Below are 72,089 nucleotides of genomic sequence, written 5' to 3' on the forward strand. Positions count from 1 at the left end.
AGAGAAGTAGGCTTCATATAGAGAAAATACATTTGAACCAGTTGAAGGCCAGTTGGTATTCTGAAGCTACATGTGAACAAGGATTTCATGACATTTCAATATGAATGCCTCTCCCCAGTATCCTCAGGTAAACTTTGGGGACACTTGTTTGATGTCACCCACACCTTGCCTTCCATTAGATAGATTAGGCTAGTCAGCTGGGGGTAGTGAACAATTTTGAAACAGAGGATTTGCCCCGGAGAGAGCCCTGATTGGTCTCACGAAGGGAAGGAAAGGGGACGAGGGTGGAAGGAACAGAGAAAGTAAATGAAGTCTTTGGAGCTCCAAGAGGGTTGGGTAGGAAATTGAGGATGAAGAAGAGAAAAGCAGAGGATTTAGGCCAATTTTGACACGAGAAGTCTGGAAAATAAAAGGAAGAAAGGAAATGGGATTTTAAAGAGAGCTATTCACAGTGATAAATGGGATCTTCTTACATATTCTGGGACCCCAGAAGAATTAAAACTCTCGGCTAGAAGCTCAGCACCACCAGGAATTAAGTGGTGATGGTGTGGGTTCACATCTTTCTCTTGTACTATCTGTGTGAAATTTTAATGAAGGTTGAGGGAGTTTTAAAGCTTTTGAGGGGCTCTGGATAGTTTCGTTGCATGGCAGACGAACAGAGGTGGGGTGAGGAGGGGTGAGGTAGAGGAGCAGGGCTGCACACCAGCAAAGTATGTGGCAGGGCACAACTCACGGACATTTATCCAAGGAAAAGATTAAGATATCGCTCAAATAGAAAGAAAAGTCTGTTTGGCTTGGGGGGATTTTGAACATGGATCGGGGCTCATTAAGCAGATGACCCTTAGATGGAAAAGTCTGCCATTTCAAGTTCATTTTGAAGCCGGTGCTTGTCATGTTCCTGCTGCTAGTGGCTAGTTCTTCATATAATGGCATTTTTCATTTTTAGGGGCTTTAAATAGAAGAGTGTTCAAAACCACCGAAACTGCTCCAGGAGGCTATAGAGCTTTCAAAGAATGGCTTTCTCCAAGGGGAGGGAATCAAAGAAAACCCTTCTTTCCTGGATTTTTTAAAAATTGGAGCCACTATGCTTTGTACTTTGGGGGACTCCGCAACTGTCCGTTGTTACATGATTGTTTTGTAATCAAGGCAGGTTGACAGGGCTAGTTCGATTCCACAAGCTATCTCAGAGTGATAAAATCCTTGGCCCTGATGCCTCTGCCAGTTCTGTTTACCACGGAATGGAAAGATGCTCTGCAACTGGGCAAGAACTCAGCAGCAATGCAACGCCATACATCTTGGAGAGCAAGATGGAAGCTGATCAAATTTCTCAGCCGGTTATGAAGTGCCTTTGAAATTGGTGATTTTTTTAAAACGGTGGTTTATAGTTCCGGCGAGTGCTTTTTCTGAAAAGCGACCGTAAGACTGTATTAAAAAGCTACAGAAGAAACCAGTTCTTGCTAGACACAGTTATGTGGCTATGCCCAGCGTTTCTTTTCTTTCTTTTCGCAAGCTTCTGGATTTTCATGTTTTTGGAACAGTAACCCACATTTGTTAATGAAATGCCTAAACTAGGTTATTGGTATTTTCTTTAAATGCGTGACTCTTCACTACCTGGATTCCAAACACTGGAAGCAATGAAGAAACTGTTTCAAACACCTCTTTGTCATTGCCTGGAAGTGTACATTTTCAAGATATTGGCCAAAGGCAAAGCCTTATCTAATGGTGTTGTAGACTACTTTGTCTGCTTTTTCTAACATTACAGCATGCTGTGATGTCATTTGATCTTTTCCTTCTCCGAGCATATCATTCATGCACTGTCTGCCTCCTGTTTTCTTTTTTTCCCCCACTTTTCTCATTAGCCCATGACAAAGAGTAATGGAATTTGGCATCATTTCCATCATAAATACAGATTTGAACCTGGTCAACTAAGTCACAAACCACTTCTTGCTCAAATAGATATAATATGCCGTCTAGCTCAATATAGAGCCCTTGCAAACCATTGAAAATATATCTGTAAAACCCAATGTTAGCTGCTAACCCCATATCCATTCTACCCTTTTTCCTTGGAGATCTCAATTTTTAAAGATTCACCTACCCAGATTACTTTACCTCAAGGGGTGCATATTGGTATGGTTCTGACTACTGAGACTCAGGCAGAAAACTGTTAGAGATTTCAGGGAAAGTTTTGCATTTCTTTTTTCCTTCATTCCCTCTTTTCCTCTTGTCTGGAATCTGGATGTGATGACTGGAGGTGCAGTAGCCACCTTGCATCCACAAGGCAACAAGCGTGAGAAGGCCCGTGTGCTACGATAGCAGAGTGGGAACATGGATGAGCTTGGTCCCTGATGACATCGTTGAGCCGCTTTATCAGCCCTGGATTGTCTACTCCTGGATTCTAGTTGTCAAGACATCTGGTTGTTTAAGTTACTATAGCAGGGTTTTCCGTTATTTGCAGCAGAATACATTCCTAAGTGACATTCCCAGATTGTTGGAATTTATTCGCAGTTGTTTTTTCTTCAGTAAAGCAAGGAAACGATTGACAGCTTCTGTATTTGACCTTCCCATAAAGTTACTTATTATTATTAGAGAACCTCAGCACCACTTCTCTGAGTTAACTGATTCTAGTAGCCTTGTGGTTTCCTACTCTTTGGCCCAGGACCACATAATGTCTTCAGACTATGTGTAACGAGAGTCAGGATTCAGGTTAGGAGCTATGTGAAGCTAAGCATAATGGATGGTTCTAATTTCAACATGCTAACAGTGTAATTGGACACCTGGAGTCATTGTTATTTTATTAAAAGAAGCATTCTGTAGCTGATTGTACATAGCTAAATTATTTTATGGCATGTCCATATGTCATGCTCCATTTGATTTGCATATCATATTTTTTCTCCATTAGTATAGTCATTATTTATACGTTTAATATTTTATTAATGTGTCCTCGAACCTGAATGGATGTAAATACTGACAAAAGTTACATAATAGCGATTTAATCTTAGTGATTTAGGATTATAGCTGTTCCATTGTGAATGAACTATGATTGTGTTCCTTTGGTTATATTAATTATTAGAAATATTAAGCATTCTTATGGCTATCACATGATAATTCTCTTATTTTTCCTGTTTTAAATTGCCTAAGAATTTGAGATAAACTTCTTGGAAGCGCATATCTTTAACCTACAACATATTTCATTTTAATACAAGATTTTGTTATTCAGCTAAAAACCCCCATAAAACTTAGAAGTCAAATCTGATGGTTGTCATTTCCCCCCCTTAAAAAAACCTTTTTTTTAAACATCTGTTTATTTTTGAGAAACAGATAGAGACAGAGTCCAAGCAGGGGAGGGGCAGAGAGAGAGGGAGGTGCAGCATCTGAAGCAGGCACCAGGCTCTGAGCTGTCAGCATAGAGCATAGAATCTGATGCGGGGCTCGAACCCATGCACCATGAGATCATGACCTGAGTGGAAGTCAGACGCTTAACTGACTGAGCCACCCAGGTGCCCCTGTCATTTCCCCCTTTTGAAAAGGGAACATATCAATGACAGTTGGGGTCTAAGGATGGTTCCAGCAGAATGCTTATTTTGTCATTAGAGTACATGATAAGGAGGGACTTGGAACTGAGGCAGGGGGGCAGGAACTGGAGAAAGTGGATTTGCTCTCCATAAAAAAGCAAGGGGAATTATTTTCCTGTTGCTATGGGGGAAAAAGAAAGGGAAAGAATGAGGACTGCGCAAATTAGTGCATGTCTGGAGGGTAGCTTGTGAAAATATCTGAGAGCTTTTTTTTTTTTAATAGAACAGCTTTATTGAGATATAATTCACATACTACAAAATCCACTCTTTTAAAGCATGCAATTCAGTGTTTTTACTATATTTATCGTGCTATGCAACCATCATCACTGTGTAATTTTAGAACATTTTCATTACCCTCAAAGGAAACGCTGTACCCATTGTGGTCACTCCCCACGCACTCTCCCTCCTGCCGCTGGCAACCATGCATTTCGCTTTTGTTTCTACGGATTTGCCTTTTCTGCACATCTCATATAAGAAGAATCATACAAATGTGGTCTTTTGTACCTGGCTTTTTTCGCTTAGCATCATGTTTCCAGGTTTGCTCATGTTGTTGCATGTATCAATACTTCATCCTTTCTTATTGTGGAATAATATTCTGTTGTATGAATAAATCATATTTTACTCATCCTCTCATCAGTTGATGGACATTTGGGTGTTTCTACTTTTTGGCTATTATGCATAATGCCGCTGCAGACACCTGTGTGCTAGTTTCTATTCAGACTGGCTCCTCTGAGTCCTCTTCTTGATTTGGCCTTGATCTTGGCTCTGTCCTTGACAAGCCTGCATAGCCCGGTGGTAGCAAGAATCCTGCTAGGTTACTGTGGCAAGAATCTCTCCACCTTTGACATCTAATTACCCCTGGTAACTGCTCAAATTCCTCAAATATTCCGCTTTCAGAATAACTCTGTTAAATTAGTTTAGCAAGAATCCCTCTACCCTTGATGTCTCCTCCTGATTTCCAACCACTGACTCCCTCACTCTGCTCATTGGCTGTAATCTCCCAGCCGTCCTTGCTGGGTTTGGAGTTGAGCCCCATCTCTCTCCCTGTTGCGACAGTTCTTGACAGTTATAGCAACAGTCCTGAATCAGGTCTTCCTCACCATTTTAGCAAGTGTCAGAATAATTTGTTCTTCAATGGGACATATATTTGATTTCTCTTGGGACTACAAGCAGGCGTGGAATTGTTGGGTCATAGAGCAACTCTGTATTTAACATTCGAAACTGTTTTTCCAGACGGGCTGTATCATTTTGCATTCTTTCCAGCAGTGTATGAAAGGTCCAGGTTCTCTACATCCACGCTAATGCCACTTATTATCTGCTGAGAAATGTTTTAAGGGAAGAAAAGTATAATAATTTATTTGGAATTTGGTTGCTTTTCTGTGATGCGATTTCCTCTGACCACGCGAAACTTCAGTGAAGTCATCTATATCATGGGTGGTATGTGCGGCGGGCTTAGGGAAAGTGTTGGCTGGTCAGATCCTGGTTCTGTGGAGACTGGGTCCCGGGAGAAGAAAATGAGGCTCCATCATGAACAGGCGCTCCGAGAACAGATCCCAGAGGAAGGGCGCTCAGAGACCAATGGAGAATTGGGATGGGCTGTTTCAGTTGGTATCTGGGCGGCACATTTAAGACCTGGGTAAATACACATAGAAGAGTCGCTGTGAGTCCCAGCTGCCCAGTGATTCACTTCTTCCTTTTGCCTTTCTGTTACAAAGAAAAACATCGTATAATAACATCCTACTTGCAAAAAAACCCACATGTGCAATTATCCTTAAAACAAAGACCCTCTTCCTGAGAAAGGTACGGGGCACACACGTATTTTAAATAAAATGACTTCAATTTTGCTTTGGTAGGTTTTGTATATTTTGTTATATTGTTGGAATGATTAAATTTGCTACAGGAAGTAGCAAAACCGAGATTAAGAATGGCTGTTTTGCGCAATATTCGGGCACAATCTGCTCTCAATCCTGTTTACCTCCTAAGTCTCCAGTTGCCTGTTCTGTTCTCAAAGGACAGAGAAGGAAATAAGAGAGGAACAAAGCCCTGTAAGAATAGGAGTTAGTGTCTTCCCTTCCAAACATTTGCTTTACCAAATGTGCTTGTGTGTGTGTGTGTGTGTGTGTGTGTGTGTGTGTGTGTGTGTGTGTGTGTGCAGGCACTGAAATGTGCTCTCTAAGTACCGTGTGGGCAAGATTATAAAACCTCTTCACAACCTCCGCTATGCTCTCCACTGCTGTGGGGTTGGACACAACAAACACAGTTGATCGATTCTCCCAGCTTCTGCTCAGTCTGTTGTTAAAAAGCCTCAATACCTACACAGCTTTCTTTCTGTAATGTATGTTTTTTCATAAGTCAGATACGGAACATTTATTTTCTTTTGAAAAGGCTCTTTTATGGGCAAAATGTTGTAGATCAATTACTTCATTTAAAAAGATTTGTCTTTCCAGAAGTTGAAGAAGAGGAACAACAAAAGAACCTATAATCTTATTGATTAAAATTTTTAACTGAAGCGAATTTTTTGTAGCACGGAGACTCAGTGCCTTTGAAGTAGGAAGTAGATGGTTTTCCATGAAGACACAAAGCTTTTAATTAATATTCAGAACAATTGATATGTATAATTTTGGTCACTGGAGGACTACTACAGTTTCCCATTGATGCAATAGAAATATATTGAGGACAACGAAAAAGTAATTAACAACTGAATATGAGGGTCATAAAGTTAAATTATTCCCTAGTTCATAGTAAGCTCTACATGCATACAGAATTATTTTCTGGAAGTAAGACAATACCGAATGTCATGTTTTTCTTCTCTAAATTGTGTATTTAATGCTTTTCTTGAACACAGATGACTCTGGGTGCAATAAGGATAATTAAATGCTGAGCAGATCAAGCTTGAGTCTTGAGAGGCATTTAGGAATAATGATAAGAGATATAATAATAGATAAAAGAAAAACTCTGCTCTATTTAAACTTCCTACTTCTGAAATGTAGATAGTGTTATTTCAACTCAGAAATCTGGAGCATTTTAGTGTTCGAAAGAGTCACGTGGAAATCTCTGGTCCCATTCAAAGAAATCCGAAACCTCTGATCCTTTTTCTGTAACCGACGTAAGTGGTAAAAATCGATAAGCTATTTATGTGTTTGTAGGCCAGCAAATAAAAACTCATTCATTCCAATTTACTTCAGTTCAACATAGCCATAGAGCACCTTGTTTTGTTTGAGATTCCTGGTGGCATTAAAAGACTCCGTCCTTTTCCTCAAGAAGCTTGGGAAGAAGCCTGTGTATGTGACTGGGGAAAGCTCCGGTTTACGGTGCCAACGAGTACTTGACATCTTTTCTCCTTTTGGTTTCCGTAATTTTAATGTTTTTCAGACTAGTTTTTGGGATAACAAGGATGACAGATAAAATAGAACTTGCGGCATATGACAACGCCCATTTGAGAACATGTTCTCTTTTTAGATGCAGTCCTAACTTTTCTGTCCCTGTGATTTGCTAATGACATAATCAAAAAAGCAAAAAGGCATGATTCTCCGAGGCACTAGATGCCCCTCTAGAGGCTGGCTAGGCAGAGATGTTCTTTCACAGACTGTAATGTGCTGAGAGTCAAACTACAGCTTTTGAAGCATAATACGGAAGAGAACTTACAAGAGTAGGGACTTGTGTTTTGCGGTGTGTTTTTTTCGTGATCCTAATCTCTCTCTCCAAGAGATGGCCTAAACTCTATGTCTGCTGCCTAAGTGAGTAGTAATGTAGGCTTTGAGTGAGAAGGGGAGGAGGAGACGTGGTACTGAAAGAAGTCTATATATTTTAATTTTGAAAACTCAGCATGCTTGTCGGGAAATGGGGTGGATTGCAGGGGGATGGTGATGGGTTGAAGTCGAAGGGGCAAAAACCACTCAAAAGACCAACATTTCTCACCTCCATCCCCATCAACTGCATGTTCTACTGATTAGAGTGTCAGTTTAGTTATTCAGCTTCCCTGACATGCTATTTATCCTAGGACAGCCAAAGCTAGTTATTCTAATAATCATGTAATCAAAAAAGGGCGATAAGAGACATATACAGCATGAGTTTTAGAAATGAAAGATAGGTGATTGAGCCTTTCCAGGTGTGGAAAGTGGACAGTGAGCTTTGAACATGGAGAGAAGAGGGTGTTGGGTTGAGTGTCTTGGGGTTTGAGAGTGGGTATTATAATCTGAATTGTATTTCCCCCAAATTCATATATTGAAGTCCTAATCCCCCAGTACCTCAGAATGTGGCTAGATTTGGAGATAGGGCCTTTAGAGATGTAATCCAGGTAAAATGATGTCATATGGGTAAACCCCCATCCAATATGACTGGTGTTCTTATTAGAAGAGGCAATTAGGACACAGACATGCACAGAGAGAAGACCGTGTGAAGATAGAGGAAGAAAATGCCAAATGCAGGCCCAGGAGAGAGGCCTCTGGAGAAATCAAACCTACCAGCGCCTAAGTCTTGCACTTCTAGCCTCCAAAACTGTGAAATAATAAAATTTCATTGTTTAAGCCATGCTGTCCGGGGTATTTTATAATGTCAGCCCTAGGAAACTAATACAATAGGGGACCAAGGAACGGAGACAAGTTCATAAGGAAAGCAATTCATCTAAGGCTTAGGTTAGGGTTAGGGTTAGGTGTGAACGCTGAGGCTGCCAGACTAATGTGGAAGGCTGTGGAAACTCATCCCTGACTTCTCAGGTGAGGTTACTCTAGCTGTGCTCTCCAGGAGAGCCTTGATTCTCCCTGTTCTATACCTGCTCTTTGTCTCTTAGAAGGAAGTGGGGAGAGGTTATAATACAATGGAAAAAGGGGGAAGGAGATATTTCCTATGGTCTCCATTGGGGCGGCAATAAAGAGATATATTTGGAGGCACTTGGGTGGCTCAGTCGGTTAAGTGACCGACTTCAGCCCAGGTCATGATCTCACGGTTAGTGAGTTGAACCGTTGAAGCCCTGCATTGGGCTCTGTGCTGACAGTGTGTGAGTGTGGGCCCCGCATTGGGCTCCCTGGTGTCAGTGCAGAGACCGCTTTGGATCCTCTGTCCCCCACTGCACCACCGCCCCCCCCCCCCCCCCGCCGGACCCCTTCCCCCCTTGTGCTCTCTCTGTCTCTCAAAAAAATAAACATTAAAAAAAAAAGGATGTATTGCCTATGGAGAATTTAAAACCAATAATAAAACTGATTATGAGTTGGGCATACTTCCTATCGTCACCATGCCCTCGCCGTTTTAAACCATGTCAGTGGTAAAATATTGCCCCTTCCCCTAGAGTAAAATATTTGGTTGGTTGAAATACTCAACAATTGCTGTGGCTACTGTCAGTTTTACGAATGTGTATCTTGGCATCCAATTGAACATGTTTATATTACCTCTCTTTTAATAAAAATTGCATTCTCCATGGAAGTTAATTTGGAGAAGTCCCAGCTACTTGCAGGCCCTGACACAGGCTGAGTCAGCTGTAGGCGTCGTTCGGGGAGTAGGTTTGTTAGGATTTGGAACTGATTGACCTCCCTTGGAGCCCAGTTTTTGCCTCCCGGTCTGATGGTACTTCATATTCTTGCTTTTAAACAGTAAGTTAGAAAGTAAAAGGATAGCATACCATTGTGAAGATGAAGAAAAGGAACTTGAGTTACCTGAATTCTGTCATGCTTTGTGACCAGCTGGAACTTTTGTGTTTAATATTTTAAAGGGGAAACGGAGCGTGAATTGTGAGGTATAATATTTTTGTTTGGTAAGTGCACCTTTTCATTCACACGTGCAGTAATTTACTGAATGTGAATAGTATCACGGACATTAAAAAAATTATTCTTCATTTTAAGTTGGTAATTTCCTAAAGGTACAGAACACTGTGAGAAAATAATGATTATTACAGAAGAGAATGTTCTTGTATGGAGAAAAAGGATATTAAGAAATGATCTGCTCCAAGTGTTAAATACACCGGCTGCCCCACTGAACCCTCCTTGCTTCTATTCCTTTCTAGCCTCTCTGAGGAGAGTAGAACATTGACATTGTGCCTGTGTTCGAGGTGATGTTTAGACCTCATGCCCTTGGAGCTTAGATGCTAGCCAACTAGAAGAATGTAAATCATATTTCTTCACATTAGCATTATACAGACATTCAAACAAAGGGTGTGCTAAGGCCCAAATTTATGTGAGATTAATTCACTCCTTCCGGCTCATTCAACAAACGCTGCTTGAGGGCTGACCGTGTGTCTGTCATTTTGCTTGGTACTGAGAATACAAAGATGATTGAACCTAATCCCTGTTTTGAGAACTCCTAGTCAAGTAAGGGAGACAGATACTTGAAGCAAATAATTGCAACACCAAGTATAAACAAAGAGTATAGGATAATGTGCAAGTAACTTGCCATGGCGGGCTGAGACTGGATGACAGTTTTTAAGCTGTTTTGTTTTGTTTTCATTTTTGTTTTTAAGGAGTGAATGTTTGCTAGTAAAGACAGGACAGAACGTTCCAAGGAAGAGGTAGAGATAGGGAGACAGGGAGGCATGGAAGCACACAGGGAGGTTGCAGGAGAGTGAGTAGTTCTCTGTTCCGTGGACAGTGCGTGAGCAGGCTCCAAAGGCAAGGCTGGATGGGGGGGTAGGGACTAGGTGCCATTCAGAAGTAGGAGAGGCCAGAGGAAGGGAGGCAAGTTCTCTGCCTGAAAACAAGGCCAGTCAGGCGGCAGGCACTGGGGCCACTGAGGAAGTTCCAGTGGATGGGCCCCAGAGTGACGCCCTGTTTCTAAGACATCTTTTCCACAGTGACAAGCCATCAAGTGAACTCTGTCAAGCACATGTGACTCTGCCCTCACTGGGCTGACTCAGCCTGAACGCTCTACGTTGCGTATGCCATGCTGAGTAAATTTTATTGTATTCCCCATCCATTAAATTGATCTGGTTTAGCTAATAAAATAAAAAGTGGGGGGCACATATTAACATATATTTTCTGTAATATAGTCTATTAGTCTATACTCCAGTTTCTTTGAAAAGCGAGTTTTTTTTTTAAATTTTTTTTTTAACGTTTATTTATTTTTGAGACAGAGAGAGACACAGCATGAATGGGGGAGGGGCAGAGAGAGAGGGAGACACAGAATCGCAAGCAAGCTCCAGGCTCTGAGCCATCAGCCCAGAGCCGACGCGGGCCTCGAACTCGCGGACCGCGAGATCGTGACCTGAGCTGAAGTCGGACGCTTAACCGACTGAGCCACCCAGGCGCCCCGAAAAGTGAGTCTTTAAAACAATTCATTTTTCTTTCAAAGCAACAATAGAAGTGACGCTTTAGTATTTTAAGGGTTTTTCTGATGATGTCGGAGCTCCCAGCCCCACGGGGCAGCCACTTTTAATATGTTTGGCTGTTCTCCTGGCATCTACTGCCATATTTCTAAATCATCGAGGAGTACGCAGGCAGGGCTTGCTTCCTGTTTGTCTTCATGGTGTATGTCGGGCAGTCAGGACTTTTTGCTGTGGAGCGGGAGGGGAACCTCAACGTTGGATATTTAGGCCGATGCGTGACTCTTGATTTCTGTTCGGTGTGTGTTTATACTATGCCTGTGCAGAAGCTTCTGTTCACTGAGAGGAAAGGACTGCAGGAGGCCTAACTGTTCCTGCTTCTCAGCCTTCCCACTAATGCGCTGAGCCCCCCCCCTTCCTCCCCCCCCCCCCCCCCCCCCCCCCCCCCCCCGAGATAATGGACGTCTGAAGTTCTTTCCTGGTTTGGGGGTCTGAATTGATTTTGTCTCTGGGCACTCGGCACTCAGCTTTCTCCTCACTCTGCTTCCTTGACTAGCTTTACATGTTCCGAACACTCGCTGGTATTTCTCATTCCCTGCTGCTCCTTTGACTTTGTGATTTGGGGCTTTGTATCTGTTCAACGTTTGTTATTCTTACTTTGGTGTGGTTTTTAGGGAGCAGAGGGAAATGCGTGTAGTAATGCCACCACGGTGAACTGGAAAGCACCGAAAAGCAAATCTGCTAACAATCACAACAGCCACGACAATCAATTACTGGTGTAAAGTGTTGAAGGAACTTTCACATCGTTCCTTTTGCTCGATGCTTAAAAATCCCCGTGGGGATGTAGGAAGAGGGTAGCGTGCCTGTTTCATGGGTTCCGACAAATGGGTAAAATAACTGGTCCAATTTCACAGCATGAGTCGGTGGAAGAATTAGGACAGTAACCTGGTTTTCTGAGTCTCGGCCAAGGCTCCTTCCAGTAGCCTGGGAGGTTTCCTGGAGGTTCGTATTTTGAATAAGGCACGGTTTATCTCTTTTAGACATGAAACTGTAGATAATTTTTTTACAAGAAATAGGTCAGTTCTTTTCCTCCACGACTATTATAACTTTACATCATTGCATAGTTCTAAAGATAAGCATCTTTGCAGCATTTGTAATGTACTACTTGCTGAATAGATCCTAAAGGCACAAATTTTCCCTGTGGGCTTATGATCTAATGAGACAGAGAAGACCATAAAGGCAGAAAATGAATAAGGAGAAGTTGAGTAATTGTCCTCGGGTAGACGTATTTGGCATCTGGCATCATGTATGGAGGCATTTTGTGGTTGTTGAATCTTCAGGCCCTCCTCCACAGCCGTTAGTTATGGGGAAGACATTTAAGGGGAAGGAGGAAAGGACTTTTGAGGAGCAATTTAAAGGAGGGGAGAAAAAGGAATCGCTGTAGATTTGGGTATGAAGCAAGAGATTAGGCACAGGTTATGTGAAATAAAGCATACACCCTTCTCGGTTTACGTAAGACAGAATAACCCACCTAGAAAGGAAAGCTCAATTAGCACAAGGCAGGTGTTTCCAAATGTTTCATGAATGTTTGCTTCCAAACATTTCTTCTCTATTTATTCTCCCGAGTGTTATTCTGAAGACATCTCCCATACAGCACAGAAACGTTTTTAAACAAAGATGGAAAAACAGTGGGAAGCTGGTTGCCACTTTGAGAGATTCATGAAATAATCACACTAATTTTGCATCTGTTTTCCCAGTCCCTCATTTGAATGTGCACTTTAATATCAGGATAAAATTGCCACAATGGGTATAGGCTTCAATGCCTTTTTCAGGGCAGCGTTCAAGGTTTATCGAGGTAAGGGACCGAGGAAGAAGTTGGGGCTTAAACATGCCCCATGTTGAGGGGCATGCCCCATGTTGAGGCATGCTGGGTAGGAAGGGACAGATTTTATCACACAAGTATTCCAGACTGTCATAACTTTGCAAACTGCAATGGTTTTCTTGTACTACCAAATACTGGTTACATAATGGCTGTCCCAAAATTTCCCCTTGCCTTTACTCCCTATTTCTAATTAACATGCAATGTTTTTCTTGGAACATTCTGGGGCACAGCCTCTAGCGTCAGCCCATTCCGGTCTAGTTCCTTTTTCAGAGTCCTAGCCGCGTCATCATTGTTCTCCCTGGAAGCAGTTAATGAGGACACAGTGGGGCAGGGTTGAGTGAGTGTGATCTCAAGTATGAGACAAATTTGGCTTTGATGCCTGGAGGTTCCTCATAGCTCTATGATTTGTATGGTCTGGGGCTAATTACTTGGGGAAGACTCAGTTTCTTCATATGCAAAATGGTTATAAAATAGTATTTGTGGGGTGCCTGCGTGGCTCAGTCGGTTAGGCATCTGCCTCTTGATTTCCGCTCAGGTCATGATCCTGTGGTTTGTGGGATAGAGCCCTGTGTCAGGCTCTGCACTGACAGTGTGGAGCCTGCTTGGGATTCTCTCTCTCTCTGCCCCTCCCCTGCTCACATGCACGAACGCTCTTTCTCTCTGAAAAATAAATAAACTTAAAAAAATAAAGTAGTATTTGCTGCACTGCACAGGTTTCTTTAGGCGATTAAATGATCTAATGAATGCCTAATGCTAAATCAGTGCCTGGCATATAGTAGCTACTCAACAAAAGGCAATTTTATTGTTAACATTAAACATGTCACTCCTAAGAGCCAAATTTATGGACAAAATTTTATTCTCCTTTTCCTCTTAAGTGAAAAACAAAGCTCAAAAATATGCTTAATTAAGGCTTTTAATTGTAACACTTTTGTGTAAGGCTTGAAAACTGAAACAGTTAAAACAGAAAACAGTGCTAAGTTCATATCAGGTACTAACTTCATTGCTGATGTGAGTTATTTTATCAAACTCACAATACACATTTACTCAACAGCTAGTATATGCCATATATTATGTATGTAGAAAGAATGTAAACATGAATAAAGTTAGTCTCTGCCTTTGACAAACTCATCTTGAGGACTGTAAGGCTTTATACGTAGCTATGCTATAGTGTGATAAGTTCAATATTTCGGAGAGAAGGTACCATTAGACTACAAAAGAGGAATGGCTTGGGGCTCCTGGGTGGCCCAGTCTATTAAATGTCCTACTCTTGGTTTCAGCTCAGGTCATAATCTCATGGTTTGTGAGATCCAAGCCCTGTGTGGGGGTCTGTGCTGACAGTGCAGGGCCTGCTTGGGATTCTCTGTCTCTCTCTCTGCCCCTCCCCTGCTCTCTGCACCCCCCACCTTTTAAAATAAACAAACAAACAGACATAAAAAAAAAACAAAGAAAGAATGGATCATTCTAATGAATGGCACGAGTGAAGCCTCATAAGGTGTAGGTGTGGTTTGGATGAGTAGGGTTTGGGTTTAGTCAGAGATGGAGGGTGAAGGGAATGCCAGCTCTAGGAAGAAGCACTAATGGAGAGTGGAAGTGACAGACGCTCAAGTTCAAAGGTGAGGCCTGGGCTGGCTACAGTGAAGTTCTACGGCGGGGATATACAGACATGAAAAGGCTGGAATAAAGGTGTTTAGGTCATGTTCTGAAGACTTCCAGTAACTTATGAGAAGTTCCTACTTTAGTTAGGAGGTAATGGAAAACTACCGAAGGTACTTGAGCCTGATGATGACATCCAGTTAGAGTTTAGAAGAGACAGCTTTCTGGAAGTGTTGCAAAGTGCTGAAATAGGGTTAAGAAGTTCCATCAGTCAACAGTTAACATCTGAGAAGTCCTGACCAAGGGCAAGAGTGAGGACAGTAGTAGGGAATGGCTGGATTCGAACATCATTTTGGAAGTTGAATCCGTAATGTTGGATGGATATAGGTGAAGAATTGTTGACATTCAAAAATTCTTGTTGTTTTTCTTAGAAAAGTCAGATGTCCTGAATGGAAAGATTCAAGTATCATCAAATATAAAATGAGGGAGATGATAGTCCCTCAAAGATACCCCCTGGATCTTTGCACATATTTTGGGAGAGAAACCCTTGAAAAGGTATCTTTTTAAGATTGTAGGCCTGTATGTTGTGTGAAGGTTGTATCTATATGGATTGTGAGCCTGTTGTGTGTATCTGGACTGTGGGCCTGTATGTTGTGTGAGAGTTGTTCTAAGGTACATTTTCAGAAATGAAATCACTGGACTAAAGACTTACTTGCATTTGGTGAAGAAGCAGGCTGAGAACAAGGAGGAGGAGAGAGGCAGCACCGAGATAGTTTGGAAAAGAAAAATGGATGGACTGATGCCACCTGATCTTGGGTGAGCCGGGAAGGGCTAGGGCTGTGACACAGAGGACCCGGTCACCTGGGGAAGGAGTGGGGCCACTGCTTCCTCTAAAGCCAACAAGAAGGTGGCAGTGGTGGATGGAGGGATGGAAGCATTGTGAGGACCAAGAGATGCAAAGTGAGGGATTCAGATATTATCTATTCTTTCGGTGATTAATGGCCAAGGTGGTTGGCTAAGAATCAGTAGGGTCAGAAATGTGGTGGGGAGGGGAAAGGAAGGGCTTAAAAAACTCATTGTGGAGGCTAGAAAAGAGAATCTGTTGGGAGTGAAGTGAAATATTTTCAAGCAACAGTTAGTTGGGGCCCACCTGAGGTGGTAATGTGTGAATTTGTAGAACATCCGATATGCATGTAAATTGGGAATAGAAATAGGCTATCATTTTCAATCCTAGCCCATAAAGCCTTGAAAAGTAATTCAGGCTTCTCCTGAAGATCTCTTGAGAAGGTAGAGAGGGAGAAATTATATCGTACAACAGACAGTAAAATTTTCTAAAAATAAATTTTAGGTGTTTTTTTTTTCTTCTTCAGTGTTACTTATTATGGCAGCTGCTACCCCATGTCTCTTTTCTCTTATAAAACCCCACCTCTCTTTGCTCTTGTCCTCATTTTCTGCTGTCCCTTCTTTCCCACTGCCTCCTGGAGCCTCTTAGATTTTTTACTTTACTTTTGAGGATCATTCCATGGCCTATTTTATAGAAATCAATTTTATCTTTCTGGACTTTGTCCAGATCCCTTCTCTATTCATTACCTTGATCATTTCAGCAAATGCCCGGGATCTGGGCATCACAAGCAGAGAATTCTCCTGAGAAGGCAGGACAGAGAGAGATTGTGGACAGTTAGTTTGTTAATATTTTTGCCTGTCATACAGAAGTTCTCAGCAACTGTGGAGTAGCAACAGAAGCCTGGTGTTTGAGTTGATCCAATGGGACATAATCAAACAACACAACTATTAAGCACGTAATTATTTGCAGCTATAGAATCATATGTGATCACTATTCTATTCTAGTAATTATAATTGATGTATATGAATAAATAGGCTAAGGGTACAGCCCATAGGAACTACTTTATGTGACCTTTTTCTCGAATGTTTTCTTTACTGTGCTTTTATTTTATATCACCTTCTCTGGCACATCTCTAGGCGTGTTACGGAATTTCCAGTATCTCAGACTGCTGAACTTTTACTTTACTCTCTAAACAGGTGTGCTTTGACCGATGGCCCTTGTTCCTTTGGTCTTTGGGATGTTGCCCTTGACCACCCTTTCCCTGAATTGCTGTTTTCCCAGATCACAACATAGCTGGATAATTCTTATCCTTTAGATTCTAATTCACATATCACCTTGCCAGAGGGCCTTCTCTGACTAGCTTATCTAAAAGAATACCAACCTTTCTCCCAATCTGTTTAGTTTGATGGTTTATTTGTTTGCTGGTTATCGCATGTCTTTTCACTGGAATACAAACTCCATGAGGAAAGGAATCTTTCTTGTCTCATTTACCGCTGTAATCCCCACACAGTCTAGCCCTGCGTGGAGGACAAACATATTACTATTTCACTGTGAATGTGATTTCAATTTGATGGATTCTTTATGGATGAGGTTGTTTATTTGGTAGTTGTGACTTTCCTCAGGTGAGTTTTGATACTTTCTACGTTAATATGCACATAAACTTATGTTCCTTTGGTTCCCCTCTTTAACTGAAAGCCAGTGGATACATTTGTAGTTAATAACAACTTACAGTAACATTTGAAATTACTTTTTTTTAAAGTTTATTTATTTTGAGAGAGAGAGAGAGAGAGAGAGAGAGAGAGAGAATAAGTGGGGGAGGGGCAGAAAGAGAAAGAGAGAGAAAATCCCAAGCAGGCTCTGTGCTGTCAGCCCAGAGCCCAACATGGGCCTCGATCCCACAAGGTGTGAAATCATGACCTGAGCTGACCAAGAGTCTGATGCTTAACCGACTGAGCCACCCAGGTGTCCTTGAAGTGACTTTTATACTACTGCTATTAAAAAAGTTTTCCTTGAATTCTATGATTCTGTGATAATAGTCTTTAATAAGGCAAAAAGCCTAGACATGATATCAACCAGGTAATTGTTTTGTAGGAGAAATATGACTCCAGAAGGGAAAACAGTTGAAGAGGGAAGGGCTCTAGAGAGGCAATTTGGAATGCCCACGTATGGAAAGTATGGGCACGCAAGCTGTCCTGTGACCACAGAGTTTAAAGGAGACCATATAGTAAAGAAGAGAAAAATATGCCAATGAGGCACAAATCACAGAAAATAACCATCAAGTCTTATGGGAGATGTGAAAGACAGCAAGGAGATTCTTTTGGAGTTATGATAACATGAAAATAAATAATGAAGAATTTCCTGCTTATTATAGATGGTATGATACAAACTGAAGAAAGGCAGAAGGGAGAGACCGTTCAAATTCTATTTTGATTTTCTTTTCTCTCTCAAGGAGAATGTGCTAGACTGGGAAAACTAGAGCAAAAATATTTAACAGGTAGCTGCAACCCGAGGTAGAAGAAAAATAATTTGATAGTCTCTGACTACTCAAAAATAGAACCTTGAGTTTTATTATTTATTATTATTTACTATCCCAGGCCACTTAAAAAACCTAGCCCACGTAATAGTGGATTTTTGTTTTGGGTGATTATTTTAAAACCATGGAGAAATAAAGAAGATCCAAAAGATTAAACATGGGGAAATGACATCTGTATTTACAAAATGGGAAAACCCGTCAGAGATGTGGATGTTCAACACAGTTCTAGAAATACACCATGAAAGTAGGGAGACTCATGGCTAGTTGATATCTATTCCCAAAGAATTTTGTCTAATGAGTAACTCATTCACCTGGAAAGCAGTATTTAGAAACTTTCTAAAAGAGCTTTAAATCTGTTTAAATTTTGTTTAAAATCTGTCTTGAACATTAAAAAAAAAAAACCTCTATGACTTGTATTAAGACATAGAAGTTTTGCTTATCAAATTTGTGGATGACAGAACCTGGGAGAGACAGATAATATGATGGATGAGAATCATCATTCAAAATGATTTTATCAGATTGGAAAGCTAGGCAGAACTCAACAAAGTAATATTTCAAGAGAATAAAAGGTTTTAAGGCTTAACACAAAAAGGAGTTTTGTAAGTATCGTTGGGCAAACACACATGATGAAAACACCTGGGACACTCAGTCCACTCCAACAAAAGGCAACGGAAGTTTGCATTTCATGCAGTTATGTAATGTAGATCAAAGTTGACAGTAATACCTGTGATATCTGGAATATTGTATCCACCTTAAGTGTGGCACTGACTAAACTGAGTGAAAAGACAGAAGATAAAAGTCTTCTAAATCGCATCCCGTGAGGAATAATTGGGGGAACTCTGCACATTTAGCCAAGAGAAGAGAAGGCCTACTAGAACCTGAAGACTCTTTCCCGATGTGTGAAAGGCTGTCCCGTGAAATATAGGGTAGTAGGTATGACTCCATAGACTGATAGCTTATGGCTATAATTAATGTAATATTTCAGTTCCCAGGAAAGACTCATTACTTATGACTCCCTCGGCACATTTGCACCCCATTTTTGCTTCTTACGCCTTTTTTAGTATATCATCATCATACTGCCTCACACTGTATAGGGTTTTATAGGTGCGGAGCACATTATATTCGTTTGATTTTTATAACGAATGTGGGAGATAGTGAGGGCATAGTTATAATTCCCATTTTCACAGAGAGAAATTGAGTATAAAGAAGGTGATGGTGCATTTTCTCCAAGGAGAGATGGCTCTTGAGCAATGGAAGTCTGGCCAGAATTTGGGATTTCTGATTCCTAGGGTTAGTGCTATTTCCACCAACATTTACTTCTTCTAAAAATAAAACCTTTCCATTTAGTTAGGACTTAGAACAGTATTTTATTATTATTATTATTTTTTTTACCAGAAAAATGATCAGTTCGTGCTCTTTCCAACAAGTCTTTCAGTTGGTTACTTTGGGCATGTGGGATGGCAGACACCCTTAACAGTTATTGATGGAGGTGACGCAATGCCTTGGGTGAAATGTACAAGAAAACAATGAGATAGCATAGAATTAAAAAAAAAAAACAAAACGGGAAAGGCTCCCTCTTAAAAAAAAAAAAAAAATCCAGGTCAGTTTTGAGAGCAAAAAGAACTTGTGAATGACTGAGTTAGCATGTTTTTCCTATTACGCACTTTTTGTTTCAGCCCCTTTCCCCTTCTTTCAGCAAACTGACCTCTTTTTAAAGATGAATCACTTTAGAGCATGGAAATCCTCTTAGAGCATGTAAACACTGTAGCAAAGATGGAGACTGAATGTTCAAGTTGTTGCCAGGTGCCTAGGTTTTATAAATTGTAACTCATGCTATTGTCCAGTGTCCAAAATGTTCATAGTCACTTACACTATGGTGGTGAAGAGGGTGGTCTCTGACATTTTGCTGGGTGATTGATCCCTCCAGTTCCTACCTGTGCGACTGCGAGCAAGCCGCTTCACCCCTCCAAGTCACAGTTTCCTGATCTGTAGTATGGGTATGATAACGTTTCTAGAATAGAGATCTTGTGAAGATTAAATGAGATAACTCTTATAAGATGCCTGAACAGAGTAAGTGGTCTATACCTATTAGCTATTTTTATTGCTTGCTAGTTCTTTGAAATAAAAAACAAAGGGTTTTAAAAGTTTGTTGATTTTGAGAGAGCGAGAGAGTGCAAGGAGGGGAGGCGCAGAGAGAGACCAGAGAGAATCCCAAGCAGGCTGTGCACTGTCAGCTTAAGACCTAAGAACTGTGAGATCATGCGGAGAGACGAACTCAAGAGTCTGATGCTTAACAAACTAAGCCACCCAGGTGCCCCTAATTTTTTTTTTTTTTTTTAATTTGAGTATAGTTGACACACAATGTTACGTTAGTTTCAGGTGCACAGCAGAGCGATTTGACAAGTTTATACATTGTGTTACATTCACTACAAGTGTACCGTCTGTCCTACTGTTTACTAGTTCTTGATTCAGATTGGGGCAACAGAGAGGAAAAATAATGATGAAGGAGTTTGCTCATTTTTTGTATGTGGGGACCCCGAAGACCGGTGACACTAGAGAGGCACTCTGGACCTGTCAGTTGGTGTTTGTTTATTTCTCTGGCACAGGCAGAACACGTGCAAAGTTCACTTTGTGCATACTGTGGTTTGTGCGCTCTGCGGAAGGAGCCGGACCACCAACAGAAGTGCATATTCCTAATCCGTTTTGAAGCGGGGGGTGGGGGGGGTGGGGGGGTTGGGGAGGGGTGTGGATTCCCCCGTTATGGGATTTCATAGCGACTTACTTTTCCAGAATGCCCTGATATTATTTATGACTTTATTTGTTCCTCATAAAAGGTAGGCTGGTACAATGACTTAGATTTAAATAAAGGCAAAGAGCTGAAGACAGCCCTCTGCTCACGGACTCGCTAGAAAATCCGTCTCCACAGCATTACCCAGGAACTTTTTCAAGTTATGAGCATTCTCATCATAGAGGAAACTATGAAAAACAGAGCTACCCTGAGTGCCATTAGTGAAAGCAGAGCAAGAACCATCCTGAAATGTCAGGTATTAGTGATGAAAAATTGTTCTGTTTTGTTTTATGATAGAGTTATACTTTAGACATGGCCTTTGTAAATGAGCTCCCAGCGCCGGTGACTGGTGAAATATTGTTCCTCTGAATCGTGATTTTTCTGAGAGCAGACACTGATACCCAGGGATATGCTTGTTCTTTAGCTTCTGACACAGTGACATGGTATGGTTTAGTCTTGGACCGGATCTTCCTTTTCCATTTGCATGGGCCCACCGCCATTGCTCCTTGGTTGCCTATGATCCGTGGGTACTCGCCTCGTGGGACAGTGAAACATCATCCTCCAGAAGGCACCAGAGTTTAAAAGGTCGTAGCAATTTGTGATGGAGTTTGTGTCCACGTGCTCGCACACTTCCTTGCTTTCCTGAATAAAATACGCGGAACCCAATTTGAACACGTGCCAGGAAAGCCAGAATCCTTGGAAACCGAGTCAGCATGTGGCACGTGTGTGGAGGGTGGTCTTGGGGTTCATTGGTTGGCACCCGTGGCAAGCCTGTGGCACAACTGGCCCCGCTTTGCTGAGGTTTGCTTTGACCATCTGTCTGTCTCTTCCTTTTTCTGCTGCTGCCCAGTCCTGTTGCTCAGGTTGCTAACTGCGTGACTATCTTTAGCAGTTTCTCCTTTCTAATTTGCTCTTTTCAATCACCTGCGGGTTTTTGAAGACAAGCGTGTATTTTAGAGCATAAAATACAGGACGCTGGGCACCAAATGAAGGCGCAGGAGGCCCTCCTACCTGCAAAACACTCGAGTTTCAGCGTCCACAACTTTACATATCTTTTGATCATGAGGCTTATTTTCCCTTTTTCTGTTTCTCTTTCTAGCTCGTGAGTGTGTTTTGAATAACAGTTCCCTGGGTTTTTGAGAGGGGCCGTGTTCCTGTATTGCTGTCGCTTTGTGAGCTTTTGTTCACTGTCACTTTTTTTGTGGCTCTGTTAGAGAACTGGTGGTTCTGTCTTGCGTTATACTTAAGTGTGTGTCTGCTGTAAGCTATGGGTGCAGTATTGGTGGAATGAATGAACGTGTCTCCTATCCTGTGCCGTATTAGGTTGTGAATTCTTTCAACGGGGAGACCGTTTTATTCGTCCCTGCGTCTACTCGGCGCCATGTACACGTTCCAGGTTTGCTGAGCGGCTGACTGAATAAAATTGTTAGACTACACAGTACTGGTGGTCATACATAACTCCCAAAGATTCCCAAACATGTTTTTACTGTAGAACTTCATCACTAACGGTAGAAAGATATAGGAGATAGGAGTATGTGGAGAAGCATCACAAATGGGAGTGTTTATGGTAAAAAGAAAAATGTTAAATGCCTATTAAGTACTATTGAATATTCTAGGAATGTGTTTCTCTTCTCTTGAATCGGAAGGGTGGGGATGGGTGAGGCTGGAAATTTGGGGAGCAGAAGGAGTCTGGACTTGAGCTAAAAGGGAGCGTGAAGTGGAAGTAGATCTGGCAGGTGGAGCCGTCCCGGGACAGCGTAGACTCCAGGCCCAGAAGAGTCGCTGTTATGTCATTCCAGCCCACTTTTTTCTTACCATCTGTGGCTGCTAGAGAATCGGAGGGCTTTCACAAATCATTCTATGTGAGGACTCGCCCTTTTTGGGAGTAACAGCTCTGTCTCATTTCCTAGGGCGACTGTACCAAACAAATTACCACACATTTAGTGACTTAAAACAACGTAAATGTATTACCTTATAGACCTGTAGGTGAGAAGTATAATTTGAGTCTCGCTGGGCTCTAATCAAGGCGTTGGTTGGGCTCCATTCCTCTGTGGAGACTCTGAGGGCAAATCTGTTTCTTTGCCTTTTCTAGCGTTCCAGACTTGTAGTCTCCTTCCATTTTCAGAGGCAACAGTGGCGTATCAATTCTTTCACACATAGTATCATTTAGACACGAGTCTTCTACCTACCTCTTCCACATTTAAAGGACTCTTGTGTTTACACAAGGTGTCCCCACCTACACAACCGACATGATGCCTTTAGATCAAGGTGGGCGGACGAGCAACGTTAATTCCAGAGTGCCATTTTGCTATGTAATGTTACGTGTCATAGGTTCTGGGACTTAGGACACGAACAGCTTTGGGGAGCCAATATCCTATCTGCCACCATCACCAAACAAAATCCAAAGAGCTGGAGGTAAGGAGAATTGACATAATTATAGATTGTGAGGGTGGAGCAAAGGAGAGGACAGAGAGATTTGAGCATCTGTGTTTGGAGTAGGGCTCAGAAGTAATGTGACCCATTGTTGGAAAGTCAGAGGGCCGGTGATTAGCAGGCATGAGACCAGCAGATCAGGCTTACATTCTTTTGTCTCTCAGATGCTGTAAAGCTACCTGCTGGCCATCCAACCTCCCCTTCCTTCCTTCCTTCCTTCCTTCCTTCCTTCCTTCCTTCCTTTCCTTCCTTCCTTCCTTCCTTCCTTTCCTTCCTTTCCTTCCTTCCTTCCTTCCTTCCTTCCTTCCTTCCTTCCTTCCTTCCTTTCCTTTCTTTTCTTTTCTTTCTTTCTTTCTTTCTTTCTTTCTTTCTTCTTTCTTGTTTATTTCATTTTGAGGGAGAGAGAGACAGAGTGCAAGCAGAGGAGGAGCAGAGAGGGAGGGAGACACAGATTCTGAAGCAGGCTCCAGGCTCTGAGCTGTCAGCACAGGGCCCAACACTGGGCTCGAATTCATGAACTGCGAGATCATGACCTGAGCCGAAGTCAGACACTTACTCGACTGAACCACCCAGGCGTCCCCAGCCAAACTTTTCTAATGATTTGGGCGGAAAGAGTTCCAGTGAGACGCAGCAGCATCTTGAAGTGAGAAGTTGGCATATTTTCGAGCAGGAATTTGAAATGAAAAAACCAAGGGTTTCTTATCCGTAAACAATACCATTTACTTTGTTAACATTAAGGAGAAACTGAGAATTTCCGACAGGAGCTAACCAAAAATGATTGGTGACGAATTGAGATACAGAACCTAAGAATCCTATCTCCCAGGATAGGAGCTGCTATCCAGGTATCATTCCATGATAAATGGAAGAGAAGGAGTCACTTCCGCAGGCTTGATTCGAATAGAAGGATGAATTACAGTATAGATAGTGGCTGATGTAATGCCAGACCTCTCTCAGGAACTGTAGAGATTTCAGATCAATATGTAGTCAAAGAGTACATGGTGATGACTTTCTGAGAACTTGATCAATAAGTATACATCACCAAGATCAGAATTTATTTAAAATTATGAACAGCCTGGAAGACTGCCAGTGCCTGAGTAATAACTCCAGGCAGTCCAAATGCATGCCAGCTTCCTCCGTTCGTATAAATTGCTGGGATCTCTCATGCCTGACCCCTCTGAAGTATCAGCTTTGTTATGTCAGTTTAGATATAGGTAAATTTCCTCTGGGCATTTATTAGCTTTATTAAAAAAGAGGCAATTGTCCAAAGGCCTCTGGGTGTATGCACCCAAAACATAAAATAAAAGAATGAAATTAAATACTCAGGCTGCCAAACACCTCATAAAATGGCCAGGCCAGTTCAGCCCACTGAGGCATGCCAGATTGGCAGGCCTGAGCTTGTGTTTTTCCCCCTGAAGGTTCACAAACCCTTCTGCAGTCTGGTTGGACCGAGAAATGAATTGCAAAGGCAAAGAACGTCAGTAACCTTGTTTTTGGGATTCGTATCTGGCATTCTTTATTAGAAGTAGAATGGCTGAAATTGATATATTTGAATGAACCAGTGGGTAGGAGAAACCCTCAGAGGGAATCTGTTTCTTTATTAAAATGCATCCACCCAACATTCTCGGACTTAACGTACCCCTTTATGATGCGCTTTCACCCCTAGACTTCTTCAAGCTGTCACTTTTACAAAGCCTGACACTATTCCCAGTCTGCCTTCTAAAACAAGTACGCAGAGACCATCCTGCTCTAAGTCAGTGACTTCCAGCCCAGAATGATTCTGCACCACCCTCCACCCCCTCAGGGGACATTTGGAAATATCTGGAGCCATTTTTGGTTGTCACAGTAGGGGGGGGGGGGAAAGGGGAAATATGGGCGTCTAGTAGATAGAGGCCAGTGGGCATTGCCATATTTACCAAACTTCAGGTACCAACTACCGCGTTCACAATTTTTGCCAAACCCATAGAGCACCTGCATTATTTTTCACTGAACAGTTTTTCCCCCTAAAAAAAAAAAAATCTAAAAAAAATTAAATATAGTTAAAGAGAAACTTCGTATTGCTGTCATAACCAGAACGATAATCATAGCTACCATAAATGTAAAGCCACTGTGAAAGTACATACGATGAAGACAAAACAGGTTATTAAATTACAAGTTGATACCTGATGGCTGCTATCTTTTGATAAAATGAGAGATTAGCAAGTTTTAAAGAAGTATGAAAGAGAAGCCCCAAACTGAGACTCTGTTTTTTGTTTTTGAAGTTTTTTTTTTAAAGTTCATTTATTTATTTTGAATGAGAGAGAGAGAGCACAAGCAGGTGAGGGGCTGAGAGGCCATTAGCGCAGAGCCCAAAGCGGGGCTTGACCTCACGAACTGTGAGATCATGACCTGAGCCGAGATCAAGAGTTGGATGCTTAACCTACTGGGCCACCCAGGTGCCCCGGACTCTGTCCTTTGTTACATACAATGGGTTCATGGATGGAAAACAAACAAACAAACAAAAAACCCCAACCCCCCCAAAACAAACAAAAAAAACCAAACCAAACCAGCTTTCTCACTTTGTGATTCATTGATATTTATGTCCTTGTCTTACATCTATTTACTCCTGAAAACTATCTTCTACCTTAGTTAAGGCTATTGTGAATACATATCCTATATTTTAGGAAACACTCATACAAATGCTCTTCTGCCTAGATTCTTGATTTTCTGTTAGGTTGCCACAGATTTGAACAACTGTTCCAGAGCTATTTTTAGGGTGTGGATTTCACAATGATGCATCCAGGTAATAGCTACCTATGCCCAGGGCTGTTCCTCTGAATCCAAGAAAATCAGAGAAATCTTAGATGGCAAAATAAAAACCTAGAGTCTGTTATTACCGAAGAATGACAGATGCTCTCAAGGAGCTTTATTGTCCACTCCCATCCCATTAACAAGACCATCTCAAATGTACTCATAATCCTTTTTCGTAGAAGTGAAGAGAGCCTGCTTCAGAATGTTTGTTAACGTAATTATTCTGGTTCATCAGATTCTAAAGAGAAGGACTAAATTCTTGGATATTTAACTGATTGCACATTAAGTGTTCCAGTGCACGTTGATGAGTCACTATCATCATTCACAATATCTACTTTTGGTTCTATGTTGTTACATTGTGAACAATCCACAGGTAACATCGCCTTTGTAAAATGCAACATACACTGAAGGGGTCTAATACTTTTGCTGTCTATTTGCTGCTGGTGAATCTGCTGTACAATAAGGTATGCCACATCCTGGCTGCCTTGGCAAAAGGATGGAAAATTGTTAACAGGCACTTGAGGGTTTTGAGTTCCCACTTGCTGCCTGATGCCCTAAGTCGGAGTCTCTTAGTCCAGGAGACTGACATTGAGAATTTTCCCCCTCGGGGAAAAGCTGTTAATGTTTCACGTTAAGAGGGAGCCATGCCGCATTATGAAAACAGTCTGGGCTTGGCTGAATTTTTTTCTCTCCCTGGAATTGGTTTCTATCCCTATAATTATCTTCAAGCACCACCATAAAAGCCCTCCAATCTTTACCTCATGTTGTACTTCCTTTGGGGCACTGATTCTGGACCCATGAACTTTTATACCAAGCCATAATTAGTAGAATTATATTTAATAATTCCCCCTCATTCTGAAGGGAGCAGAGGCAGCACTGAGCGAGTACAGCAGCAGATAATGAGGGCTACAGAGGTTCTCCCTGAATTGTATCATCACGGTTCAGCAAGCAATATGCTGCCACTGTCAGCCAGGATCAGCCTCAATGGCTCTGCCTTGGTGACAGTTAGAAGCAAGGGAGACACACACACTACCCCATGTTTTCCTCTCCTTTTGACTTGAAAAGCCACATACTTGAAGAACGTGCACACTGCCGCCCTGTCCCACGGCTGCAGGATTTTTCTAGGTGTGGAACATGGCATTTCCACATTTCCTTCCTTCAATCAGGTGTTGCATTATCGATTCACTTTATCGGTGGGATTCGGGGCTCAATAAAAGATACAAGGTTTAGAGTAAGATGAATTAAACAAGATCTCAGTCACCTGCGAGTTTATTATGTCGCTCTTAGTGTTAGCCGTCGTGTCTGTTACTCTGAATGCTTGTTACAATCTATCTCTGTAGGAAATCAACAGTATGAAATAATTTCCCCAACAGTAAAAATTATATGTTTAAGAGAGCTGATACTTCCGTTTCTCCATTCTCATAGCAAAAGGAACATATTTAGGTACTTTTCTTCCTGTATTTGTTCTAAAAGGATTCCAACTAAAATGGCTTTGCTTTTAGATTTAGAGGGTGTCCCACCCGACAGAAGCTCGGATAAAGGAAGAACATTTATGCGTAATTTCTGGCAGATAGTGAAACTGGTTCCCACACAGAGCCATAAATTTGACTGCTGGAAAGGACCTTAAGGAACATTTAGTTCAGCCCCTTGTGGGTGGTAAATGAAGGCAACCACATGATGTCTCCAAGACTGAAGTTAAAATTACTTTCTGAGGACGTTGGGAGAAGCAAAACAAAACAAACAACCAAAACCTGTAATAAATGTGACCATTCATTTATAGGAGCACTTGACCAAAAGAGATAATGTGTAAATGGGCAGCTGAAGACCAGTCCTTAAATCCGATTCTTGGAGGCTTGGTATTATATGAAGCGTGTGTCGTGTGGAATATTAAACCTAACACGTTGTATCGTGTCACAGACTGGGGTAGCGCATGGGACCTGGGCAGCTTGTGACGGAGATAAAGAGGAGTTGAGGAATGTATCCACTATAGTTATAGCTGAAGTTAATAGGCCCACATAATGAGAAGACATAATACCACCTAGCGAGGGTCCAGAGGCAGAGCGGGCCTCAGACACAGGATCTCAGGCTCCAGGCCTCCTGTCTTCTCTTACCTTTCACTCTCTTCTCTAGGTGGCTTCATCCTGGGGCTAGACGCCAAGAAGGGTACAGCTGCCTCACATGATATCTTACGGCAATTTTGTTTGTTTTCGGTGAAAATCAGGAAAAGTTAACCGTGCCACAGGTTGGTGAGGTTATCCATAGAGCGCAGTAGACGTAAAAACTTGGAACCAAGATTTGCTGGGAAATGTCCCGAGATGTTGCGGCTAATCATAGGGAGGCTTCCTCTGAAGGAGTAATGTAGGCTCGAACCTAGTTTGTGGATTTTATTCTTATCCATGGGGTGCGGTGACGATCTGATGCTCCAAATGACATCTGGGATACAAGGGAAAATAAAATTCACCCAGTAGCTTTCTTTGGGGAATTAAGACAATGTCTTTTGCTATCCTGTGAACACTAGTCTTCCACTTCTTGTCTCAAGATGAGATGTATGTGATATTTGGTAGCAGGTGAGATACAGAGAGCTTGTAGAATATAAAGTGTGGCTTAGGGTCAAGGAGGGGATCTAAGTTTAAGTGAAGGATAATGACCTAGAACAAGTTCTTTAGAACATGATTTTCTCCAGATTCTCAGGTCAGGGACCTGCCTGAGCAGGATGAGAAATTCTGCGGAGCTTGTGTAAGAGCAGATTTCCAGCATGTGCTAATGGTTTACAAAAACTGAAATCTGTAATGGCTGAGAAGATCAGTGGAGGGAGGTGCCTGATGCATGTTCGATACATTACCATTTTAGGCTTAGCAGAATTGTGCATGAAACATGCTGGAGTTACAGAAATAGGGGCTGACAGAACTGGAAAGGAGCATAGGAGGGATGCTTCCTTTAAAAGGACAATACAAAAGACGGAAGGAAGGTTAATTAACCAACAACTAAAAAAAAAGTGTCAGGAAATGTAATGTTAGGAAAATGTAGTGTTAGGAAAGCTGAATTTCAGAAAGACAGAGAACAATTCCAAATAAAGTTTGTAGAATAGGTACAAATGAGAAGCCTGCTCCAAAGTAGCCTGAACCAAATGTTGAGTTAATCCAGACACACACACACACACACACACACACACACACACACTAGCAGACTGTTCCACTTTGCCCGGAGCAAGGACGGCGAGGTTGGGCAGTCACAACGCCTGGGGCAAATGGTTCAATGTTGATCTGATGACCAAATGGAATTCACAGGGCACAATTCTGAATTTTCTCCTCTCTATCCTATGAAGGTAATCAGTGTTGAAACTGAGAAGAGTGGGAAAATGCTGGGGGAAGAGGGAACTAAGAGACAGCAAGAGGATCTCTGTTTGTGCTAAATGAGTTTCAAGGTATTGACCCAGAGGACCCACATCCCACCATGCTGACCGTTCTTGAAGAAATGGTCATGGAGCATACTACTGGTGACCTCAGAGGAGGGGTTGCAGAAGAGGAAAAATGTGCTGACTTTTAGAAAGTGGGAAGACGTGGGCTCTCAGGGCATCAGTGGGTAAACTTGGTGTTAACCTCCAAACAGTTTTAGAGATGAACACATGGATGGGTGTCTCAGTTTGCCAAAAACAAGTGATGTTAAACTAACCTTGAATACCATTTTATAGAACTAAGGGAAGTAGATAAGAGAAATGCTACAGGCAAACCATTTTTTTATGTTTACTTATTTATTTTGAGAGAGAGAGAGAGAGAGAGAGAGAAGGGGAGGGGCATAGGGAGAGGGAGAGACAGAGAAGCCCAAGCAGGCTCCACACTATTAGCATGGAGCCCAATGTGGGGTTCAAACTTACGAAACGTGAGTTCATGACTTGAGCCAAAATCAAGAGTTGGACACTTAACCAGCTGAGCCACCCAGGCACCTCCAGGCAAACCATCTTAGAGGGTTTTTCAGGATACCCACTGCTAGTGGGCTGTAACCAGGAGATGAAAGAATTTTACCCCAAGAAATAGGATTAGTGGGTTAGCGTGTAAACCTGGAGGTAGTTATTTAGTGGCGTCCTTCAAGATTCTGTTTCTTGGTTTTGTTTTATTTTGTTTTTGTTTTCCTAACAACTTGGATTGGTACATAAAAAAAATGGTTGCCCAATATGCAAATGTCTTAACTTCGAGATTAGCAATACCGGATTCAGAATCTAAGATAGAATTATTGGTCTAAATGAGTAAGGTTTACTAATGGAATAAAAGTATCAAACGTAAAAAGAAAAAAAAAAGGTCATAAACAGGAGAGTGAAAAAAAATGGTGTTTATAAATTTATTACCAAGAATACAAACCAAATCAAAGAAAACCTGGGATTTTATTTGACAGTAAGATAAATGCAAGCCTTGTGTTGCGGATCTTGAATATTGACCCACAAAGGGTCAGTGAATGTGACTGGTTGGACTAACTCTATAATGTTATGTTTAATCCTCAGCACACATTTTCATGGGGAGATGACATATCTCATAGGCTACAACAAGGAAGAGAAAGCCAGAGTGTGAAAACCATGTAGATGAAGAATAGTGTGTTTGTTTAGTCATTATCTTGGCAAGCATTTATCGAGTGTCTGATATGTGCCAGTTACTGTGCTAGGCATAAGTTAATACATATTGCTTGCGGGCTAAGGAAAGCATCAGGGCAGCTGACATGTAGGCCAACAACAAAGTACACAGGTCCCAAGGGGAGGGGACAGCACAGAGAAGAGGTTATCCCTTGGGTACATCCTTTTTTTTTTTTTTTTAAGTTTATTTATTTTGAGAAAGAGAGAGAGAGAGCATGAGTAGGGGAGGGGCAAAGAGAGAGGGAGAGAGAATTCCAAGCAAGTTCTGTGCTGTCAGCACAGAGCCTGACTCAGGACTCGATCCCACGAACCATGAGATCATGACCTGAGCTGAAATCAAGAGTCAGAGGCTCAACTGACTGAGCTACCCAGGCACCTGCCTTGGGTACATTCTTGGTGTACAATAATAAAAAAACCAGGTAGAAACAGAGAGAGGAGTGGCTTCCATGTAGAGGAAAAAGCTTGCGGGAAAACACAGAGGCCTAAGAGATCTTGGCTCACTCAGGAGTGGCAAGTAGTTTGGTGTGGCTGGATTGTGGGGTGTGTGTGAGGATGACATGAGCTAATGCTAGAAGTGGACGGGGGCCACCATTCACCAAACTACAGGCTTTGCCTTCATCTTGAAGGCATGGACAACCAATAAAGATGTTTCAGTAGGTGATGAGATGAGTAATGTCATTTAGAAGGATCACTCTGGCTTCCGTAAGGAAGACAGACTGGAAATGGTGAGGCATGGAGACCGGTGAATGGATGACACAGTTCGGGTGAACAGGGGTGATGGCCTGATGTAAGGTGGTGACAGTAAAGACAGGAAGGTGGGGTCAGATTCTCCACTTATTATGGAACTAGCACCAACAGAACTTTGGGATGGATGGAGAAAGAAGGAGGAATCCAGTCCCATTTCCAGATTGTTACCATTGTGACTTGGCAGATAATTCTTTGTCGAGAGAGGAAATTTAGGAGCAATAGATTTGAGAAACATGTTCCGTTTGAGCTTCCTTGGGAAGAAATCTATTGATGGCCAATGGGCCGTTGGATGTGTGGGTCCAAAGCCGCAGAAGGGGCCTGTGATACAGCTCTAAGAGTGAAAGTAGACTGTGTAGGTCATCCTGGGATGATGTCTGGAAGTTAGGAGAGAAGCAGTGAGACAGAATAGTGAAAACAACAGCATTGACATGATAGAGAAAGAGTAGCAATAAAAGGCTCGTAACAGCTAAAGGGAAGAGAAAGCAAAATTTCAAGAAAGTATAAGATGAGAAATTGCACTAGAAATATGAGAAATACAGGATATTGCCATAGTATGCCAAGTAGGTTCTTGCCATAGAATGTGAGAACCTGGAGGTCCCGGGGGCTCACTGAGAACAGATTGACTGTGTGGTTGGGCCTGAGTCTCTTCGGAAGGAGGAGAAGTGAAAGAGCTGAAGAAAGGGGCACCAGAGGCTGACCGCTCAGAAGCTGGAAATGAACCCAGAGCAGGGGTGGCTGGATTGGTTCGGGCTCTGCTCAGGCTGTTTCTTTCACTGCTCCCGCTCCTTGACCTGGCCATTTCTGCCTGTTCAACTCCCATTAAGTCTTCGAAGCTCAGATGACAGAGAAAAGTAAATTTTGGCTAGTGTGTCCATCTCAAGGTGTCCTTGAATGTTGCATTTTCTTTTATGTCTTACATTCGGAGACAGTCACAGACAAACCCAGAGTGTGAAAAGTGACCCTGAACAGATCCTTGTTCCGAGCTCCTTCAGGGCTGTGCTGCCTTGGGCGAGCCCACCTCGTTGCCTCAGTTTCTCTTCCTGTCTTTCTGCCTGAGGCCACTGGGAAGGTCTTGGGAGCCAAGGATCATGCTTTTATTGTTGTTGTTGTTGTTATTACTATTTACATGTTGAGCACCTTGTTTATTGGCCAGCCCCAATATTTCTCAAGTGCACCAATGTGTCTTTAAGCCATGTTATGTAAAGAACCATTGAAGCAACTGCGATGTTTATTCTGGAAAATGCAAACACATGCGGTGCCACACCATGAATACATTCTTCCACTTTTTCAGATTATGAAACAGGAAGTGAGATGTGCACAGAAGACCATCTGAAAGTGGCATCTTTTTACTGAACTGGTCGATCTTGATTTCGCTCATGGCCTTTGCCTTACAGTATTTGATGTTACTACCCGAGCATGGTTTATACATCCTACATCCTATACAGTAAGCTTATTGGAGGCAGGGGCCACCTTCCACAAATTTGCAAATCTCTCTATTCTTCATAGTGCTTAGCAATTTACCCATATAGCATGTGGTTGATAAATAATTGTTGGGTTGAATCTGCATGGGCTGCAGTGTGTTTCGCTTTATTATAATTAGGAGTGAAATCACACTCTAGGATGAAAAAATAAAATACTGCAAGAATCCAAATATCTTGTTCTTGCTGTCAACAATTTGTATCTTACTGTTGATATTTATTTTCTCAGGGGACTCAGGCAGTCTCTTCGTGGTGCCCTGGCCAGGGCACATGGGAAATGGGGAGGCGATCTCTCCCAAGAGGAGTAGCTCAGGTGGCCCAGGGCCTGGCTCTGGCACCAACATGTTTTTTGACTTTGTAGAATGTGGAGATTAAGTTGATGTGTCCTCCTCCTCCTCTTCTTCCTCCTCTTCTTCTGTTGTTTCACAGCAAAAGGATTTTTCACCAATAGGGAGCCTGATACACCTGAGTTGGCCAATTCTTTTTTTTTGTTGTTGTTGTTGTTTTTCAATATATGAAATTTATTGTCAAATTGGTTTCCATACAACACCCAGTGCTCATCCTAAAAGGTGCCCTCCTCAATACCCATCACCCACCTTCCCCTCCCTCCCACCCCCCATCACCCCTCAGTTTGTTCTCAGTTTTTAAGAGTCTCTTATGCTTTGGCTCTCTCCCACTCTAACCTCTTTTTTTTTTCCTTCCCCTCCCCCATGAGTTTCTGTTACGTTTCTCAGGATCCACAGAAGAGTGAAACCATATGGTATCTGTGTTTCTCTGTATGGCTTATTTCACTTAGCATCACACTCTCCAGTTCCATCCACGTTGCTACAAAGGGCCATATTTCATTCTTTCTCATTGCCATGTAGTCTGAGTTGGCCAATTTTTCAACTTTGGACCTCTTGACTGGATTTTTGAAGATGTACTGAAGGAATTTGGATTTAGAATTTGAAGGATTTAGATCAGTTTCTGGAGCTGTAAGTCCAGCTCTATAGTTAATGTAAGGCTTTGAAATGGTGTTGTTTACCATGGCTGGAGTCTGCACGGTAGCTTTATTATAATTAGGAGTAAAATCACACTCTAGGATGAAAAATGGCTGGAGTATTATTAGCAACTTAACTAGGAGCCTCAGTTTCTTTATCCATAAATGCACTGATAATGATGCCTGTTTCCAGCTGGGAGGATTAAGTGCGATGATACATTTACTAGGCTTATCAGAGATATAACATACAGTAAGCACCCAATAATACCATTTTTGTTATTATGAGGGGATGTCAAGGAATCTACCTCAGTCTGTAGACTTGCATGGACCAGCACGAGGATCTGACATATCTCAGGCGCAGCCTGTGGGAGCCAGATCTGCAGAGATAATTTCCGACTAATGAGTTTCCACGTTTCGCTGCCTCTCCTCCTGCATGCCTCACGTCCCACCTGCCCTTGCCTTTTCTTGCATGCTCTCGTGACCTCATCCAGCCCCTAATAACCCCTTGCTCTTAAGAGATTTTGTAACCGTGATTCCCTTCAGTCACTCCTTTCTGTCAGAGGAATCTTCTGCAAGCATAGATCCGATGTTTGCACTCCTTTGTCGGAAATCTCCAATGGCGTTCCATTATCTATTTAATCTCCATAAACAGTCATTTGAGGTGTTCAGGGCTTCTCTGTCTGTGGCTTACTGAGACAAATTTGGGCTTTGGTATTAGATGGGCTCTTGTTTAAACATGACTCTGGCACAAGTATTTGACCTTGGTCCTTATCTAAATTGCCCGAGCCTCTATTTTCTCATTAATAAAATGGGGATTATGATATTTGCCCTGCAGGTTGATGTAAGGCTCAGAGATGATGAAAGTACAGTTGTTAGTTCGATGCTCCAAAATGACAGTGATTATCCTGCTGAACTGCTTTTGACCCTCCTGTCCCTTCTCACCCTGGTGTCTCTTCTCATGCTGCAAACGTAGATTCTCCCTCTTTACCTATTGTATGCTTTCCCCACTCCTGCCTTTTTTTTTTCAATGTTTATTTATTTTTGAGAGAGAGAGAGAGAGAGAGAGAGACAGAGTGTGAGTGGGGTAGAGTAGAGAGAGAGGGAGAACAGAACCTGCAACAGGCTCCAGGCTCTGAGCTGTCAGCACAGGGCCCGACGTGGGGCTCGAACCCATGAACTGTGACATCATGACCAGAGCTAAAGTTGGACACTTAACTGGCTGAGCCACTCAGGTGCCCCTCCCCACTCCTGCCTTGTAAGCATCCCAAATTTTAAGAATTGAGCATAATTCTCCTTGATGATTTCTACCCAGATCAATATCAAATTTAAACATGACATAATGATAAAGTCATATTCTTAGGTTTTAAGGTAGTCAACAGCAAAATTTAACAGTTGTTTTCATTTGCTTTGATTTTAATGGGTGTACTCCTCATAACAGAGATCTGTAATAGGTTTGAAAACAGGGAGTATAATATACTGGATTTAGGAAAAGTAAACACAGACAGGGATTCCTCCTATAATGATTGCCAAGAAGATGACAGAGGATCAATTTTTCTGTCTCTTTGGCTTGACTTTTCAGCCTACCAGGTGTTCTTTTAACTTAGTAAATATTAATATTTACTGATTCTACTGCACATTTGATCTCCCTCAGAATCATGTCCAGAATATATCTGAAGTGAATACATTATCAGCAAGAATGTTGGATTTAACAAAATACCTGAGGTGTAACAAATATACCTTAATTTAAAAAGTTTCAAGTGGTTTGTTTTGACAACTGGAGAAGACATGAATTCATTCTAGAATTGAATGTCTGAATCCTCTCATTTAGTCTTTTCAATTATTGAGGGACTAAACTGTGTTTATAAAAAAGAGGGTAGAGGAGTGTTTGGGTTTAGGCTCTTTCTTTCTTTCTTTCTTTCTTTCTTTCTTTCTTTCTTTCCTTCTTCCTTCCTCCTCCCTCCCTCTTTCTTCCTTCCTTTCTTCTTCCTTCCTTCTTTCTTTCTTTCTTTCTTTCTTTCTTTCTTTCTTTCTTTCTTTCTTTCTTTCTTTCTTTCTTTCTTTCTTTCTTTCTGAAAGTTTATTTATTTATTTTGAGAGAGAGGAGAGAGAGAACAAGTAGGGGAAGGGCAGAGAGGAGAGACAGATCCCAAGCAGGCATCGCACCATCAGTGCAGAGACTGAAGTGGGGCTCAAACTCATGGACTGTGAGATCATGACCTCAGCTGAGAGCAAGAGTCAGACACTTAAGCTTTTTCCTTCTGAGAGGTCCTGGCAGAACGAATGTGTCGATGTTTGGGTAGGCAATATTTCCATCTATAGAGTCAAATACAATTAAATGGCATTTAAGAAACCCAGAGGGCAGATGATTAGTTTCATATAACAATGGAACGGGAGATGGGTTTTTCCCCTTACTCACCTGTGTTCAATCCACAGGCAATGATTGAGCTGAGGTGTAACCGTAATGCTCAACTTACTTTTTAGCTCCACTGCTGGGTCAAGACTTGTCATCCAGCAGGTGATATGGCATTGATGATCAAAACGAAGGAATGAGAGTTGGTTCTGCTGTTAATTCAAAACTGGCACTTTGTCTGGGGAAGAATACAGGTGTTCCCAGGTTCTTAGGATACATTGGCCTTCTAGTATGTAGCTTCCTCTATATTTTCAACATGGGGATAATCATAAAAATACAATGTCCAATTTTGTGGAATTTCAAACAACCCAAAATTTCTGTCCATGATGCACTTTCCTCCCAAATGCACACAGGATCATCGTGGTGTAGTGTGATGCTGCAAAACGTTCATCTTGAATGTTCAGATGATTCAATTATGTCTTACTCTACTAACATAGGGCCCTTGCGCTCACTGTAGTCTATTTTGAAAATTGACAAGCTGCCTTTGTTACATACGGTAACGCTTACTATTCTCAACAAATCTGAGTTAGCTGTACCTGCTAATGTTGGTAATGTATTTGGGGAGGCATCAAAGGAGATTTTCAAAATTTATTTTTCACTAGTGTTCCCCTGAATATATCCTTGGTGGTGGTGGTCTTTCTTTTAGTCTGCTGGTTTAGATGTTCACAAGGGCGAGTTACTTGTGCAGTATTCTTCTCAGGTTAGGAATCAGGATAAATAATTGCCGGGTCAAAACCAATCAGTTCTAGAGGGAACTAAAACTCTTCAGCTTACACTGGATATTAGTGGGACTGTGTTTATACAGATCATGAAGTTGATTTGAGAGCCTTTCAAGACAAACTGCAGCTCAAACTGATCTTCCATCCAAATTTATTCACTTCTTGCACTTTGTCTCCAAATCCTCCACTGAAATTTAGCATCCTCCTTTGTCTGGTTGTAGTAGACAGAATTAATAACAGTATGAATTCACTTAATAGACACATCATTCTCTCTTTTCCATTTCTTATGGCTGGTATCTAAAGTTAAGATGCCCAAATTTATCTCCTGTTCCATCTCGACCAAATTCAGAACATGGGGATCTCATGCTTCCACTCTACCTTGGCCCCTAACCTGGACCATAGCTAGCTGCTGCTACTGTTTCATATCCTACCCTTGCCTTCACTCCCAATTTATTCAGTTTTAGATGGAACTATAGACGTTTGGATCATAAAACAGGAGGAAATAAACTGTATCTATATGAACCAGAGGTACTGCTTTTGAATATTTATGCATTTAACTTTTCTTGTGACACTTCACCCATGCACAGACTTTCCTCAAAACGTAACTTGACAAAAATCTTTGAATAAGCTAAGCGATATTCAGTAATCTAGCATGATAAAACGATGTAATTTGGTTAGCTGATAGTTCTTTATGAGAGAAATGGAGTGGCAAGGAAAATAGAATGAGCTTAAAATATTATTTTCCCTTAAATTTACCTTTGTAGCAATCTGTTTTTATACATACAGGCTTTTATTTGGAATACAGCTTGGAGTCACTGAAGCAAACATTGCTTTATATACACTATGATACCAGATCAATAATGCGACTGGTGCACTGAGCAAAAGGAGCTCCAGATTATGTTGCTGTTTTCTTTTACTGCTCAGTCAACAGAAAAATAGCCAAAAGAAAAGAAATAAAATATGAAGAAAGACATTTTCATTTTCCATTTGCAGAACTTCCATTCTCTTTTAACTCCCAGGGAACTAGTGTGCACCGATTGTGTAATTACCATTTAAAAAGGCAATTATAGAACTTAAAAAAAAAAGCATTCAAGATGTTATGCTTTCACATATGTAAATAAAAAGGGCTTCTTTAACAAAGTTTCAGTTAGGCTGTAAATAATATTTGACTCGCATTAGCGTAGTATGTCTTTTTCCATTCTTTTAGACTGTGTTCTTTTTTTTTTTTTAAGTTTATTTATTTTGAGAGAGACAGAGCTTGAGTGGAGGGAGGAAAAAGAGAGGGAGATTCCCAAGCAGATTCCACATGGTCAGGGCAGAGCCTGATGTGGGGAGAACTCATGAAAGCATGAGATCATGACCTGAGCCAAAATCAAGAGTTGCACGCTTAACCAACTGAGCCACCCAGGCACCCCAATGTGTTCTTATTTTTAAACTGTGTTTCTTCTAATGATCATGTAGTTGAATTTTACTTCTTTTAATCCACTCTGAATACTTCTGCTTTTAAATTGGGGTCTTTACACCATTTACATTTAATGTGATTATTGATATACGTGACTGAAAATCAGCTATTTTGCTATTTGTTTTCTATATGTTCCATTTTTTCTTTTTTCTTTGCAGGCTTCTTTTGGATTGCTTTTAATTATTCCATTTCACTCTTTTGTTGGCTAGTATACTAGCTCTATTTTTTCTTCATTTTAAGTGGTCATTAAATGTGGTGGTCATAGTTTATAATATACATTTTTAGCTTCTCTTAGTCTATGTTTAAATGATATACCACTTCATGTGTATATAAGACCTTACAACAACATAATTCAATTTCCCACATCCTAGCCTTTGGATCATTATTGTTATACATTTTACTTTCACACATGTTATGAACTCCACAAAACATTGTTATTATTTCTGCTTTAACAAGTCACTCTTTTAAAGATATTTAAAAACTAGGAACAAAGGTTCTTTATATTTACCTACATATTTCCCATTTCTGACACTCTTCATTCCTTTGTGTACATCTGGATTTTCACCTGGTTTTCCTTCTGTCTGAATGACTTTCTTAAATATTTCATGTAGAACAGATCTTCTGGTGAAGAACTCTTTCAGTTCTTGTATGTCTGAAAAGTCTTTATTTTGACTTTATTTTTTAGTGGGGAATTCAAGGTTGACATTTTTTATCTCAGTGCTTTAAATATGTTGCTCTTCTGGCTTGCATTGTTTCCAAAGAGAGGTCTATTCTCATTCTCATTTTGTTTCTCTGTTCATAATGTTTCTTTTTACTCTGGCTGCTTTTAATATTTTTTTCTTTATCACTAGTTTTAAGCAATTCAATTATGAGAAATAAAAATGAGTGGCACTCATTTTTTTTTTCTTTTGAAGGATTTTTTTTCCTTCTCAAAAATATCACTCATTTTTTTTCTTCTGCAATGTCTAGTCTGTTGTTAATGCCATCCAAGGTATTTTTTGTTTTGGTCTTTTATTTTATTTTATTTTTTCTCTCTAGAAGTTTGATTTAGTTTTTTAAAAAAATTATTACATATCTTTATTTAACATGTTCAATTTTTCAGCTAGCTTTTTGAAAATACAGAATTATAATAAACATTTTTATATCTTTGTCCACTAATTCTACCAATTGTGTCATTTCTGGGTTAGTTTTGCTTGATTTATTTTAATCCTCATTATGGGTCATATTTTCCTACCTCTTTGTATGCCTGGTAATTTTTGATTAGATACAAGACATTGTCACCTTGCCTTGTTTTGTATTGGGTATTTTTGAAATCTTTGTAGCTATTCTTGAGCTTTGTTTTGGAATGCAGTTAAATAAGTTGTACAATTTAATCTTTCTGGGCCTGCTTTCAAGCCTTGTTAAGTAAGATCAGACTAGAATTTAGACCCTGTACCTGATATGAATTTGGTGATTTTCTACTTTCACTGGTGGGAACAGATACGATTTCTGATCTGTGTGAGCTCCAAAGATTGTTCTCTCTTCTTTTTTGGGAGTTGTGCTTCTTTCCTCAGTCTCAGGCAGTTCCCTTACACATATGTGGTGACCAATATCACTGTCAAATTTTAAGTGGGATCTTCTGTAGATTTCTTTTGTTGTCTATCTCTGTAGCTGTTTTCTCTCTGGTACTCTGTCCCCCAGACTCTAGAAGTCTTATCCTCCCTGGTCTCTAGTCAATTCTGTTTCTTCAACTCAGATATACCTCTCAGTTTCTCCTGGCTTTTTCTTCCACATGCTTCATCCTGGAAACTTTCTCTAGTCAGTTAGCTGGGGGTATTATAGGGCTTTCCTCATTTATTTTCCCTTTCTCAGTAGTCACTGTCCTGTGCTGCTTGATGTTCAATGTCTTACAACTGTTGGTTTCATATATTTGGCCTGTTCCTTTTAGTTGATTTAAGTGGGAGGATAAATCAGTTGTCTAATCTCCATCATGATTGATAGCAGAAATCTCTGTTAATCGTGTTTGATTTAAAGCTTATTGACCTACAAAAGTACATTTCTAGAACTGGAAAAGTTTCACCTGCTTTTTCAGGAAGCATTTTGAATCTGATTAAGTTTTTCCATTATCTGGGCTCACATCTGTTAATCTGTCATCTGTTTGCAAGAATGTATCAATAAGTATTCTATCATTAATTTATTAGTTTAAAAAATCTTTTTATAGTTTATTTATTTTGAGAGAGACACAGAGAGCATGAGTGGGGTAGGGGCAGAGAGAGAGGGAGAATCTCAAGCAGGCTACATGTTGTCAGAGCAGAGCCTGATGCGGGGCTGGCACTCATGGAACTGTGAGATAATGACCTGAGCCAAAATCAAGAGTTGGACACTTAACCAACTGAGCTACCCAGGCACCCAGTCAGGTTTTTTTAAATGTAAAATTGGTACAATTATATCAGCCTTCAACTTTTATAAAGGTATACCACATATAAATAAACATCAGGCAGTGGTTTAAAAATCTTTGGAAATAAAACTTTATGAATGCAAGCTATAGTAGCATATGTTTCATGGCTCAAAATTGAAATAGTATTAGATCCTTCCATTGCTAGGATTCTATAATTTTGTTTTTATGATATCCTCAAAATGGGACAAACAAATTTAGAATTATTATCTTTTTAATGCTTGCTTAGAAAAGAAGTCTTCAAAAAAGAAGTCTAACATGTTCAGCATAAATGGTATATCAAAGGCTTTTGCTAAAATGAAATAAAAGATTTAGGAATATATTATTTCTTGAATAATTAGCTTTGAGAATAAAAAGCCAAGAAAAAGAACAAAAATTAAGTTCTTTAATTGTTCTCTTCTCTAAGGCACTGTTGGTTTTTGTGAATTCTTTCTCTCGGTCAGCACGTATGTTTGCATGTATGTATATCTATGTGTATGCATGTGTGGATATAATAATATTATAATTAGAAGAACTGTACAAATCATCTACTGCCACTCTGATCACTTAGAGAAACCTCTACTTAGTATGTTGTTCTGCAAGTTCCTGGCCAGAATAGGACTAGAAAGCATATTTCCTAACTTTAACTATGATAAAGTTTTCTCTCTGCTTGTTTCTGGATTTCTTCTTTTTACAATAGAGAGGTAGAGAAAAAAAATCCAGAAAGATTTTTTATGTCACACTGTAGCTCACTTTATCCCATTGAAATTATTTTATCCTACCTATTTAAAAATATCTATATGAGAAACAGGTTATTTGACAGTTAGGTATGGCTAATTAGAGTTAATGTGGGTTCATTATATCATATATTCAATGTTGAATTACAAAACCGTTATATCTTAGAGTTACATTGGCATCATATTTGTTAATCCACCAACTTACAATAGTCATTAAAAATAGAGATAACAGGGGTGCCTGGGTGGCTCAGTCAATTAGGTGTTTGACTTCAGCTTAGGTCATGATTTTGCGGTTCGCGGGTTTGAGACCCCGCTTCAGGCTCTGTGCTGACAGCTCAGAGCCTGGATCCTGCTTTGGATTCTGTGTCTCCCTCTGTCTCTCTACCCCTCCCCCACATAAACATTAAAAAATTAAAAAAAAATAGATATAACAGTTTCTTATACTTTTGGTACTTCTTACCAAAAAAATTTACCTAATGGACACATAGTATATCAAACATTCCATCTGTCTTTCTGCCCCTCCTATTCCCAACAAAATACAATAGCTCAACAAACGGTTACAAACTACATTTATCCACTAATCACTCTTTGGTGTTCAGGTCAATAGTCTAAATGAGGTGTAGTCTCTTCTCTAAAAAAATAGTTTTGTGTTACATGAATTATAGTTTTGCAGAATATTATCTTTAGTAGATGAAAATGGCCACAAATATTTGGCAATTTCTTCCATCAAGAAGTGGAGTCCATTTTCACATTCTTTGTGTCTGGGCTCTCTTGTGACTTGCATTATCATAAGGCAGAGGTAATATGAGATCTGAGCCAACACTTTATAAAGTTTTGAAGGTTTTTTAATAGTCCTCTTGGAGCTCTGTCTCCTGGAGGCTGAGAGAGCATGTGGAGAGAGACCCAGATACCTCAGTCATCTTAGCCATTCTAATTGTCCCAGCAGAGATTACAGATGTGTGAGTGAGCCCAGTGGACATCACATGGAGAAAAGATGAAATTGTTCCCACTGAATCCATTCCCAACTTCTGACCCACAAGAATATAGTTACTTTAAGCTGCTAAATTTTGTGGTAGTTTCTTACACAGCAAGAAACAACTAGATATTGTACAGATGAATAGTCCCTCCATCTCTGCCTTTTTTTTTTTCCACTAAGTTTTGGAGTGGTTTTCTTTTCTTTTTTTTTAAAAAAAAATATTTTTTTAATTTACATCCAAATTAGCATATAGTGCAACAATGATTTCAGGAGTAGATTCCTTAGTGCTCCTTACTCATTTAGCACCACCCCCCTCCCCCCCCCCCCCCCCCCCCCCCGCCACAACCCCTCCAGTAACCCTCTGTTCTCCATATTTAAGAGTCTCTTTTGTTTTGTCCCCTTCCCGGTTTTTATATTATTTTTGCTTCCCTTCCCTTATGTTCATCTGTTCTGTGTCTTAAAGTCCTCATATGAGTGAAATCATATGATACTTGTCTTTCTCTGACTGACTAATTTCGCTTAGCATAATACCCTCTGGTTTCATCCACGTAGTTGCAAATGGCAAAATTTCATTCTTTTTGATTGCTGAGTAATAGTCCATTGTATGTATATATGCCACATCTTCTTTATCCATTCATCCATCGATGGACATTTGGGCTCTTTGCATACTTTGGCTATTGTTGATAGTCCTGCTATAAACATTGGGGTGCATGTGTCCCTTCAAAACATCATACCTGTATCCCTTGGATAAATACCTAGTAGTGCAATTGCTGGGTCGTAGGGTAGTTCTATTTTTAGTTTTTTGAGGAACCTCCATACTGTTTTCCAGAGTGGCTGCACCAGCTTGCATTCCCACCAACAGTGCAAGAGGGTTCCTTTTTCTCCACATCCTCGCCAGCATCTATAGTCTCCTGATTTGTTCATTTGAGCCACTCTGACCAGTGTGAGGTGGTATCTGAGTATGGTTTTGAATTGTATTTCCCTGATGATGAGTAATGTTGAGCATCTTTTCATGTTGACTATCTGGAGGTCTTCCTTGGAGAAGTGTCTATTCATGTCTTTTGCCCATTTCTTCACTGGATTATTTGTTTTTTGGGTGTTAAGTTTGGTAAGTTCTTTATAGATTTTGGATACTAAGCCTTTATCTGCTATGTCATTTGCAAATATCTTCTCACATTCCGTCAGTTGTCTTTTTGCTGATTGTTTTCTTCACTGTGCAGAAGCTTTTTATTTTGATGAGGTCCCAATTGTTCATTTTTGCTTTTGTTTCCCTTGCCTCTGGAGACGTGTTGAGTAAGAAGTTGCTGCTGCCAAGATCAAAGAGGTTTTTGCCTGCTTTCTCCTTGAGGATTTTGATGGTTTCCTGTCTTACATTTAGGTTTTTCATCCATTTTGAGCTTGTTTCTGCTTTCCTTTTTCTTTCCTTTTAATCAGCCCTTCTAACAACTTCAGTTTCTCTTCTCTGGGCCCTTTAAAAGTGTTTTATTTGTTATAATATCCTTTATGCAATCATGTTCTATACAATCCATTTGCTATTAGCCACTTATAAAATATGTTATATAATATGAACAAAGTATTTTTTAAATCTCAGTTTACTTAATTCTTCTAGAGCTCTTATGAAATAAATATATGGCAAATAAATGGATACTCAATTTTAAGATGATGAAGCGATGCAGCAATATAATACCTTTCTTTGCATTAATATAATACCTTTCTTTTTAGAGAGGTTCGCTTTGCTTTGTAGACATCTCGGCATTCCTTTAATTGTGCAATCAGAGAGATAAAATGTGATGAGCAAACCTATCTTCATGGAATTTCTAGTACTGGTTGGACCTTGCTAATGTACTTCTTTTCCCTTGAATTATTATATTAGACATACTGGAGGGGGGCATGATGGAAATAGTCACCAAGAGAGAGCCAAAGGACAGGCAAAATTAGAGACTTCTGGGTTTATTTGAGGAAGATAAAAACATTTCACCCCCTTGTATTCCACTCCTAACATTTTCCTTTCTAAATTCCTGTACTTTAGCTCTTAAAATTATCTGCTTTGGCTATTTTTATGGATTGTATGAACTGGTTCACTGTTAAACTTTATTCTACCTTTGAAAGTTTGGAAGTGGTATGTTCACCATGTGTTTTATTTCCTGGAATCAGAAGACCTGTCTCTCATTTCAACAACATATTTAGTTATCACCAGCACCTCACCATAGAACATACTGTCTTTATATTCCTAAACTCAAAGGAAGATTTGTCCTTACTCTTGTCACCTAGTTTAGGATGGAAATCTCTATCCTAAGGTCTATGAAAGTAGTACAATGGAATAAAATTTGCGTGGATATGCCCTTTTTCTTGGAAAAGAGAGCATAGCTTTTCAACAAACCTGTCCCCCCCGCCCCCACCGCACCCCAGATTGTTTAACCAGTATCCTAGGAGCTTGGATTTTATGACATTTCTTTATTCCTGCTTCAGTTCCACCAAGAATTATGGTCCATAGCATCATTCAGATAATCTAAACTTGTAATTTTCTTCAAAAGAGCAGTCTTTTCAAGGGCACATAAAGATTAATAGTCAATCCCAGGAAATGACCAATGAAATTACGTCAGGGAGGAAATTTGTATATATACTATTGTCTTGGTTAGTTTGGTGACTGTAACAAAATACCATAGAGTGGCTAGTTTAAAGAGGCATTTTTTTTCTTAAAGTTTTAGAGTTTGGAAGTCCATGATTACGGTGCCAACATGGTTGGGTTCTTAGTGAAGGCCTTCTTTCTGGTTTGTATTTTAATATCTAAGCTAGCTCTCTTTTCTTTTCTTGTAAGAATGCTAATCCCATCATGGGGGATCTACCTTCCTGACCCATTTACCTCCCAAAGACCCCACTTCCAAATACCATCACATTTAGGCTTCAAGATATAAATTTTGGGAGATGCAAACATTCAATCCATACCAGATATTAAGCCATGTAACGTTTCTCAAATCATGGTATAGGAAAATCAGAATTACCTGGACCCTTTACCAGACAACATGAATAGGAATTTTGAAGAACAATGCTTAGGAATCTGTATTTAGTCAAATTTCTTTGGTGGTTTTAACATACACTGAAGTTTGAGAACTACCAATACTATTTTAGAAAACTACAATCTGTTTTTTTTTCTTTTATTGACAAGTGAAATCCAATACACAAAGAATGTAGAACTTTTTCAAAATATAGCAAGAGTTATGACCAGCTAATCACGTGATCAATTAAATGTAATTAATTTCATGCTGGATTTGGTTATGGTTATTATTAAGTTTTGTTTTTTGTTTTTTGTTTTTTCTTTTGAAAAGTGACGTTGTGCTTGCACCGTAAAGGGAAAACTGACATCCCTTTGTTGAGAATGTTTATGAGATGCTATCTTTTGAGAGAACACTTAGATGGCACTGTGTCTGTCTGGTGGGAAAAGGTTTTCAGCTCTTGTCTGTTGATCTTGAGGTTTGGTTGCACTAGGGAATGAAACACTCAGTGTGTTATATCCACAGAAGCAGAAAGTGCTTTCTTTTCCCCTAGCCCCTTCTTCCTAAGATGTCATATCTTGAAGAAAAACAAAACAGAAAAGGAACAAATTTATTCTCAGGGAGCTTGGAGGAGCATGAATTATTTATTCTCAGAAATCCTCTACTATCTCTGCATGAAAGAGAGCCCTATTATTAAAAGTGAATGTTTCTTTTTCTGCATGTCAATAGCTGGGAGATCAGAACGGACTGGCTGTTAGATAGCTTCCTCCTTGGAGACCGAGCTCCCCAAGGCAGCCTCTGCAGCAGCTAAGTTATTTTTAAGACAATAAAATCATTGGAATTGATATATTAACACCCAAAATTGATGTGACAGGGGTCTGCCACTGAGGCAGTCTAAAAGGAAGAAAGGCCATTAAAATGATCCCAATTACCTTTTAATTATGAATTAACACATTTGCATAAATCACGTCACAGAGAATTTCTGGGTGCATGTGCATGTGTGTGTTTAAATTGCCTGGGTTTATGAGGCTCCTTATTTTCTTCCAGCTAGGTTGAGCAGTAAATTCTCCACTACCTTCATCCTGGGGCACAGGAAGTCAATTCTTCTTGCCTGGGGAAAAATTTAAATTTTCCCTTGATGCCAGTAATCTCATTTTCTTTCCAAGCAGTTGTGCAAATGAGAACAATCGTTTTGTCTTTTTCCAGTTCGTACTGGGCTTCTCTAGAGCTGAAAGAACATGGTGCTTTCTTGATAAAATAAATTTTTGTTAGGAAGAGGCAGCTGGGCATTTCAATCCTGGAGGGATAGAAAATAAAGGAGAATTACAAATTGGGCTTGTCATTCTGCTGGACAGTGACTTTGGGAGTCACAGCCTTTGGGGGCCCACCTAGCAACCAGATTCTCTTTGCTCTAGGGTAAATGGTAAGCTGGAGACTGTTGGCATTTTATTCCTGGAAATAAAATCCTAGCTGTTTGAAAACAGCTCATTTTGTCCTTTTCAGAGTTGCGGGAGACCCCAGTGTTTGACTCATTGTTATACAGACCCCTCTATGTCCCATATATGCATATTATCCAGCCTTACTAGAGAAAAGGCAGTGTTTGTTGACTTCCCGTTGTTAGAATAGGTAACCTTTTAAAGAATAATATCAAGACTGGAGGAAGGCAAAACGCTAAAGGAAAAGAGTCGAACTGTGGTGTCACCGCTACCCACCCCCATCTTCAACATTTCCATCCCCACGCGTGTTCAAGGGCCCTTGTGTAGCTGACAACCCTTTCCCACTCTAATTGCCATGCCTCTTTCCTTTCTCCCTTCCTGCCTTTTTCTTATTATTATCTAGGAGCCTGATATATTTCTATGAGGTAAAAGATTAGAAACAACCCAAATGCCCATCAATAGAGAGGGCTGGCTAAATAAAGTGTGGCACATCCATTTAATGAAATACAATGGAGCTGTAATAAAGAATGGGGGAGCTCCATGTACTGATAAGAAGAGATCTCCAAGATTCATTGTTAAGAGAAAAATAAAAGACTCTAGGACAGTGTGTATATCGTATCTTTTATGCTTTCCTTTTGTGCAAAAAAAAGTGGTGGGGGACTACGAGTCTGTATCCTTATTTACCTGTATATGCTTGAAAAAGCCCATCTGGAATGATACATTAAAACAACAACAACAGATGAATAACAGTGGCTAGTGCTGAGGTAGGAGGTGGTCAGCTGGGGAGAGAGATGTCATTGTTTACCTTTTGGCTATTTATTTAATTGTATCTTTTTAAATTTAAATTGAACTTTTCATTTAAGTATGACGTATATTCAGAAAACTGCAAAGAGCCTTCTACAGCTCGAAGTGTTCATCTGTGCAGTCAGCAACCATATCTAGACATAGAACATGCTACCACGTCAACAGCCCCATTGATTCCAGGAAGCTTATTTGCCTCAGGTGCCCTCCAGTCATTATCTGCTCCCACTATCACTCCTGTTAAAAATTCATCTTTAAAAAGAAGTAAAATCATGACTCTCCCACAAATATAAAATGCATATGGGCCAATGGTTTTAACTCATTAATTAATGAGGACACTGGCAAAATATATTAAAAAAAAAACCCAGAAAACTAAAAATCAAAAACCCCAGAACAGTTCAAAGACAATCTGAAGAACAGACACATGTATAGGTAATTAGGAATGTTGAAATGAATTAGCTAATAGATGCAAAATTAGCCAATATCCACAGGGCCATAATCAATTACATCTTCACTTGACAAAATTGGTGTATGATTAAACTAGAATAATTTGCATTACTATCCATTGCCTACAACTTACATTGCTGTAAAGTAGCTCAAAGACAATGAAAGGTACAGGCCCGTAGAGTCAGATAACTCAGAAGGGTGTGTTGGACAATGTACATTCTTTCATGTATATTACTTTCAAAAGACACTCAGTAATCTTATTTGCCTATTTCAAAATCTTTCATTATTTTTTCTGACACATCATGCATTAATTTTGTCTGTTTTTGAGTATTGTATAAATAGACTCATACATAAAAATTCTGACCTCTTCCTCTCAATATTGTGTTTATTAGATTCATTTATTTAATCATATGCAGTTTTTGTAAATTCATTTTCATTGTGTGGCTATACCACAACGTATTTATTAATTCCATTGTTCATGGGCATTCAGATTGTTTTCTGTTTTGAGTTGAGAAACTAAACCAGGGGTCAGCAAAATTTTTCTATAAAGGGACAGATAATAAATATTCTTGACTTTATAGGCCTGTAAGTTTTAGTTGCAACCTCTCAAGTCTCCTATTGTGTCAGGAAAGCAGCCTTAGTCTACCTGTAGTTGAATGGATGTAACTGTGTTCCAATAAATCTTAATTTACAAAGACATATAGAGGACTGGATTTGGCCAACAGACTATAGTTTGCTGACCTCCGATCTAACATATGTACAATTTCCCATCCATTTTAGCATAACTTAACTATTTCAGGAAATGTTTGACCACGTAAGTATAAGTTGCAAATAACAGTATGGTTTAAGGAACTTAACAGAAGTCCCATTGAAATAAAAATCAGCAAATAGCACCAAAAGGTGGTTTACTTTTCAGGACTCTGAAAACTTCACCTCAAAGTACTTGCCTTCCTGTGTCTATCAGTCCTGAACTATTATACCTGATACTTAACAAATCCTAATCAAGCTTCTTGCATTGAAAGATCCACCTTAGGGGCGCCTGGGTGGCTCAGTCGGTTAAGCCTCCGACTTCAGCTCAGGTCACGATCTCACGGTCCGTGAGTTTGAGCCCTGCGTCGGGCTCTGGGCTGATGGCTCAGAGCCTGGAGCCTGCTTCCGATTCTGTGTCTCCCTCTCTCTCTGCCCCTCCCCTGTTCATGCTCTGTCTCTCTCTGTCTCAAAAATAAGTAAACGTTAAAAAAAATTAAAAAAAAAAAAAGAAAGATCCACCTTAAATCTAAGCAAAAGCATCATAAATATCCCTCTCCCGAATGAAGTGCTAGTAAGACTCTGGCAAGATAATGCTCTCCTTTACTGTGGATAAGCAATAGACTCAACTTGGTTCAATCAATAGATTGTGTGGAGGTATTTTCGGGGAGCCAGCATCTGACGGGGCTCTTATGAGTAGTGCTGTGATAAACATCCTTGTGGGTGTCTTTTGGTAACATATGCAGACATTCCTGCTGGGAATGTATCTAGGAGAGGAACTGCTGTTGGATCATAGGATATGTGTATGTTCAGGTTCAGTAGATACTGCTAAACAGTTTTCTAAAACAGCTGTTGTTAGACTTTTTGATCTTTGAGTGCATCACCTATTAAAAAAATAACGAAAAATGCAAGAAACAAGGATACAAAAAAAAAAAAAGTGGATTCAGTATAGTCAAGGTGTGTGATGATCTAGAAATCAATAAAGAAAAAAAAACTGTATTTTATGGGCAAAAATATCCTGGTCTTTAGAAATACATATGCTATGCCGAAGCAAATCTGATTCTTCAAGGTCTGTTGAAGCTAGGACCAAATATACCACAAGACGTTTCGGGTCTTTCTGCTCTAATTCTACATTCACTGAACACACTTCCAATAATGAACTGGTTTCCTGAGACACCTTGTGTGCCTGATACCCCTTGCATTTTGCCTCACATCCTTTTGCACTCACTTCTGATTTTAACTATAGCTAAAGGAATGAGCTATGATCTATATAGGCTTTGACTCATATTGTGCTGACAGTATCATGCCCTAAGCACGCATTGTGTGACTTTTGCTTTTGGCCCGAGGGCTTCTCCAATGACACAGCATGAGAGCTGAAGGGAGCCCTGAAGTGGGAGTTTTGGGAGTTAGCATTTCCTGGGGCAATGCTCAACCAATGGGGAATAATGGCAAATACCTCTCCAAAGTGAGGGATCAGTGCCTGAGCTGACCCCCATCCTAGCTCCTGAATTAATTCCAGGAGGATTTGTCTTAAACAGTGTAAAAGTTGAGTTCTTTTATCATTTAACCACAGCACAAATATGGTATCTGTGGTCCATACTAAGTTGCATGGATATAAATTCTGGGAAAATGTTGTGCATTCTGTGTGAAGTTTGGAACCAGAGGGCTGGGCCATTGAGAACTGAGTCTATAGTCTTTCTGATTATATCATAAGTAAAAGTGACTGCAAGTCCTCTCTAGAGTTTGGAAGGTCCTATGGGAAATGCTGCAGTCTAAGCCCACATATTATCCCTGAACACTAGCCCCTGGCCAGTAGTCATAAAGAATAACCGTATACTAGTGCAATAACACAGATGCCCTCCTTTCTATTTTCAGGGCAATGAGGTTGTTGACCTCCATGGGAATCCATCCTCTAATACCAGCTTATTTCTCAAACCTTCACACAAAGTAAGCACCTCATACAGTTGTAGTTTTAATTTCCACAGTGGCCCCATGTTATTTAATGGACATTTCCCCACATTAGCTGACCCCGGCCTCAAAGACTTCCATATCCTGCCCTGTGTGGGGCAGAACAAAGCCAGCTGTAGAGCCATGGCTTGGAAACAGCACCCTGCGGGGAAGGGATCTAGGTGGAAGATGGGTTTTGTTCCTCTCATGCCATAGCCATACTCTGAGCGTAAAGCTGAGAAGGTTCCTGGAAACTTCTCAAATATTTCAGGTCATAAACAGGGAGATATCCCTTCTCTTGGTTCCCTCTTGCAGATGTGCATTGGAAGATCCCATGTGGACCCTGCCTTCTACCCCATTCAGCATGCCCTTCTCAAGGGTTACCAAGAGTGCAGCATCTGGTGGGATATGAGGTCTGTGCACTGAACACAGAGCCTCAAAGCCCATGTTTCGTCTTAAGCATACAAATGTGATGTAGAAGAAGCCACACCCATATGTAGAATAGAATTCTACGTTTCAAATGCTTAAACACAATGGGGGCAGCTTTGACTGTAATATAGTTTGTGGGACATTTTTTCCACCATATGAAAGTGTGTGCTCCTGGCTAGGCAGCTCCGTGGTCTTAGGGGAAGTGAGTTTTGTTGTGGGCAGAACAAAATCACCTGGGAATAAGCTCATTCAGTAGGAGGGTTCTGATCCCATCACTGCTACTCCTATTGCCAGAACGCTACTTTTCTTAGTGTGACAGGTGGAAACTGTCCCGTTACTTTAGGGTTGTATCAGTGTCCCAGGAGGATAAAGATGGCACACTGGAAATAGGTTTATTCAATGAGGGTTCTAATTAGAAAGGTCTGGTATAGAAGAATCACAAGGAATGGTGGTGAAACCCAGTGCTAGAAGAAGCAGAGGTGTTACTACCCTTAGGCCTGAAGAACTTGGAAAGAGTGGTGTTGCTTTAGCTTCCTGGGGGAAAAGCAGCAACTTTTGGGGGTGCATATCCAGCTTGACGTGACCTTGCTGGGATTGGGAGCCTCTAGTCTCCTTCACAGATCTGGTTAACTATTAATCAGACTCCGTTTCAAGCCAGAGGATTTGGGAGCCTGTTGATACTATCCTCAAGGTAGCTGTATAGGAACAGAGACCAAGATAGCAAAGAAAAGAGAGTGGCTCTGGAGGGAAAAACAGGAGGCATTGGGCCCAAGGATTGGGATATACAAGTCTTTTTTCATCTAAGTCATGATCAGATATCACGTAAGCCTCACCGCTATGGGTAGGAAACCCAGTATTCATCCATTTTTGGAGCTCCGTATTTTGGATTACATACAGAACAACTTCTGTGGTTTTGACAAGATGTCCTTGGCAGTCATTTCTGGCTCCACATGATGCCTCGTGGAGCGGGGTCTTCCCCTGCCTTTCTAGAATTGCTGCCCAGGTCAGGAGGGCAGCACATTGCTGCACCATGTGCTGAGGATTCCTCCCCACAGTTCACAGGTCCTCTTCTTGGAAACTATGAGCCTTCTCATATTTCTCCTACAGAGGTCCCTTCGCCTACACTTGAAGCACAAGGTCTCCTTTACTTCCCCCTTTTGACAATCTGGCTGCATCTCTTAGGGGGCTTGGATCCACTTACATGTGTTTTAATACATCTCTGCAGGGGCCAGATAGGTGCATCAAATGGGTGTATAGGGTAGAGCTGGAGTCCAAGGAGTGTTTCACATTCCTCTTACTCTATAGTCAGGTAAATCACAGGGCAAGCATGACACGAAATGACAGCTGAAGTCTGAATTCAAGAAATAGTGACGACTGGCTTCTCTGCTTTAGCTGTTTGCTGTCATTTGGGAGATGTAGGCTATGTTAAGATACACTGGTATTCAGATTTTCATGTAAAACCTCTCAATGTTTAAATGCTGGCTCTGGGGGGCTATGACAAGGTGTGGAGACAAACACTACAGTGTCACATGGAGGGGATTAACAAATAAGCTTTTTAAGGGGGGCGGGTTACAAAGCTGAGCACTGAGAAGAACAGGAGCTTAATCTCCTGTCCTTTCACCGCCACACAGGGGAGCAGGCTGGGGTCTGGTGAAGCTGCCGCACATGTGCTTTCCCTGGGGAGGACGGCCCACACCTGCTACTTTACGTTCTAATGATGCCAAGTGTGAGAAAACCACCTGTGGGGCGGGGATAACGTTTTGAGTTTAGGCATCAAGCAGCCAACTTCAGCTTATCAAGAGTAAACTCTTATTTACCAAGAGTAAACACCAGCTATGCAGAGAGTTGTTTGGGAATGCCGGCTGCTACCTGGCAAAGCTGTAAGAAGTTGGATTTGGCCTCCTGAGAGAGGCCACCCCTGGTCTCGTGGAATGTCAGGTTCACCCTATGCTGGTCAGCTCATTGCTAAGAACTTGAGCTCTGTTGTCCTTCATTGGATAATCCTGTTTGTTTCTCTCCTGTGCAGCTTCTTCACAAATTTTCGAATACAGAATATTCTAAACAAAACAAAGCAAAACAAAACAAAACATGTCTTTGGGCCACCAGTTTGAGATCTCGAGGAGACACTGGACACCAAAAATGCCTACTTAGGGCTTCTCTACAAGGGCGAAGACCTGCCTGGTGTCTCCTTTTCAACCCTTACACTGAAAAGGTGTCTTCCTGTTCCCTGGGGTCAGGGAAAATCCAAATATTAGGAGGAAAAATTAAATGACCTACTATTCTCCTGGGGAGGGGAGGGATACATTTAACTTATTCCTGATAAATCTGTAGCAGATTAAAATAAAACATAGGTAATTTTCCAAAACCCTGATACAGTAGATTTTTAACGAATGGCTTTTCTACATTAGCAGGAAAATTAGAATCTTTAAAATTGACCAGAGGAAGAGAATGTCTTCATGGGAGGAAATGACTAGACTGTAGGATCCTTTCCTTTTTTGCTATGAACTTGTCCTTTTCTGGAGTACTTGCTCATGACTGCTGTGCTGCCCACCCTAACTAGCTCAGGGCTAGCGAGTGGGCAGCATTAATGCTCTAGACCAAATGGGGGTTCAAATCCCTTTCCTTTGTCTTCATAGCGCAAGACTACACAAGGCTGTCCTGTTTATATTAGATTTGGGTAATGCCATGAGAAAATATTTGTTCATGTATGATTTAACAAACATTTATTGGTTCTTCCTATATACCAGGGTTTGTTCTAGGGTTAGAGGTTTATCAGTGAACAAAATAGACACAGTCCCTGTCTTCCTGGCACTATTCCAGGGCTCATCAATACAAGATGATATAAATTGGAGAATCGTAATTACAATACACGTCTTGCTCACCATCCTGTGTTCTATTATACAGATCTTTCTTTGCTCCTGGCCTTCTTCTAGGTGGTAGAACTTGTCTTACTTATCCTCGACTATGTGAATACCCACTGTCCTTAAAATATTCCAGGCCTCAGAGAGAAGATGCCAGACTTGTTCTTCCTGCAGCCTCTATGAGTCAGTCTTATTGGGCCTAGTTTCCTCTTTGAAGACATTTTTCTTCCCCAGGTGGACTTTCTCTACTCACGGGCGTCTGGCATTGTCGTAGCCTATTTCCAAAGAATAAATGTATTGGAATGCAACGTTAACAAACCTAGATATATAACACAGAAATGGGGCTGTGGTGAGGTGTCACTTCACAATTATATACTTGAAATTTCCTGCTTTTAAAGAGAAGAATAAGAGTTGATAGGGTATTGCAGAAAAACAATACAGTTGATCAGGTCTGGAATCTATCATCTCTGAATATTACTTTTAATAAGCATATGATATTTAGTTCTACATTTGAAAATTGAATTTAAAAGCCTTTTGATGTTTGATGTCATTTCCCAGAATGACCGAACTTTAACTTTGTTGGGTGGAAAAATATTTGTAAGTGATCTAAAAATTAACTTGCCATCCATTTTGTGTTAGACAAATATTGAGCACGTATTTTGTATGTAGGTATTGTGCTAGTGTGGAGGATATAGCAAATGACTCAGGAACTTATATATAAGAACTATATTATATGTAAGAAATAAAATGAATAATTATATATGCGTGTATATATGCATGTATGCAGTATGTATAATTGTTATCAGTCAGAATTTATTTGCAAAAGCAGAGTCAGCCTATATAGTATGGAATAAATACTAAACTATGGGAATAAGTCCCTACACAACTGTGAGACGAGCTGGGGAGTTGAAGATCTGGAAGTAGAGTCAGATCAGGGAAGAGTCCTTCGCCTGCTCAGAGCCCTGGCATGGGCAGAAAAACCAGAGCTGCCACATCAGGCCCTGGCACTGGGGGAGCTCATGCAGAGGCCTTTGAGAAGCTACTGGTTCTGAGGGTCCACAGCTTCACGTCTGGTGGTGGGCCTGGGGCTGCCATTAGGTAGCAAGCCCAGCAGTCAAGAAGAAGAGCTGGGGGCAGGGGTGCTTGGGTGGCTCAGTTGTTTAAGCGTCTTACTCTTGATTTTGGCTCAGATCATGATCTCATGGCTCATGAGATCGAGCACCGCCTGGGCCTCTGCGGTGACAGCATGGAGCCTGCTTGGGATTCTCTCATCCCTCTTTCTCTGCCCCTCCCCTGCTTGCTCTCTCTCTCCCTTAATAAATAAATAAACTTAAAAAAAAAAAAGAAGAAGACGAAGAGCTAGATGCAGAAAAGAGTAGAGTGAGGGAGGGCTGGTACCCACAGGGCACTTTGCCTCTGACCATGACCACATCTGCCAATGTTTACTGTTTTACTTCTGCATTCCAAAACTGCATACAAAAATGCCTTTATTTTGGCCAACTCTAACCTGGAACCATACAGAGAAGGATATTTTGAGAAGCATAGTTTCCATTTTTAATCAAGTTGACACTGCACAATCCAACAAACTAATTATACAAGTGAAGGGTGGCAGAATATGCCACTCTAAAATCTTTGGCATGAGGATTATTTTGAGCTGAAGGCACTTGAACAACAGCAAATGGCAGGTGAGGCTTTTGCTGAATTCCACTTATCTGCCTACAGACAGATCGTCCAAAAGGAATGTAATTGTCATAAATCCCCTCTCCGGGAATTTCATCAAGTAGGAAACATTGACTCTTACCACAGGAAAGGAGTCTAGAAATCACACCATTTTGACTTTGTCACAAACTGACAGACTTTGCCACAAACTATCAAACTTCCCATCTGTTCCTTTAAGGGTCCATTTATTTTTCCTAAAAATCATTTACTCCCCCTTAACGGGCTCACATGTCCCTTCTCCTTCCCCTATTAAAGCAGAATATAAGCTCTCCATTGTTACCACTTCTTTGGGTAGTCACTTTTTTTTTTCCTAGTCATGCTCCCATTCACATAATATTACAAAGGAATGAATTTGTATACCTGAATCTGCTTGTTGTCAGTTTATTTCATAGACACAGTTATGGGACCTAGGAGTGTGGCAGGAAAGCCTTTCCTCCCCTATGTAAAACCCTCCATAGGCATGATATTGGCCTGTTCTGATTGATTATGCAACTTTTTTGAAATGGCCCCATGAATACATTTACACGTATGCTATAATTTCTAAGAAGTGGTTACTCTTTTCAGTGATAACTTATCTTAAAGTAATGCAAAATAGGAGTATTTAAAGCAACCAAAAAGTCTGATAGATTTTCATCTCTCGTGGGTGCATCGTATTTGGCAGAAAATCTCCTTCATCACAAGTGCTTAAAATAGTACCTATAACCCTATGACAGATACTGCACAATTTCCTCCATTTCAGAGCCTGTGTGGTTGTCAACAGACTTCCCATCAGTTAGAAACTCCCATAAATCACAAGTTCTTGTTGTCTTGTTAGGTGTTCAGTTATTGTAGAGTAAAATCTATTTAAAGAACATACTCACATACCTTATTTAACTCTAACAGCCCCCGGAGAACTGGAAACAAACATTGGTGTTCTCCAATGACAAACAAAAGGTTTTACTTGGCAAGGGCTATGGAATCTGAGGCAAAAGCAATCATCAGGGATGTTCCTTAATGATTCCTGTGGATTCATGCCTGCAGAATCTTCAAAATTCTTAGTAAATACTGCTAAAACTAACCCATGATTATGACTAAAGGAATTACATATCTTTTCATTCACAATTTCTTTTCTTGTATTGAAATAAGGTCCCTTAACTCCTATTCTGAAAAGTTTATTCCAATTCTCCTTTCACATTATTTGACGAGAAAAATCTTTAGGTGATACAGGGACACAAACTTGAGGCAAGGGACAACTGGGTTTCTATCCATAGGTTTTACCATCTGTGGCCTTGGGCTATGAACTATTATGGGCTCATTTTGTTTGTTTGTTTGTTTGTTTGTTTGTTTCCAAATGGGCACCTTTAAAGGATTTTTGTGAGGACTAAATGAGATGACTAATTTAAGTACTTAGCTAATTGTAAGTAATCCATAAATATTAATCTTTACAATTCTCACTCAATACAAAATTATTTTATCATGGTAATAATATACCGTTCTCTCATAGTGCTTTCATTAAGAGGCTTTTGTGGGCCTTAATCAATCTTATTGATCTTCCTCATAAATAAGGACTGAGGGGAGCCTGGGTGGCTTAGTCGGTTAAGCTTCTGACTTTGGCTTAGGTCATGATCTCACAGTTCGTGGGTTCGAACCCCTTGTTGACAGCTCGGAGCCTGGAGCCTGCTTGGATCCTGTGTCACCCTCCCTCTCTGCTCCTCCCCCTCTCATGCTCTGTTATTCTCTCAAAAATATATAAACATTAAAAAAAAAAAACAAAAAACAAGGACTGATGCTTCCTATATAGGTAATAATAGATTTGCCATAAGGCTGATCATGAGCCTTCTCTTCTGCTTTTTGTATTGGATGAACAAAAATTGGATTGAAGAGGAATGAGAGCTAATAAAGATGATCAGAAGAGGAGATACTGAAGTCACTTCTAGGCCGGAGGTGGAGCTGCTCTTGCCTGGGTGCCATGTCAACCAACCGAACTTTCATGTTTTTGTAAGCGTTCTGACCAAAAATTAAGCATATCTGTTCAGCCAATCCCTAAACACCAAGCCAGCTCTGGGCTTTGTACATATTTCCTTGATCTTTCTAAGTAAAGTCAAATGCGCAGCCTTAGCTGAGCATGGCCCGTTTCTGCATTGCCCCTTCTAAGACCCTATGAAACTGGCTCCCGTCCCAGATCCCTCGGGATCAGGGCTCCACTGCTAGTGAGACACTGTACTCTGCTCAGTCATTATTTCCTTTGAATAAAAGACGTCAAATTCATTGCTAGATTGTTTTAGCTTTGCCATTTGACAGAAGCTACTGGAGAAATGGAAAACAACTCTCTGTCTCATCTTGTTCTGGAAGATGTTTTACTTTTTTTTTTAAAGGGGTGAGTGGAATTTTGTTTTGCTTAATAGCAAGAAGAAAGTCTAACGTCAATATATTCAAATCTCAGACAACCAGCCATTGGATTGATTCAGTAATTTGTACGTGGAGATACTGTCATGGAAAACAACGATTGATGGACGAGATGTCTCACCAGGCATCTTCGTGGTTTTTTCACTCTAGGTAGAGGTCAGACATCTTGATGTTTTCCTCCTGTTCTTGAAACTCATAAAAATATTACTTGACTGGAAATCTCATATTCCTCTTAAAAACAAAGGAGCTTGGGGAAAAAAACAAAACAAAACAACCAACAACACTTGAATCCTATAGTACCTGAAATAAAATATTTTCCTTATGTTTATGTAGATGAGTAACAGTTTCTACCTAGGATATTTCATTGCCAGATTATTCTTCACAATCCCAGGGGGAACTCAGATATGAGTCAAACCCCAGAATTAAGTTCAGTCTCTTTGGAAATTATTTAAATAAGATGTAATATAATGTACCACTGAGGCTATAATTTACCTTAGTGTTAGGTTCTTATTGTAAAAGAGTTGAATACCTTCTGAGCATAGCTTATGAGTTAGGAGAACTTGTCTCTATAGATAATCATTAAATTTTATTCAAATGTATATATAAAATTATATCGTTATCACAAATCACATACATTAGCGTATCAAATGTATCTATTTTAACTTTTACTAGAACTGGAATTATTTAGAAGTTCCTTAACTGAGATGGCAACCCCTTAGTAAAATGACTTGGACTGTGGTTTGGCTACAAGCCATTTGGACAAGGAGCAGAGGACCTGGGCATGGGTGTCACCACCATGGCCACAGTAGATTTGCCCCTAAAACAAGCAGGCTCTTCTGATGGCCTCCCAGCCCTTTATGTTGTTGCGGCTGTAGGAAATTCCTTAAGCACTCATTACTGGAAGATATCCCTACTGGTTAGGTTTTCTCAAAATAGGATGCAATCCTCCCCCCTTATATTATTAAATTGATTTTACCATGCAAACCCCCAAATCTTCTGTTTAGTCTCTTTTCTCCCACTTAATAATGGTTCACTTGTTAGCCCTTGTGACAGGTACTAGGGTAAAAATAAAAAATCACGAAATAAATGGAGTTGGAAGGGACTGTGACAGATCGTCTGGCCCAGCCATCTGCAATTGCAGCATGTTTTAGTGTTCACTTGCTCTATAAATAACTGGGACTATCCAGCCAAGTCCATCCCACCCTAACATGGCCTAAGTGCTGGGTAAACTTAGAAACTTTTTCCTTTATTTATCCTTGGAACTCTTTTGCTTTACTTGGCTAAGGTTTTTTGGAAGGCCATATGATTCCAGAATAGAGTCTGAAGTGAATAAGTGTAGAAATTTGGGCTCTACAGGAAAGGCAGAATCCAGATAATTTTGTATAAATCTTCTCCATTTCTACCTCTGTCGTGAGGGCAGTCCCATCTCTGCCTCCAACCTCTTGTTTCATCCCCATTTCTTTGGGGCTTAAAGAGATAATGCACAGAGCTTAACATAGTGTTAAGCATGGAGGAGGAGCCCAAGATGTCTTTGCACAAATTCTACAATATGAGTTTTTTGTGTCTTGTTTATTGCTATTTCTGCACACCTATAATGGTGCTTGGTGCATAGTATGTAATTGGTAAATATTTAGTGAACTTATTGTTCATGTATTCTCTCCTTCTCTGTCTCTTTGAGTCCCTCTGTCTCCTCACTGTCTTTCTGAGTATCTACTTCTCTCTCTCTCTCATTTCAAGAGACTCATGCTAAGGGAAAAAGGGAAAAAGATTGATACAGGGGCCCTTCTTCAGTCACTTGTGATTGACCAAAAAAATGGAAAATTTTGGTGATGGTGTATTCTAGACAAGATGAAGGAGCTTCTGGGAGAGGTATTTCTCCAACAAATCTGTATGGTTATTTGTGAGCAAGGATTCCTAGAGAAAAAAAAAGCTTACATAAACTATTTTAATCCCAACCACAAATCCCACCTTGGGATGTTTCAGAGGATGCCTGAGGGGGTCTGATAAGGAGCAGCTGGAGTTTAGCAGGTAACTCCCATGTCCAAGTTCCCCCAAAAGGACCCAGTCACCCTGTGGGCACATGGTCCTCTGCAGAAGAGGCCTGCTTGGCTTTTTGGTGCAGGACAACCTGAGTCCTTGCAATGGCTTTCTGTATCCTTCATGTTCCTTAAGGGCTATGTTTTCCTGTCTCTCATGACCCAGAGCAGTTTCTTGTGCTGGGTGATGCTTGGGGTCTTCTCAGGAGCATTCAAGCTCTCTTATGCAGTTCTTTAAATTGCAAGGGAAGAAGCCATAATATCCTATCATAGGCATTTCTTCCTCCAGCCAGCTATCTTCCTCTCTACTCCCAACTTGCAACCAACACCGGGGCCACATTAAACTCGTTGCTCTCTCTAAAGCCCCTATGCTTTCACATTCCTGAGCCTTTGCACGTGTTTCACATTCCACCTGGAGTGCCACTCTCTCAGCTCTTCAACTGAAGGTTGAAAAGTGGTTCCCCCTGAGATCTCCATGTTCTAATCCTTGAACCTATGACTGTTCCCTTCTATAGACAAAGAAATAAAGGATCTCTGGATATGTGATGAAGTTAAGGATATTAAAATGGGGAGATTAATGTGGATTATCTGGGTGGGTCCTAAATGCACTCAGATGTATCCTCTTATGAGACAGGTGGAAAAAGATTTGACCCACTCATAGGAGAAGGCGTTGTGAAGGTGGAGGCAGAGGTTGGAGCCATATGGCAGCCTCAGAAGAGGCTCTCTAAAAGCGTCAAGGAACGGCTTCTCCTGGAAGCATCCAGGGGAAGCATGGCTCTGCCAACTTCAGTCCAGTGATACTGATTTCGGACTTCTAGCCCTCAGAACCGTGAGAGAATATGTTTTTGTTTCATAAGGCCACCAACCTTATGGTAATTTGTTGCAGTAGCCAAAAGAAACCAATGCACCTCTTTCTTACTGGGCTAGCACCTACTTAATCTTGACATCTCTTGTTAACTTTTCCATGAAATTCTCCTGTATCCACTTTGGGTTCCAGTTAGATGGACCCCTTGTAGGTTCCCACAGCAGCTTGTGCTCACTTTTACTGGAGAACCCATTCACTTTTTACAAGTTAAGCTCTCTTAACTTGTTTATATTACCCCTAAGTCTTGGCAACCTGGCTTTCACTTCTCCCTCCTCTATACTGCCTGAGGGACTGGCATACAGCAGCTTTTCCATAAATACTGGTTGAATACCCAATTACATGTGACTTCTGTAATCCTATTAGCTACCCACAATTCCACCTGGAATACAATGTTACCATGTCATACTTTCTTTTCAACTTCTGACTGGGGAGATCAATCACATACTCTGTTTTCAGGATTCCTAGGCAAATTTATGCTGCATCCCACCGAGGGGGTGTAGGGGGTGTGGAGTGCTGAGGCCTGGTTCTTAGCTAAGGCAGCTGAAACCTGGTAGGTTTTCCTGGTAGGTTTGAGGACAGCCCTCCCCTGCACGTCCCTATACTGCTCACTGATGGGGGCTCTTGTTCTGGCTTTCCTTCCTGCTGGTGTCATTGGACAGAGATGTTGAGGTCTATTGCTACTCTCTCCCTCTTGAGTGAGGGTCTCAGCCCAGGTATTTGGTTAATTCCTTCATGTTCTTCAAAGTCTGTTTCCCTGCTTCTTGTCCTTGGCGTCATTGTTGCTGACCCAGGATGTGGAATTTTGTGCCATTGCATATCATTTCTGTGGGTGGGGCAGCCCTGTGGTGAAGTCAATGTTGTGTGACAGTTAACCTCATGGTGTTGTTCAGGCCACATGACAGGAAGGATGGGCTTCTGACTCCTAGTCAGGAGGTAAGCACGGGAATCTGGACTCTGAGCCACAGTGATGATGGTGCTGGGAATAGAGTGGGAAGTGATGAGCTCAAAAGCTCTTCTATCGTTTCTTGCATTTCCAGCCCATAGCAGTCAGAATTTTCTATCTAAACGTAAATAGCCATTGATGTTGAGTGAGCAGGTGCTGTGATTTTTGGGTGTTAGAGCCTCTCAGAGTCACCCTTCTCCTTTTCCTCTGAAAGTCCTATCTTCTGTCTGCTTGGTGGTTCATCTCTCCAGCTCTTCTACTCCAGGCTCCTTGTCAAACAACCCGGCCAGGGCCTCCGTCTGTTACCTTCTTCAGTTCTAATCCCCTCTTACAGCCTGTTCTGGGCCTGCTTTTTCTTTCAGCCCATCATTCCCAATTAAGTTATGATCTTTACCTAACTCTCTACACAGAGTTGACACCACACCATGAATTCTATTAAGACTTTACTGACAGTTCAGGGATAATGGGGGAAAACACCATGGGAATTAATATATGACCAGCTATGAAACTTCCACATCTCACAATCCCAGCATGGCCTCTGGCCTGAACCCCTCACCTGACGCCATCCTGTTCCCCCTCCAGTGCTCTGAGCAAGCTGCTTCAGAACCTAAGCCCAATGACCATGCCACTCAGACAGGGAGAGGAGCTCCTCAGACTATTTTCTGGTTCAACACTATTGGATATAGGAATGTCCTCTCCCGTCAGAGGAAACCATGCAAGGTCTTGTAGAATAGCACACAGCAGGCCAACATCTGTGCATTCTGTCTTTGTTGCCTTTTGAAAAACCACAGCACGAGAGCTAACAACAGTCCAGCATAGCTCCTTTTTACAACCTCTGCTCCAATGTGAATTGAAGACAAAGCCTGCAAGTTTTTCTGGCAAGCTTTTCAATGTCAGATCTCTACTGATTGTAAAAAGGGAGTGAAACAACCACAACACAAAAAAACAAAAAAACAAGCAAAAAAAACATCCCCCCCCATGGTAATAAGAAATAATTTGAAATTCAGTGCACTGCATCAGTCATACAGAAACTGAACTAATATCTTCTCTGGCCCCTTGCCTCTCTATTTTCTCTCCTACCCAGAGCAGGGGTAGGTACCCACCTTGTAGGCAGAGTCCTACTTGCATTTTTAAACAACACACTCAACTTGTCTAAAAACATCTTTTTTAAAGCGTTAAGCAGGTTGATGATGACTTGAAAGTTTCCCTCAGGATCAGCGGATCAATTATTTACATTTGTGTAGTAAAGAACCCATTCTGTTGACTTCTCCCAAAGAAATTGTGTGCTACAGGTGCTTCACCACTCAGGAGGCTTAAAAAGACCTTGAGGCTTTGGAATAACAGTTTTTGGCTTCTGCTCATTAAGGCTTCAAAAACCCTGGTATCCAGGCCTAGGTAGTAGAATCAATCCTTTCCCATACGTAAGTTGTGAGAGAACACGTGGCTGCCTGATATAGTAATTAAAGTGGGAGAAAGATTAAAGTTCTCAGACCTCGGTAGATGACAGACTAGCGTAGGCTGTTGATGGACATGTGGTGCTACGAAGGGAGAATGGTTTTGGTGATAACAAAACTTGGGGTTCAGATATTATTTGATAACTGTTTTTTCTTTTTTTGGCCAACTCCAGTTCCCAGATGTGGAATTGGAAAATCTAGCTTTGATTGTTTCCAAAGCTAGCAGCAGACCTGAAGAGTCATGCAGTGTTTTCTTGTCATTAGTATGTAACATACATAAAATGCCTTTTCATTTAAGGCTAGGGAGGTAAGAAACTAGATCAAATTTTGTAGTCCAGTGTTGCCCTCAACATAGGGATCATTCTGTAGGACTATTTTTTTTTTTTAAAGTAGAATTCTCATTTAAAATGGGATTTTTCAGAACTTACAGCTTTTAAAGCAGTCCAGGGTAGACAGGTTAGCAGATGGTTTTAGTGCAATTTTAAAAACTATATTAACATTCTCATTAATACAAAGTGACAATATCTATTAAAATTATTACCTTGATTGCCCAGTGTTTTTCTAGAATTTGGTAATGTGAAGCAAGGTCTCACCAGTAACACTTTATTCCATTTTCATCATTATGCTTGATTGTATTGCTGCTTTATCTGCATATGTACAGAATCTAATCCATTGATTCTGATTCCAGTTTTATTTTAATTACTAAAGTGCTTTATTTTTGAAACTACCCTGGAGGGTTATTTTGTTTTCTTAGGTAATAAGCAAATACCCGTTCCTCACTCTTACTAAGATGACATGTTTTTCTTATCAGTTTTTTTTTTTAATTTTGTGATAGTGGTAATTTTTCTTCAGATTTACTTAGTATATGGAGCTATGATCTCCTGTTTGTTAATAAAATGTTTTTCTTTCTCCTAGTTTTTCTTGTTTCTAGGCCTTTCTCTTATTTAGAGACAAATACTTAGCTCATTAACAGTACTCATTAATCTTTCTGAAATGTATTCCTTGATGTCTTTCTTAATCCTTAAATAAGCTTCTCTTTCAATTTCAATACACTGGAAATAAGTCCCTTTAGCTTATTAATGGCTTATTTATTGACATCTATTTTCTTGTTGGATTAAAAAAATAATTATATTGGCATATGCTTGATAAACTTCTTAGTAAATCACCTTGATGTTCTTATCCTTCTGTCTTCAATTTAAGGTAATGAAAATTAATCAATCTGCTGTAGGTGCACTAAAATGTAACTTTGCCCCACTGGGTCTCAATAACCTTCATGCATCTGCTACCTAAAATGCAATAATAATTTCTCATCATTTCAGAAAAAGTTGGGAAATGACTATTAATGATAGTCTTTTAAAGTATCCCCAATTTTTCAACATCTCCATTCAAACTCACTTGAATTTGTGACAACCTTAGTTGTTCTTTGATAAACTCTTTTGGGGATTAATAATAAGAGTAGTGGGAGAAAATATTTGCAAAGCATATATCCAACAAAGAACTTGGAGCCAGAATATATAAGGGACTCTCAAAACTCAAAAGTAAAGAAAAAAAAAGATTCATTAGAACATGGACAAAAGACATCAACAGACATTTCGCCAAAGAGAATATATGAAAGGCAAATAAACACATACGTGAAAAGTTGTTCAACATCATTAGCCATTAGGGAAATGCAAATTAAAACCACAATGAGATCTCACCACACACCTATTCGAGCAGTTAAAATTAAAACTAATGACTGTCAAATGCTGGCAAGGACATGGAGAAACTGAATCAGTCACACATTACTGATAGAAATGTAAATTGATGCAGCCATTCTGGAAAATTGTCTGGTGATTTCTTATAAAACTAAACATGTATTTAGCATAGGCCCCAGGAATTGCACTCTTGACATTTATGCCAGAGAAATAAAAACCTGTACATGATTGTTTACAGCAGCATTATTTTTAATAGCTCCAAACTGTAAACAACCCAAAGGTCCTTCAGTGAGTGAATGGTTAAACAGATTTGGTACATCCACACTGATACATACAACAACTTGAATGTGTCTGAAGGGCATCATGCTTAGTGAAAATAAAAGCCAATTCCAAGGTTACATACTGCATGATTACATTTATATAACATTCTTGAAATGATAAACCTATAGTGATAGAGAACAATGGTTGCTCCCGGACCAGGACAGGGTTGAGAAGAAGTAGGTGCAAATACAAAGGAGTTGCATGAGTGAGTTCTTCTGTGGTGATGGAACAGGTCTGTTCCTGATGGTGGTTGTGGTTACGTGAATCTTTACATGGGACCAAGTTGCATACATATGCACATGCATGCATGAGTGCATTAAAAACCGCATTAAATTTAAAAATATGTCAAAATGAAAACGGGGTAAGTTCTGTGGTCTAGTTGACAGTACTACTCCAATGTAAATTTCCTGATTTTGATAACGTACTACAGTTATATAAGATGTCACCATTAGGGAAGCTGGGGAAAGGTTTCAGGGAACTCTGTGTATTAATTTTATAAACTGTTTTTGTAACTTTTCGTGAATCTACAATCATTTTAAGATAAAAAGTTTTAAAAATGAGTACTAGGTATCTTAAAATATTAGCTAGCCATTTCAATAGTATGCTGCATAGAAAATTCTTTAGAATAGTAGTTATTAAAGAAAATTTGTGAAATACAATCATTCTCCCTATGTCTGCCTTAAATCACAATAGAGTATTACTTATAACTATATCATGGCTTAATTTGATGAAATGAAACTGACAATCAAAATATAGTCGACTCTTATATTTGCCTTGCCACGTGAAGGAGAACCATATTTTCAGTATCTGTCCTCTTGGGAGGAAGAGAAAAGGAGTAGGGGTAGGGTTTAATGTGGAAGGGAGTTGCCACTTGATAGATCCATGGATTAGTGGGAACTTCAATCTTCTGGAAAATGGGAGATCTATTAATCTGGGTAATTAGTGTTACCTACTGCAATAGTCAAACTCATGAAATCTCAGTGGCTTTCCATGGTAAGGGTAGTATCCTTTCATCACCTCGGCCAACATGCCACTGTCTAGAACCTTGTCAACTGGCTACTAACTTCAAGAGAAACTGAGAAATGTAAGGGAACACATGAATATTTTGTGAGTACTAATGGTCTCTGCCATAAAGAGGATGGTCTTTGATATGTCTGTTATAGGGATAGTGAGGTAATCCTTCTGTCTTGAATATACTTGAAATAAGGTCCGTTACTCTAAAAATTTTAAACGTATTGCTGTTGATTGAGTATATGGTCAATTATTGTCTCAAATTTTCTTTCTTCTGCTAATTAACTTTTTTCTTTACCAAGTGAGACTCCCATTGAACAAATAATCTGTGTTAGGTTGTTTTTTTTTTTTTTTTAATCCAATTTTATAGGTGTAAGCTATAGACTTTTGGAGTCAGTTGTCACCTGGCTACTATTTCTTGATGCTCCTTGCCTGCTATAAGTAAATGAGAATAGAAATTTAGAGTTATAAGGATGTAAATTTCATTAAGACCAAACTCCCTAGTCAATAGTTAGCCAGTTGTCCAGTGTCAGTGAGGGTGCCAGAACCTAAGTCTGGGGCTTGTAAGTCCAGTGCTCCTTCCATTCCCACATGGTCTTACCAACAACACAGTGCATGTAGATGAATGCATGAAGCCTAATGATTCCACGCTTGCCTCTGAAAGTCAGGTGACATAGACAGCTAACCTTGGAGACTGAGTTGAAGACTGATTAGGCCCAAGGTTTTTCCTTCAGACCATCATCACCCTTGGTGTTTCCTTTATGTCTACACTGATCCTAGAGATTCAGGGAAACTTGGAATGGTGAGGCATTGTGTGGCCCACAAGGGAAACTAAGAGGAGACTGGTTGAGGTTCCTACTCTCTCTCTGTTACCATTCTTTAGGTTACTTCTGTCCCAGAAGTGAGTGATAAATAAACAAAGGAAATTAGCAAAACACCTAAGGATAGAGCCACTAGGTAGAGAAAGAACATGCAGTACTGGTGATAATCCTTCACAAACCGGCTCGTCTCTTTTGTTTCCGTTTTAGTAAAGGCAGTGGTGAGCTGCTAAACATTTAACAATTGCTTTCTGGAAAAAGAAGTATGTACACACCTTTATTATACATTTTAATGACAGCCAATTGATTCTCACAGAATGCTTTTGTTGATGTTTGACAAATCCTTCCATTTGTAGCCAACCTATGGTTGCAGTTGATGAACAAGCATAGTCCCAACATGAATGTTGGTTACTATTTTTATTTACTTTGGTAAGATGAAAGTGAAACAACAAATGTGTGTTGGAACTTCACTCATTTGTCAATGACATAGAGACTTTGCTGAATCAGATGAATGTTTTGAATACTGAAAAAATATTTCTCCAACTTTTTGTGTTTTCACAGTGTGACAGTCACTATCTACTTTTAATATACAATATTGACATTTTCTCTATCACTTTCTTAATTCTAGACAAGCAATGAGACAATAAATTAAGCTCTGATTTTTAGCATTTTCCAATTTCTGTGGTGTGAATACTCCTATCATGGCTGATTTCAAGCTACCAATATGACATCACTAAAGTGTGTGTGACAGTCACACACCAACGGACAGTATTTACATCATATAGATAGAATAGATGTAAAAAATAACCTAAAGAACATCAATATGGTAAAAACACAGTAAGCTAGTCAGTGTTGAATATGCATTATTTTTGTTTTTAATATTTTTGTTTTTAATATGTATTAATTTTGTTTTTAATATTATTTGATTGGAAATTTATATAATTTAATTTTTAATAATGGCTGTATTTAACAACTGGCTTATTGAGTCACTGGAAATTTAACAATTGGCTCTCATGAGCTAGTATGAGCCAGCTTTATATCCAGCCTAGATATGGCAACTCCATCTTTCCCATTGTTCATGCCAAAAAACCTGGAGTCAGGTTTACTTCTCTCTTTTTTGTGTACTCCACACCCAGTTGAGCAAATCCTGTTGACTTAGTGCCTTGCTTTTCTATGTTAGAAAAGGAAAGAAATTAGAAGAAAACTTGCACATACTCAAAGTACTACATTAACTTACTACCGGTATCTGTAACTATATACTCTGCTGTCTTTCCTGTTACAACATGATCATGGGTGAACAATTCATGCTCCCATCTAAAGCTAATTCTCGTTTGTGGAATAGATCAAATTCCTTCTCAATTACTCAAGGACACTGCTTCAGCAATTATTCTCATTGCCTAAATCTACTGAATCAATCCCTCCAACATATAAACATGCTGTTTTTAACACCTTGAACATTTTTTTTTAATCTCTCTCTCTTGCCAGCTTCTGGTCATTTTTTTTCTTTCACTTTGGAGTGATGATCCTTGAACAAATTGTCTACATTGACTGTCTCCAATTCTATTTCTCCCATTATTTTGTGTGACTGGGCTTCTATGTCATGACTTACTGTTCCTTACTCTCCTTTGCTGGTTGTTTCTCTTCTTCCCAGTTCATTGATGTTGAATGTCCCGGGACTCCATGCTTGGCCTTTTTCTCTATCCACACTCTTTTTTTTTTTTTTTTTTTTTTAATCATCTCATACAGTCTCAGTGCTTTAAATACCATTTATATTCCATGACTCTATATCCCCAGCACAGAGCTCTAGTCTGATATCTAGACAAAGCTCTACCCCATATCTACTTGGATGTCTTGGGGACATCCCAAACTCAAGTCCAAAACTGAATTCATGATCTCTAGACTTCTTTTCATCCATCTCATTTCTCAGCAGCTTCATTCTTTTAGTTTCTCAGGACCCAAATCCTGGAGCCATTCTGGTCTACTCCTTCTCACACCCCACATCCAATCATTTAAGAGATTCTCCTGGTTCCACCTGCAACGTATTTCTAAAATCTGACAACTATTTACCACTTCCGATGTCACCCTGATCTGAACTACTGTTAATTCCTCATCTGGATTATTGTAATGGTTTTCCAACAAGTTAGAATCTTCCCTTGCTACAGTTGATTTTCTATACAGCATGAATCCTGTTAAACAGCCATATATGACTCCTCCATTCAAATCTCTACAATGGCTCCCATTTCACTTAGTAAAATTCAAAGTGCTTCAGTGGCCTACAAAGTCCTATAGTATCTGTCCCCTTGCCCCCCAGGCCCCCTCCAATATGGTTCCTCTTCATCTACTGTCTCCTTTGCTTAAGCTACTCTTGGAACATAGTGGGAACATTCCCATCATAGGTTCTTTTTCCAGCTGCTCCTAAGGAGCCTCATTTTCTGGGCATTCCTTCATTAAATCCCTTACTTCCTTTAAGTATTTTCAGACACCTCACCCTCTCAACAAGGCCTATCTTGACTACACCATTAAATCATGTAATTTGAGCTCTGCACCTCCCAAGTTCCTTTACCAGCTTCTTTTTTCTCTATAGCACCAATAAACTTCAAACACACTAACTAATTGGCTTATTATTATGCTTATTGTCCATTATCTGCTTCATTCATGTAAACACCATGAGAGTAATTCTTCTGTTTTTTTCTTTCCTGATGTAATGACAGATGCTATAATAATAAAGGCTTAATAAATATTTCCTGCATACAGGATTGGCTACGTGATTTGTGGGTCTAGTGTGAAGTGAAAATTTAGATCTCCTTGTTTAAAATTATTAAGAATTTCAACTGGTTATAGCCAAGCATCAAACTAAGCATGGGGCCCTGCTCAGCATAGGGCCCTCGGCTCCCAAACAGGTTTCATGTCCATGAAGCCAGCTCTGGTTGAATGAATGAATGAATGGATAGGTGGCTTATTTTCAAGATACAAGTAGAATCTGAGTATTGTTCATCACCACTACTACTACCAACTTGGTACAACTTGCTCAAATATTGCAATAGCTTACTTAAAAAAATATGTTTATTTATTGAGAGAGAGAGAGAGAGAGAGAGAGAGAGAGAGAATCCCAAGCAGGCTCTGCACTGTCAGTGCAAATCAAGAGTCAGATACTTAACTGATTGAGCCACCAGGTGCCCCTGCAATGGCTTCCTAATTGGTCTGTTTGTGTCCATACATTCTTAGGCAACAGGCATTCTTATTTACATAGACTCTAATATAAATACTTCTCTAGAGTTGTATAAGGTGGCGAGACTCAGACAGGCTTATGTGACTCTACTCTAACCACCCTGACCTTGAGTAGCCTCTGTCCAGGACACTCCTCTTCCAAGGCTTTCACTTCCTATAAGTCTTTGCTCTACTTATACTTCTGTCCTTTCTTCTTCTCTTCTTCTTTTTTTTTGGTTTTTTTTTTTTTTTTGTTTTTACTCTTTATCTTAAATTTCTCATTCCACTCTCTTACTTTATTTCCTTTAGGTCATTTACCACTCTGATACACTATATATTCCATGTATCTATTTCATCTTTCTATGACGGAAGAGGTCTTTTTCTGTTCTTTGTTTTCTTTTTTTTTTTCTATCACTCTATCCCCAGCATTTATAAAATTGTCTAGAACGTAGTGGGCAAACAACACCTTTGTTGAGTAGATCAGTGAATAAATAAGTGAATGCACACCAAGAACAAAAATCTCCTAATGAAGCAGAACTTCTGAAAGAGACAGATAATGACATGAACTAAAATGTATTAGAGCATTAGATTCAGTTATTGAATAAAGAGACACATTTGATCTAAGATGAATAAGCAAACCATGATTTCTCAATTTAGAATTTGGCAGATAAATGAAAGGAAATTAGTGAAACCAGAACTTCAGGTCTGGAAGATCAAGTGGAAGAAATAATCTGAATACCAGAGTAAAAATAAAAAGAGCTGGAGATCATAAGGGAAAAAATAAGCAATTTAGCTGACATATTTGTATTTCCCAACAATCAAATTATAGGACTTCAGAAGGAGAAAACAAAACAGATGAAAGGAGGTAAACAATAAATTAAAATTCCCCTGATCTGAAAAAAGATGGAGTCTGCATACTAAAGGAGTTTACAAAGTTGAAGATAAAACTTGTACCGATATCCTGGGAATATTCTTAAACTTCAAGAATAAAAATAATATTTTCTGATCTTCTAGGCAGAAAGAACAAGCTACTTCTGAAATAAGAAAGAATTAGACTAACATCAGACTTCACATCAGCAAATTGAAAACTAAAACACGTGAGATGCCTGAAGGAAAAGCACTGATAATCATCTGTTAGGATGAAAGAAATCTATTCAGAGACATAGAAGGATTTTGATCATGTGCTGTCCACTTGCCCATCTATTCCAACAGCAAAAACATGGAAGACAAACTTTAATATAGGGAAGGTGAAGAGGCAAATGGTGTCAATGAAACTTGCAGATACGTAGCTAAATTTAATACGATGGAATAACTGAAAATAAATTATAAAACAAAAATTATTGAAACACAAGAGTCATGTTGCAATGGAACCAATAATAATGTCAAATGATAATACTAAATGAAGTAAAGCTTAGGAATTTGTTAGGTATGGGGAGACCAGTGAAGTAAAATCAGTCTAAAGATTTCATTGGTTGGGAGAATAGATGAGACAAAATATTCTAAAAATCTAATATAATTGAGTTAAGGTGGAAACACTCGGGACATAGAACATCTATCTCACTGGTGCAAATACGTGGCATGAGTTTCACGAAGGAAAGTTCCCTGCTAGAGGTAAAGAGCAAGTAAAATGTCTAAATAAAAAGAATGAACGAATAGCAATGTCATTAAACTAGCTCAACATCACAGAAAGAAAAGAAGCAACAAAATTGAGTACTAAATGATATGGAAAAAATAAAACCTAGCAAATTAAATGTA

This window comes from Panthera leo, chromosome B1, assembly GCF_018350215.1.
Source record: "Panthera leo isolate Ple1 chromosome B1, P.leo_Ple1_pat1.1, whole genome shotgun sequence".
NCBI lineage: Eukaryota > Metazoa > Chordata > Mammalia > Carnivora > Felidae > Panthera > Panthera leo.